A 72089-nucleotide genomic window follows, 5' to 3' on the forward strand; every position below is an offset into this window, starting at 1 on the left:
TGGGGTTCTGCATGAAAAATATCCTTACGCACAAACCGAGGGTAACAATGGCAGCAAATGCAAGAACTGGGAAGTGGGATTTTTGCCTACGTAATTTTCTTCTTATTTTTATGAAGATGCACCGGGGAAAATAGACTTCAATTTAAAATGGGATTTTCGTTAAATTTCCTGGTTCAATTATTTTTAATGTTTAGGGCTAAATTCAGCCAATAGCCACTAAGTGAAATTTCCCTGTCTTGTTTCGATCTATTAAGTACAATTTCATAAATGCCACAGAAACCTCTAGATTCTCCTTCCAGATGAAAACACAAAAGCTGTTGCCCCACAGTTGTGTTCCGTTTGGGTGGGAAATTCAGGAGAAGTGTGAAACCAGGCTGGGTTGGACACTTTTTTCTCTTTTAATACATTTAAATTGGGCCTTTCATAGATTTTTTTTCTACTGTGCTTGTTTGGAGAATAGAAATCAGACTTTGACTTCGCTAAATGAACAATGTCAGGTTTCAAAGATGCCAACAAAACCTGGAGGGGAGCAGTGACTTGGCCCTGCTCTTCTCTCTTCATGGACCACATGTCAAAACCCCATTGCCTAAAAATATGCATTAAAAACCCCATTGTCTGGAAATACATATAAACCCCATCATTGTTCCTATATAGGAACAAACGAGAATTTGTTCTGTATCAATATTTGGCCTCGAAATGAATGTCACTGAGCATTTTGCAAGCGTGAAGTTGATTATGGGCCTTGTCGTTTTCTGGGATATCATCTTTTCCTCTGGCTAGAGAGAGTCCTAGGACATGAAACAATTGGTTGCTCAGAACATTAATTGTTTGACATCGTATTTTAATGAGCTTTCAGCATCAAAAGGAGAAAAATTCTGCCCCTAGCAACAATAATTTTGTATTTACAGGAAGCACACATGGCCAGAAGAGAGCTCTGAAGGCTGAAATCTGATTTCCTTAAGCCGGCAATTTCCCGAAGGCTCTGAACATGGTGCACAAGGGCATTTTTGTGGTTGGCCAAAGTGCTGACATCTCCCGCCCAAATACAATGAGACACAATTATTTCGTTGCACTACATTTATCTTTTTTTTTTCCTTAAGTATTCCAAATAATCTACATTTTTAATTAATTCATGTTAATGAATTCCCACGCTTCGTTTGGAACTCACAGGCCTGGCTGCAGAGCTGCTCAGATCTACACGTGCAGATGACTCCAGCAGATTTCAGCCAAGAGGTGGGTTAGTGTGATCCAAATTCCTGCTACTTCAGGGAAAACCAAAGGATTCAGAGCAACATCTTTTCAACTCGAGATATCGAAACACTAAAATATCAGCTCTCCCACTAAAAGCACTGAAAAATCTAAGGTAATGCAGAAATTACCGTTGCCCGTTATGGTGTATAGCATCTGTCTCATTAAATAGATATGCTATGCACAGAGAAAAACATGATTTAATCTGTGATTTCAAAAGAAAAGATGAAATAAGCACCCCGGTAATGCAGAACAGTGATTCTCTGTGTTTAAACCTGATGTTCCTATTTCACAGTTTGCTTTTCCCAAATGCCTGTTGTGTTTTCTGTTTTAAAAATTAAGGTGAAGGTTTCACTAATGCAAAACCACATTGTTCCCCCATCATGGTGTTTGTTTCCTGTTTCCCTGTTCTGCTTCAGAAACCCACACGGCAAAGCCGACAGCCACACGGTCCCTGTTTGCAGCTCATCGTCCCCGGCTGCTGCGGATCCTTCCAGGTGAAGATCTCGTGCTTGGAAAAAGCCATTTGGGGCCAGGAAACCTGCCTAAAAATTCAAGTTGGGTTTTCGAATGGTTTTTAGCTGAAGAATTTCAAATCATTCCCTGAAAGAGAGTCATTTTAGTGCTTGTTCCCAAAGTGACTGGAAATGAGTTCTGGATAAAAGTGAAGAGAGGAAAAGACGACACCTTTTGAGACAAAACAGTTTTGAAAGCATGCTATTTGAGGGGATGAGATTGTGCCGTATTGGGTGTGCAGCTAAAGAGATCTGCTCTGTTACCTGCTCATCCTCCTGAGCACAACCAACAGATTCACCAGCTTCTGTCTTTGCAGCATCTTCGCTCAACAGCTCCATTATAGAGCAAGATGAGGACTAAGGAGATGTCAAAGCCCTGGTAGGTGCTGGTCATACTGGATATTTACCCCAAGGGCATGTCGAGCTTCACAAGCCTCAAGGAGCTTTGCAAACCGTTCTCTCTCAGAAAGAGCAGCAGACACCTTGGACACAACTGTTAACTCCTTTGAAACACTCCGAACAAAGACCAAAAAATCAAAATAAAAAGCCATTAGACATTCCTGCTCCCACCTTCAGGTATGTAGAGCACAGCACCAGCACACTGTACAGTTATGTGTTCGTTTTAGCTGATTACTGCACAGTCGAAAACCAGGAATATTGCCAAAAATGTTCAATTCTTTTTGTCGCTTTCCATATTTCAGGAGTTTCAGGTGGAGTCTGCAAAGCCCCGGCACTTATCAACCCGAATTCCTTGTGAAGTGCATGAGGAGATTTTGTAACACTCTAAACTTCTAACTTGATTCTTATAGAGAAGTAATTCACCTGTTGAACTAAGACATTACAGTAATCCTTCCTCATCCACAGGACAACTTCTCTTTTGTTGCACTTTTAATTTGATTTAATTCTTCCAAGAATTTAGGCATATTATATATAATAAACAAACTTTCTTATCAAATACATCGAATATTTGAAATCAAACAATGCTCTACCAGTTTGTGACCTTCAGTGATTTCAGCAGTTCTTTGTCATTCTCCTTATGACCAAGGTGAACTGAGGCTTCCAGCACCTTCCTGTGAATAACTCCACATGCACACTCCCGTTCTTGCTCCTCTTTCCTTTCCCCGTATCCATCATGCCACAAAAAAATCTTCCTATGCTTTGGTTTCCAAAGCATTTGAACAGGGAGCAGCAAACCCTTGTTTCCCCATTTTGTTCTAAAGTCACTTCTGCCTTCACAAGTTTTCTGGTAAGGAGTCTCCACATCCATTCAACCACATCCCAATGCAGACAACCCATAATTCCCATAAAACCCATGTGTTGTTAATCACAAGAGATTGAAAGGATTAATGATTAATGGATGTGATTTCTTCAGCTCTTCTGCATCTTTAATAAATTAGCAGGATTTTGTATGATACCAGAACTTAGCAAAACCCATGGACACATAACACAAGCTGGTAAAGCACATGAAAAGCTGGAAATGACACAGCCATCGATTCCCTGTGACAGAGCCCACCATTCCTATAGGATTACTCCATGTTTCCTCTGTATAATTACAATCAAGATAGTCAGATGCCATGAGAATCTTTGAAACATGGACACTCAGCATGAGAACAAGTGAGAAGCTGACTCTTAGGATCACACAGTCCATTTATATCTACAAATGTCCCAGCAATGCTTTAAAAATGATGTGAACTGTGGGGTTGTCCTGTGCAGGGACAGGAGCTGGACTTGAGGATCCTCGTGGGTCCCTCCCAACTCAGGATGTTCTATGATTCTATAGAAAAAGTACCTTGCAGCACTTTCAGCATGTAGAATCCTCAAATGATACCCCAAAACCAGCAATGACGGGGATCTGCGTCTCCTTTGCTTGTTGGGAGCCTTCCAGAGGACAAAAGAGATGTAATCTGGAGGAGGACTGGGGGGTGCGACCTGCTCGGGTACCCAAAGGCGTTTGATAAAGCTCCTGCCCAGCTGGATGCTGTGGAGAAAACAGTTATCACCAGGTGAGCGATAAAGTCTTGTCATGGATTAAAACAAGTTAAGAGATGGGAAAGAGGATAGAAATAAATGGCCAATTCTCAGCATGGAGAAAGGTTAATAGTGTGGTGCCCCAGGGATCAGTCTGCAGGCCGCTGTTTGCCAATATATTCATTAACAGCCTACAAGAGGTGGTGAACAGCCAGGCAGCCGGAGCGCCCGACAAGATTGTTTCAGGTCAGTGGGAAGGAGGGGAGGCTGGGAAGGAGAAACGCAGCAATAGTTACCACCAGTCCCGTAAGAACTCACCTGACGCCGTATCTGATATAATGCCTTATATCTGCTAAGGTCCGGGCATGGTTAAAATAGACAGTGCAAAGAAAAAATTCTAGAGACACAAAAAATATCATACAAAACAGCTCCCCAGCCAATTACCATTAAGATTTTTCTAATCAGATGCCAAAATACGGCTAGCAGAAACAAAGCTGTTTTACAATGCCACAAAATCATTAGGCTAGTCCATCATCCCTTCCACGTCTCTTTGATCCTTTGGTCCTCTTGGTGCTCTCTGGTCCCCACAAGCATCTTATAGCGCATCCAAAAGTTGTCCTTGGAAATCACCTGCATTTCCAGCACTTGGAGCTCATGGCATTTTCTTCTTTATCTGCATTAGTGACATCACGCTGGTTAAATAAAGGCAGAACATTATTCACAGGTATAGAAAGTGCAAGGAACATTTGATGACAAAACACTACAGTTTGATCTGAGACCCATTGCTGCTCACCAAGACTTAGACCATGGGAAGAACAAGCACCAGGAACAAAAACTATCCCAAGGAACTAGTGGGAATTAGGGCAAGAACAGGTGTTCAGCCAGGGAGGTAATTGGCAGCAAGAGCTGCTCAGGTGTTGGGGCAGACGAGGTCAGTTCATCCTCAATAAATCTTCATTCCTAAAAAAGAATCATTGCAAAAAAAGCATGTTTAAAGAAAGTCCCTAAAGAAAGGGGTCAGATACCAAAATACAGCCAGGAGTGAGAATCCGCGCAGCTCATACAGTTTGGTGCTTTACTGAGCCGGTTGGGAATGAGCCAGTAGAGGGTACTGAGGTCAAGTACCCAGATCTGGGCTTTATCCTTCCAGCAAGGATGCTCCAGCCGGGATTACCCACACATCCCTGTGCCCTAAAGCTACGGCCAACAGCTGCTGCCTTGGAGCTGCCCCAGCTGACAGCCCGACCCTCCAACAATGAGCCATTTCAAGCAAAGATCCCCAAAATGACCAATTCAGATGCCTCAAGGCTTAAAGCCGCTCTCACTGCAGCCCCGGGTGAGAACGGACAAACTTCAGTCAGCAACTTTTCCACTATTAACGTGCCCCATGTCACTACGAGAATCATGGGTAACGGTGTTTTTAGTGCAAAGATAAAGCACATTTTGTGAGCTGGCCCTACAAACATCTCCTTGCCCGCTGCACAGCGACATGTGGCTGGAGAAGAACGCGAGAGCAGTTTTGGGAGAGAGCATGAACATGGGATTTGACAGATTACTTTTTCAATCGGTTGTGGAAATCTCTTAAAAGGCCACGGACAAACTCTGGGCAACATAGGCAAGCTGTGTCTGCCTGAAAATTAAGGGCAAGCTGCTCAATATAAGGGGCCTGATTATCCGGTGATTTACAATGCAAACTTAGAAAGATACAGGTTAATTCAGGCGGTTTGGGTGAAATTCCATTGTTCTGAATTCCTTACAGAAATTCACTTAAACATTAACATCCTGCTGGTGATGTGTTTAATTTAGAAGACAAAAATATTAGACTTTGGATATTGTTGCTTTCAGCTCCTTGGTGTTACTTCACCAGACTGGATCCACCAACTAAAAGCTTATGAAGTGTTTTTGGGTTGGCTGGTGGGCATGGGCTGCGGGCACTGATTGTTTCTCCCTGCAAAGAGACGATCAGCCCATTTCACAGACCGGCTGGAGAGCCAAGGGCAGCCTCTCCTGCTCCATCTCGCTGCAGTAACGCAATTCAATCAGTGCACTGCACACCGCGTGAGCAAAGCAGCTGAAGGTCGGAAAGAACTCTAATTAAATACATGCCAATTTTTTTTCTTTTTCTAAGCAATTAAGAAGCTCGTGCCCGTTTGCTCAAACACAAGGATTTTAAAAGTATGTCCTCGCATGAAAGATTCAATTATCTTCCCATTTTTCCACTTACGAGGCCAGAATGGAGCGATTCTAGTAAATTCATTGGGAGCTGTTCAGCTGGGCACAGAACTAAAGCAGTACACAGAAATATTTGCACAACTAAGTCATTAACCCATCACAAATCCCGTTCTGCAAGGTCTCACAACCTTTTGTTTCAGAGGATTTATCCTTCGTGTGGCACCGTTCACGCCTTTTGGAGAGTTTTCTACAAGAACTTCACTCTCAGTCATCATTCTCCATAGAAACATACACAATTTGCCCAAAATTTGGTTTATATCCGCATTTTCTCAGCATGCTATAATCATTCTGGATGTCAGCAAGATGTACTAGCTGTTTATACGCAATCTAAAATTTGCAAGGAATAATTAAGATGACACGGTTCATTTGGCAATGATGTTGCGATTTCATCTTCTTGGAAGCCCGTTCTCTGTAATCCGCTTTCCTGGTGGCTTCCAGAGGCCGCGTGTGTGCACAGAATGTGGACACCGCTCGGGTTCTGCACGAATAACGCTGCAAAGAGCTCCCCAACACAAATATCACCGTCACACCGCTGAGAAAGATCAGCCGGCGCACTGCAGCACTGCCACCAAAGCCATCGTATGAAATAACCATCAGCTTACTAAGAAAGGCTCAAAACTCATTGTATTTTGGATAATTTTCCCAAGAAAGATAGCTGCAAATGTTTGTGGAAAGCCAGACAGAAAGAATTCTGCACATATCCGGACGCAGACACTTGTTCTCGCAGCCACAGACACAACCTTTCCTTGGCACACCCTTCAAAAACTACTTTCGAAATGACACGCACAGTATCTCCAATGCTATAACCGCTCAACCATTCCAGTTCTTACTTCTGATGTATATTTTTCGCGCAAAGGGAAACACCGGGCCCTATTTGCCCTCTGTAGGTCTAAGGAAGAATTTCCCACCGTGTTTTTGACATTTACAGCCAGCGACACCTGCGATAACATCAGTTCTGACCCAAAAGCTGCTGAAGGGAAGGGGAGGATGCTCAGGACTCCGCTCCGCTCCTCCTGCGCACCGAAGGCTCCATCTAGTGACAAGTACAGGAAAAATCCTAGGAAAAAACAAAAAGAGGAAGCCTGTTGATAATAATTGCTATAGATTTTCCAGTTGTCCCAGCAAAACAACCAGACTGTCCTGCCCGTGCTTTCTCCTGCTTGCTTTGCTGAGTCCAGAATGAAAAGCAGCAAGAACATGGAGCAAACTCTGCTACACGGAGCAATTCAGTCCCTGCCTGAATCCCTCACACACATCCAAAAAGAATCACATTTCATAATACAGTGGGGGACAGTAGCTGGAACTGACACCAAGTGCAGGAGCAGGTTGTCACCGGCTTTGGCTGCTCCCTCCTGTCACACGTGGGCAGTTTCCCGTGGCCGGGGGCCGCGGGTGTGAGGGATTGCAGGTCCCCATGGCCAGCTGGGGATGTTGTACCTTGAGCCTGGAAGTCACATCATAGATAAAACAGAGCACAGAAGCTCCAGCCTAAACTAAACCGGCTGAGGACCAGGTTTGCCATCCTGACCTGCACCTAATGTCAGTAATTCTGGTGCCATCACTTACTTAGAATCATAAAATCATTTCGGCTGGAAGAGACCCTCAGGATCATCAAGTCTAACCGTAACCCAACCCCAGCACTAAACCATGCTGCTAAGAACCTCGTCTAAACACCTTTTAAACCCCTCCAGGGATGGTGACTCCAGCACAGCCCTGGGCAGCCTGTTCAATGCCCCACAGCCCTTTGGGGAAGAAATTGTTCCCCACATCCAACCTCAGCCTCCCCTGGTGCAACTTGAGGCCGTTTCCTCTTCTCCTATCACTTGCTAGCTGGGAGAAGAGACCACCCCCCTCCACGCTACAACCTCCTTTCAGGTAGTTGCAGACAGTGATAAGGTTACTGCAAGCTGAACCGTAAGCAGCAGTGGGCTTGAGTACAAGAGGTTTCTGTACAAAACCCAGTTCTTGCAGCACAGGCATCAGCATCCCCTGACCCACGGGCCGGGGTTAAGCAGGCTCAGCCGAGGGATTATCCCGGCACTGAGCGGGCAGGTGCTGCTGGGAGCCCCAACATCCCTCAGCTCACTGAGTTTCAGTCTTCATGGAAGCTTCGGTCAGCGTAACGGTGGGATTTTAATATTGCCCAAATCTTCCAAGTGGCAAGAAATCCTTTTTGGCCTGTCGCTCCTTCAGAGGCACATGGGACACCACTGGATTTCAGAGCTGTCCCTTCCCCAGTGACACCACTGGATTGCAGAGCTGTCCCATCCCAGTGACACCGCTGGATTGCAGAGCTGTCCCATCCCTGGTGACACCGCTGGATTGCAGAGCTGTCCCATCCCAGTGACACCGCTGGATTTCAGAGCTGTCCCTTCCCCAGTGACACCGCTGGATTGCAGAGCTGTCCCATCCCTGGTGACACCGCTGGATTGCAGAGCTGTCCCAGCCCCAGTGACACCGCTGGATTGCAGAGCTGTCCCATCCCAGTGACACCGCTGGATTGCAGAGCTGTCCCAGCCCCAGTGACACCGCTGGATTGCAGAGCTGTCCCATCCCTGGTGACACTGGTGGATTGCAGAGCTGTCCCAGCCCCAGTGACACCGCTGGATTGCAGAGCTGTCCCATCCCTGGTGACACCGCTGGATTGCAGAGCTGTCCCAGCCCCAGTGACACCGCTGGATTGCAGAGCTGTCCCATCCCTGGTGACACTGGTGGATTGCAGAGCTGTCCCAGCCCCAGTGACACCACTGCAGCCGAGGTCACCTGTGCCACCCCCCACCTCGGTCCCATCGCAGCCGCCCCCCTGCCCCCGTTCACACCTCTCATACCCCCCGCACATCGCTGCCGCACCTGCCCTCACCCCTCCATCCAGAACTGCCTCGTTAATCATTTGCTAATCCATCTTGATTTCCAGTATGACCCGGCATGGCGCAGCACTCCCCGAGAACAGCCTTTTGGGGGATTTACCAGCAGCCGTGCGCAGCTCCTGTTGTTGTTGCGACCCCATAAATAAGCTCAAAAGACGCCGGGTGGTCCGCAGGTGTCCGCGGAGCGCAGCGCCCCCGCGCGGGCAGGCGCGGAACTGCCGCGCTGAGAAAATAGAAAAACTCCGGGATGGGATTTATTTACCCGAAGTCCGTGTTTTTCAGTAACTCACCCGGCTGCCCGGCGCTTGCACTCAGATTCGCTTTTATAAACTGGCGTTATTAGACACAGAATCATGGGATCAGAGAATAAAATCATAGAAACTGTTTGGTTGGAAAAGACCTTTAAGAACGAGTCTAACTATGAGCTAATTCTGGCAATATCTCATGTCCTGAGAACCTCATGTCCGTCTGTCCAGCCCTGCAGGGCTGGTGACTCCAGCACTGCCCTGGGCAGCCTGTTCCAATGCCCCACAGCCCTTTGGGGAAGAAATTGTTCCCCACATCCAACCTCAACCTCCCCTGGCGCAACTTGAGGCCGTTTCCTCTGCTCCTGGCGCTTGTTCCTGGGGAGCAGAGCCCGACCCCCCTGGCTCCAAGCTCCTTTCAGGCAGTTCAGAGATCAGAAGGTCTCCCCTCAGCTCCTGTTCTCCAGCTGAACCCCCCAGGTCCCTCAGCCGCTCCATCACACTTGTGCTCCAGCCCCTCACCAGCTCCGTTCCCTTCTCTCCACTCGCTCCAGCACCTCAAGGGCTTTCTTGGGGTAAGGGGCCCAACACTGCCCCTCAAGGAGCCCTTACAGGACACTCTTTGGTGACACAGCCGTGCTCCTGTGCATAAGCCCCCGGCAGACTTTCAATGCTGGATGCCACCCCTCCCTGGTCAGGCTGTGAGGAAACCAGAATCACACCCAAACACCGATGTCAAACACTTCACCAGTAAAATGTGCCATTTTCAGCATCCACAGAAGCTCAAAGCCTCACTCACCTCCTCACCTGTGGCTCTGACGCTTTGGTGCCTTTTTTCCTTGCTGTGCAGAACACCGTTTTTTCCCGGGGTGTCTCCCAGCCCAGCACCCCCATGTTCCCATTCAGAGGCCTGGGAACCCCACCTACCCTTATTGCCCAAATCCCTCTCATTCACAGAAAAGAGCTCCGGCACTGCGGGCACTGTTGTGTCAGTACCTGAGGAGATACCTGGGGAGGAGCACCAAGAAATACATCTGGAGAAGACAACCTGTGTGCAGAGAGCGGAACAGGGACCTGGTGGCAGGTGCCACCGCCCCACTGCCCCCAGCACTGCTCACCCCTCCGTTCGTTAATCCGCCTCATCTCCATCTCGTTACACGTGCTCATAAACCACAGTGTCTTCCATTCCATCTAAAGCCCAACTTCGGTCCCAGGTGCAGCAGCCTGTTCTAGAGGCGGAGGACCCCGCGTTGCTGGGGGAGGTGTCACCCCTGCCCACGCTCCCCGGCCGCCCCTTCAGTTACTGTTTGGCCACGCGGCTGAAATAATTTCCAAGCGTGTTGGACACAGATTTCCAGGCTCTCCCCCGGCGGGATCGCTGGCTCCTCGTGCAGGGCACTTGTGCTGCCGCGGAGCAGCAGCTCTGCACACACATCCCTCACACACCACCAGACCTCCCAAAACCCCCGCTGGGACGGCAGCGGACACGCTCGGTACCTGCTCTGCAGTTCCCCGGGTGCCCGGTTGTCCCTGCGCAGAAGGCGCCGCTTCCAAAACTGCTTTACCAGCACCAGTGTGAAATTCGGATGTGACGTTCTCACCATTAAACTGCTGGAGGATGATGCTCCAGTTGTTGCATTAAATACCCCGATCCGGATGGGTCCCCCCACCGTGGTCCCTGCGTGAGTGTCCCCCAAACACTCCAAATCCAGCACTTTTAAAAGTGCTTGTTCCCAGACAGGCTGGTTCTGCCCCAGAAACACCACAGTGCCCTCTTAACTCACACACAGTGGGTTTGCAATGAATTCCGAGAGAAGAATTTGTACCAAATACACCGAACGGTGCTAATTACCAAAGCTGGAGACCCTCAGTTGAGCAGCGCACAAGGCTAAAGAGAACAGTCACAAAACACAAAGAGCAGCCCAGGGGTCTCACCTGAAATATAAATTCCACACCAGTGTAAGTGTAGCATACGGAGCACAATAGTATATGGAATATGTATATATACATATATATATCAGTATATGGAATATAAAATATAAATTGTCAGAGAAACAACTGTTATTCACTACAAATACATCAGCAGCACTCCACAAACCTCAACTAGTTAAATTCCATTACACTTAATTTTGAAGGAAACCTATTGCATAAGAAATATCATTTCGTATTTAGTCTTGTTTTAATTAAAGCTTCTATCTCCTAATTTGACCACAGGGATGTTACTGTTTGGGTTTTCTTTTTAAATTAAATGGAGTAGGTCACAGCGACTACTGACAACTGCCTTGATGCATCTGCAATTTGCTTTAAGAGATTAATTAAGGCTTGTTTTAATAGTGATTAAAATTTGTTTTAAAGTTACAACAGATACTATTCTATAGTAATCACTAAAATTATTCCCAGAAAATTGATATTTGAATGAAACCTCAATCACTTTAAGAATTCCGTAACACATACAAGCACCTTCCTCTCTGCAGTGACCTTCGCCAGCCTGGGACCAAGTCCAGTAACAGTCTTGCTTCAGGCCCCGGTAAACTTGGATTATCTGTAGAATTTAAGCAACAAAGCCCTAAACTTGCTTCCAAAATCACTTCCCAGCTGCTGCCTAAAACCTGGTCCCACCTCACCCCTCAGGCACCTTTTCCAGGCGCATGTTGAGGAGCGTGTGTGTTCAGTCCCGGCTGCCAGGAGGGGCTGGCCAGGGATCTCCAGCCACGGCGCTGCCCCCGCAAGCACAACATCAGCCAGGAAAACGCTCTCAGCAACACCTCTCTGCTCACAGGGTGTTCCTGCCGGGGCTCGGGGCTTCCCTGCTCGCCAGCGCTCCGGTTTTTGGGTTTCATGAAGGCAGGTGGCTTCTCTTCGAGTTCTCGACCTCAGAACGTGGTGTCCTTGTCCTCTTTACTGCACGCACCCAAACATTCAAACCACAGTTCAAACCACTATTTCACAGCTCAAAGTCAGCAGCGGCTGATACCGCGGTCTAGTCATAATTAACCAGAAATATTTCAGTATTCCACAGGCACAAGAACACCTTCCAAAATACAGACCACATTAGGCTCAGCGCAGATGCTGAAAGCCAGAACTGTTTCCCTCCTGCACACACACCTGTGCTGGAGCCGACACTCAGCCCCTTACTAGAGCCCATTCTCTGTCAGAGAATTACACGTATGAAAAGGAGGATTAAAACCAAATTAAACCCTCCAAATGCAGAAGCGGAGGATCCCTGTACTAACACAATGATTTAAACTGCCCAAGTCTCAGCCTAGAAACTAAACCTTGCCATCTACTGGCAGGAGCACTGACGATACACCCAAAGACCGGCCTAAGCGCTGCGTTCATTGGCTCATTTCTCCCGTCATTTAAATACGTCCAAAAAGCTACGTTAAAACAGGTTAAACATCCAAAATGAACAATTACTGTACCTACTTAGGTAATGAAGATGCAGAGCACACAGCTGAAACTCGTTAATAACGAGTTCATAATGGTACACTGGATTAAGGATTCAATAGTATTTTTCTCGCTCACTAGACAACGCAAACAATTGTTAACAGGGACAGAAAATGATGATGCTCCATCCCACAGAGGTACAGCCATTAATATTCTCTTAATGAGAGCTGAGCCCCAAAGAAGACGCAATTTAGTCCTATGCAGTAACCGCGAGTGGTGTAACGACTCAATTCGTGAACATGTTGATGCAATGAACACACAGAAAGGGTATAATAACAAACCAAAGCTCTTTAGCATTCTATTTTAATCGAATTTGAAGATCTTGACATTTTTGTACCTTCAGTGGAAACATTTTCATACGTGACACGGTCTTGTGAAACACATAAAGTACATGAGCTGTCTTGATTTACTCCCCACCAGTTCCACAAGGCTAAGTTGTATATTGCTCCAATATAATCTATACATGAATAACTGTTCCAAGTATTTCTGTTCCCACTGACGTCCTTCTCCGTTAATTTTCTCCCTTCAGAACAGGCAACAATTCACCGCTCTCCTTTAGTTCCTGTAAAGAAATACACACAGCAGTTACTCTCTGTGCACATTTTGGGATGATGCCGTAGGGACAGCTCACGAGTAACGGAATCAACTCACTGGCTACTAAAGGAATGCACAGAAGTGAATGCACTAACGATTCGCTAGAGGTCCCTCTTGACCAAGACACTGAAATTCGTAACGTATTTCTATTCTATTTTGTGTCTATTTAGTAGGAGAGGAAACTAATTTAGTGAACAGATACACCTTCAGAAGAATCGGTTGTTATCAACTCTACCAGGTAAATCCCCTGGTATATCTCCTTCTAGATAGAATTCAAGGTAGATTTTAGGCATATACAAAATGTTAAAACATCCAAAATGCCTCCTACAAAATGAAAAAATGACCATCCATTGATACATTTTGTTCCTACCACACATTAAAAGAAAGAACACAGTAAGAGATTTCTAAGAGTCCCAAACAAGAGACAGCCCTAAATAAGAAATGCTTGCCCGTATTATCTTCGTGATTTACACTCAAATTATAAGGCTGTAAACATACTAAAGAGATAGATAACACCAGGAAATGGTTTTAAAATCCTGTGTTGTGGAGTATATGTTCTTTCCCCACACCTCAAGAGAAATAACTGTCTCAATTGTATTTCATATTATGCTATATTATAGAATGCATTTAAGACAATTCATCTAGTCCTGCAAGTTAGTGTGAACCGAACACAGTCCAGCAATGCAAACAGACAAACTGTATTTAAATACCAGCAAGAGGAGTATTTTGCAGCATCTGTGCAATGCCCAAGACTATACTTACTGATCACTGAAATAACCCACACACTTGTTAAATAAATACAATTAAAGTAATCTATATAATTTAAGTAATACCAGCATTCTTAGAACTAAATGAGATTCATTGCTTGTAGCTTCCCAGGAGTTCGAATGTCTGGGGAACTGGCTGTAAAACATTCAGACAAGCACGGGCTCGGGAGTATCTGGGGTTGGGAACACTGCCTGCTCTGTTACCAAAATCAAACACCAGAGTAACAGATGCAGATCTATTTTTGTTGCTTCGGGGTCTGTTCAAACAACTCCAATAAACCTCACGTTCTTCCAGGAATGAGACTGTTTGCTAGGGAAAAAACCATCTCGCCCACCTTATTTGAGCAAAGCAATGTCAGTAGTAAAACCAGAAGGAGAAACCTGTAAAAATGCACCCAGAGGGTAAAAACGGGCTGTACAGTAACAGGAACCGACTGCTGTCAAGAAAATACATTTCACTGCTAAATCGTGGCATATGAGAATGCTCGAGATTTAGAGCCCCTTTCAACCGTACCTGGAGCTCCTACAAGTCCCAGTAAAAGCAACCAGCTCACTCGGTTTCACGAGCTAGTGCCACCACGCAGCAATTTCTGTGTGTTACGGGCAGAAAACATTTCTGTGCTTTTAAACAAACTGTCAATTTACATCTCAAACAAGATTCTCCCGCTCCTACCTTTACAATATCCAGCCCTCCAACCAGTTCACCTTTCACATATAACTGAGGATACGTTGGCCAGTTTGAGTAGGTTTTTAATCCTTGTCGCACCTAAGAAAAATAATCTTAAATGTAAACTTCAACTTCAGTAAAAGCAACAGTTAAATCCTCAGTGACGGAGAAACATAGTTACCTCTTCATCTTCCAGTATGTCAAACGTCTCGTAATCAACACTAGGGAAAAAGAGAACAAAAAGATGTCTTGTTTCATAAGAAACTTTTTACAATGCACAGATGAGCACAACACAGTAAAAAACAATTTAAACAAAAAATTAAGGCACGTAGCTTCAGCTCTAATAGGCCAAAATGTGTTCAAAGTAATGCCATTCACTATTAGCTTAGGAAAAAAAACAGACACACACACCCTTTGGATGTTTTTATTAAGGAATCAACCAGCTGCAGCTACTTCACCATCTCCATATAATACTTGTGTAAAAAACCACAAAAATAAAACGCCTGTGTCAATTAGACCTCTGGTCGATTCATAAATGAGTTTTGGTTGGCAATTCCTGCTATTCCAACAACTGGTGCTCTCCAATAACCCGCACGTGGCCTCGGGCCAGCGAGAAGGAACAGTGACTGGAGTAACCGCTGCTGATTTCCAAGCTGTATATTGATACGTGGTTATCGGTTATCTCCAGAAGCCCACTCTAATGTCTAGTAATCAAGACAACTGCTAAACCTCTAACGAGCGGCACAAATGAAACGAGTTGGTCCAAGGGAGGTGACTGATGTCTCGCTGCAGACGGCGGCTCTGAGGACGGAAAGCCAGGCTGGATAACTGGAGAGGCTCCGAGGTTAAGGAAGCCGGTAAGAGGGACCTCGCTAGGGTGAGTTGCTTATCAGAACAGCAGGACTTCTTTTATGCCAATATTAACAGCAGAAAAAATTCACTGTTGCAATAAACTCCCCAATCCCAGCAGGACAATCACCATGAGGCCACTAAAGCAGCAGAACACCCGACACGGCACGTTTGACTTGGTACCAAAGAGTGGAGAGGTGATCTACACCAAGGGCTTTTACATGAAGATACTTAAAAATACTCTTAAAGAAAATGATTTTTTGGGAAGTCTTCCATTAGTATTTGCCAAACGCTTTATTTATAAAACGTATTTTTAAAAACAGAACTGGTTTCCCAAATTAAATAAACCCCCCCCACTTACGTACCCAGTATTGTTCATGATTTCTATAATCTGCCTGCTGAATCCACATCTTGCCATCTAGAACGCAAAACACACATATAGTAAAACATTTGCTATATTTAATCCACAAAATTCCAGCTCCTCAAGCTACGCCAAAGCTATTACCAATGTATCCCTAGTGATGACCCCACCAGATGAGCAATACTGCTAACTCCTTTTCATTCTTCTTTATATCCTTTGAGCTTTAAGCAGTCCTAGATGTCTCTTGATATACCCTGCTGAACTGCACAAAAACTTTAAGAATATTAAACACCTTTCTCAGCTGTGACGTGAAATGATACACAAGCTGAATGTTTTCCAGGTTTTGCAACACTAGGCTTCACTATTTTCTGAACATTCAAAATGCCAAAGCTATAGGTATAACTACATCTATTTTACAAATGCATACAAGGCGTTTTGAGACCTACGATATCCCTTACTTTCTATTCTGGAAAGAGTCACAACCTATAGGTCAACTGATAAATACGTCACATGTACAGCAACTCCCAACTGCAATTAATAAGTGAAAGTATCTACTGCAAACTCTTCGTATTGACAGTGCAAGGACACAGAACACTTGTCACTTTTTAGATACTGAATTTTTAATCCAGATTATCCCTTCTTCCTGGCAATTTCACTCCACCAGTAGCTCAAGCAGAATCACTCGCTGCAATCGCTGTCCAGGGTACAGCCTGAGAAAAGCTGGGTGCTGTTCAGGTAGTTGCAGTGCCTGGCTGTTCAAAAGGCAGCAATTTATCCCCTGCTGACTCTGAATACACAACACAAAGCAACGACAGCACAAACCTTTTGGTTTGCAGTCATTTGGTATTATTTCAACCCTGTTAGCAGCTGTCTGTCTTCAGTCACTATCTTTATTTCAGCGAGCGAGGTAATTAACTGCAGCTTAAAGACATCGGGCAGAGACCGTTCCACACATGTGAGAAAAGAGCGAATCATTTATGGTGTCTGCCATTGGACTTTAGCCTGAAAAAACATCTATCGGCTTTTTAAAATGCAGTTGTGAAAACATAAAGTCAGAGCAATTCAAAAGGACAGGGCAGCCAACCCCATCAGAGCAACAGAGGGAAATTTCAAGAAACATGTGTCCAGAAAGAAAGTTTGGGCCAACAGTCAAGTTGCAGACTCCAAGTAGGACGGACACCGGGGCAAACACTCAGAGAATCCAAGGAAAACCCATTCTCTGCAAAGACGAGCAATAACTAAGACTAAAAGTTCTTCCACTCGCTCCTGTACTGACAGACATCACTGCAGGGCACCAATGCCTTGATTTTACTGTAACACAGCTATCAGAATTGTAGCAATACCCTTCCATCAGGTAAAATAAGGACTGCTCTCCTACGGCTGAGAGAAGCACCAAAGAAAAAGACAAATAATTAACTTCCCAGCACCATTAACTTTCATTAAGCAAGGAAAGGAAGGTAATTGTCACTGTTCAAAAAAGTTCAACTATAATGTCATATAACTTAATCTTACCTGTTTGCTTCCCTTCATAAAAAGCATTACAGGAGCTTTGTTTATCAAGTTTTTAAGCCTACAGAAGACATGAGAAAGAAAGACACAAAAAATCAGCTTGGTTCTTATCCTGAGCTCTGTTTCAACGGAAAAACAAAAAGTGCGAGACGGTATCTTACTGCTTTAGCAAATGCACTTAATGCATTATTATAAGCAACTCTATTCATTAGAATTGCTTACAGTAACTCCAGTGAATGAAGATGAACTATCCTGATACTTTTAGAGCAACAATTTACTTTTCTAGATTGACCTCTAAGTGTCGAGCAGCGGTAAGCTTAAGGGAAACATCATTTTAGGATACTATAAATATAATGTCTACATTGAATGACATATTGATTTTGCATATAGTGAATATAACACTTAAAATTTCTCATTCTCCATGCAAGAACGTCTTTTGCAGAGTAAGAGCCACATGAACTGTCCCTCAGCCATGAGATCCACGGACCAACCCCTACTGAAACAGGGGAATCGCTCTGGTTTCCCCAGTGCGCCCTGTCTGCCCGCACACCCTCCCCTCTTCTCCTGCTCCTCTTAGGAAAGGTTTGCTGGACAACCCATGGAAGGAGTCAGCAAAGACTCCTGGGCAACCGCTTCCTGCTAAGGACAAACCCCCCTCTGTAAAATGCACAACAGGTGACCATTTGCTGTAAAAAGCTACTTTGCATGACTTGCACAATGCAAAATATTCTAGACTGGAGAACCCACGGTGTTTGCAAAAATAAAATTAAATGAAGTTTTGCTGGTGACCTACAGCCCTTGCACACGTGAATCTCAAAGTGATTTTTCCAACCAAGTGGTCTCCGGGCTAAAAAGCAGCAGCGAAACCAGCAGCCCCAGGCGGGGTGAGCTGCAGGAAGCACAGCTGCTTCCCCAGCTGCCAGATCCGGCTCCTGCTTTCCAAAGGCCATTTTCAAGGGTATTTTCAAGTGAAAAACACGCAGTTAATTGATGGGAGTGGATCAAACATTGAGTAAAGAAACATAACTTAGCATCTAACAGATTCTACTACTGATATTCCTTAATTTTATTAAGTCTTAACATGTTTGACTAACTACCTCTTACGAGTGACTGACAGTAGTCTGACAGAGACAGCAGTGGCTCAGCGGTTCAGTAAGAGGTTAGCTGCAAAATAAAACTGATCCACGTCACGGAAGAAGAGCTGCCCAGTTGTCACCAACAACCAGGACACAGCCCTCAGCTGAGAGAGAAACAAACACCTCCTAGAGGCTGCAGAACACACTAGGCAATAAGATGCCACTTGTGACTTGTCTGGTGCCTTTTTAGCCAGTTTGCCCTCAGGCCACTTCTACAACAAAATTGGATACGATCGACAAAAACCTCCCGCACTTGGTTCAAAAGATGCTGCTGCTGCAGATGCTGTTTAGGCAGACATTGAGCTACACCAACAATTTTAGTCTATTAAAACCCACCAGGTAAGCAGAGGACATTGCTCATTACCTTCTTTCCCCAAAAAAGATGAGGCAAAGCAAAAAATGATGCATAAATTCAGTAAGGTTGCAGCTTATGCAAGTTTGCAAAAAGGAAAGAAGATACTAAGGAAACCTTTCTAAAATATGTTTTTAAAAGGCCATGCTGAGACAATCTCATCTCCACCTACAATTTAACCTCAAACTGCAAAAGGCAGCGGTTATTCTTTTGTGGCCTCGATGAAACAATTTATAAATCACCCTACTAGAGTAACAAAAAGTAAACGTCAGCCACAGAACAAATTAAAAAGGCATTAATAAATACACAAGTGTGAAAGTAAGTACTTTATCACCGTATTGAAATGGCTTGCACTGAATTATTTCTCCTCTGTGCTGAGAAGGCAAAAGAACCTGAACCAGCCGCATCCGGAGCACGGTAAAACTTGCTCAGACAGCTAGAAGAGATCTATGCTGACATATTAATGTTTGCCTTCAAGATACTGGTCACCTTCTTGGTAAACCAGCCACCCTTCCCATGTATTAATGGCACTATTCACATACAAACTAGGAAAAATGGCACATCTACCGGCAGGTTCTCCAGCAGAACGGCTCGGCAGGTACTGGAGCTTGGCTGCCTGGGGCACTCAGAACTTCAAATGAGAGAATCTTCAAACGGGACGTTAAAGGAGGACAAATTGGTTTCTATATATTACACCTGATTCAGGAAGCAACACACTGGCTGCTGCTGCAGTGAATATCCGTGTTGGCACGGTGAGAGGAAACAGGAACTGAAGGACATGAGCGACTGAGAAAAAGGAGGAGAAAACCCTTGGTGTTTGCCCCAGTGACATCATAGTCATGAAGTCTTTGCCAAATAGAGCAAACAAAAACCGCTAATGCTTCACAATCTTCCCTGTTATCTTTAAAGAATAAATTCTTTAAAGAGAGACAAGAAGAAATCTATATATTCCTATTATAATTAAAAATTTTCAAACTACAAATATAATAAGTGCATTGGAACAGCATAGCTTGTATTAAGTGGTGCTTGCTGTATAGAAAATGGAACATATCAAACAATTGCAGGAGTTCTGTAATTAAGGAAAATCTTGATGCATTTCTGATAAAGTCAATGAATAGGATGCCCCTATATAAATGGACACACAGGAAGCCTCCAATGCTAACAAACACATCACACCTGTCCTCCAGCTTCTGCGCCTTCGGACAGACCGTGGCCAGTTCTCCAGATGCCTCGAGTTCCTAAGGAGACGGAGAAGAAAAATCAGATGTAAAAGCAAGAAAAACACACCTGTGACAACTAACAAGATTAAGAATTTCTCCATTTCTAACCTTCACAATATCCAGTCCACCTATAAGCTCTCCAGCCACATACAACTGCGGGTAAGTTGGCCAATTAGAATATGTTTTCAGCCCCTGACGAACTTCTTCATCAGAAAAAATATCAAAACTGCTAAATGAAACACCATGTTTGTTCAGTATCTCCACCATTTGCTTGCTGAAACCTGCAGAAACAAAAAGAATTACATGTAATTTTAAACAAAGCATTCCCATGTCTGTACTAAACCTTATCATTTAAACAACATAATTCTTCTAGATAGCAAGTTCAAAACAGCTCTAGTGTGTCGTTCTTTGCTCTATCAATATCCTCAAATATTATAAAGGGGCAAACCCCACCTTCAGTCCTGGGATGACAAAACCCGAGGCCGCAGACAGCTGGGTAAGGCTGGTGCTTCTCTAAGCAGAGAGCTACACAGTATACACCTTCATAGACGTGCTTCTGCTGTTGCAACACGCAATTAAAGCAAAGTTGAACACATTCCCACAAGTACTTAATATTACTTGACTGTCCTTGTCACATTTTCAGAGCATGGTTTGGTTTTCTTTATGACAGACCTTCATTACGTCCTACTCTGACAACACTATCTCAGCAGGATATTAAGCACTGAATATTCCAATGTGAACAGCCAGATTTTGTAAGTTTCCCCCTTCTGTAGCTACACATCATTTTCCTACAAAAATCTCATTATTTTAAAAAAGTTCTATGCACAAAAAATGTTAATATTACAGAATTTACCGTCTATAATCATCTAATTCTTACACTGCAGGGAAACCCACACAAAATTTCACTAACAATACATCTTCTCTATTTTAAATTTACCATTCTCATTAAAGGGGAACATTAAATTGATTTTTTTTTTTAAAAAAAAAAAAGGAAGACAAATTCTTTTTTTAAAACACTGGTCTCTACGGAAACTCTTCAAAATCAGGTTAAACAACAAAACACACCTCCCCACACATGCACCCCTTGGCTTTATGTCAACAAGTCCATTCTTTCTGCGGTAACCTGAACAGAAACCTCAGGCCGATGTTCCCAAGCTCCTTCATCCCCCGAACAGCGAGCCAGGGGTGCAAAGGTCCCTCCAGAGCTGCCGGGGGTTTCTGCTGCAGACACTCGCTCCAGAACAAAGGGGTGAGCAGAGGTCCGAGCACGTCACAACACACGGAGCCCAACAGCTCCACCTTTAGCACTGGCCATCAAATCCCAGCTTGCGACTCCACTGTTCCCCCGCAGCCCATTTGCTCTGCTATGATAATTACGCTAATCAGGGGAAAATGCTACGAACATTGCAAAAGATTTGGGAATTTTGCTTCATTCCTAATCCATTATCTTTATCTGAAAATATTTCAACACCCGCCATTGCTGCTTTCCCGCACGTCTCTTCTGAGTGAGTAGAAGCCTCCTCGACAACAGAAAGGATCCATGAGAATTTTTCCATAAATCAATGAGATAATAATGCATGTTTTCTAGCTTTGCCAACCCATTCTGGTTTGGATTCAAATGCACCGTGCAATCCTAGCAGTTCCCTCAAAGAACTCCTGCAAATGCTGTGCAGACAGACACAAACACCTACACAAATATAAGAAAAAAAGAGACAATGCTTAGAGGCTTTAATAAAGGAATAAAAAAATGGGTTTAAATGGGAAAAAGAATGCAAATGCCATAGAAGAATAACCTTTGATTTCAGCTTGCAAGACCCACCTATTAGTTCTTGAAATATGGATTTTTACTACAGCTTTCTGCAGTTTTCATGATGTGCAATTTATAGAGATTTGAAGCAGCAGTATTTATACGTATAGCATCTAAGCTGCTTTCCTTTCTACAACTGAAGTGTTTAGTTCATGTACAGCCCCAAGTAAAACACAGATTCCAAAAGTTTTCATCCATCTGGGAGTTCATTAGTAAACAGCTGAAGGCTGATTGCTGATGGTTACTCCATCGCCAATATATTAACTCACTTCTACTGTAAGGAACTGGGGGAAAATATAGCTTTACTTTAGCTGTAGGCAATTACATGCAAACTAGAGAGATTGACTGGTTGTGTTTCATTCTGAAGGGTTACGGCTGCAGTCTGCAAGTATTATGCTTAAGGATAAAGTGCCAGAACAGCTTTACTTTCATAACAAGACATTTAGGTTGAATTTCTGAAGAAATGCCATATGTGCATTACAAGGAATAATTAAACTGCTAACAAAATGTTTTAAGCAGTTATCTAGATGATCGTGAACCCCACTCCAGATTCTACCCCAATAAAAACACCCTGAATAAACTAAAGTATTGACGAAGCAAATAAGCAAATACTACCCACAGCCCAAACGAATCCTCTGAAATAATACAACATCCGTAGCAACCACACAGAGCTGCCAGCAAACACAGAGGCGAGGGCACAAACCCGGCCCTACACCAGGCTCAGCTGGCTGTTGAGTGAACAACCCACCAACTACAAGGAGATCCCAAATTCCACCGCTGGACAGGGTTCCCTCTGCTTGCCAACTGCACTACAGACTCCAGTGCAAGTCTACCATTTGTACCAAAATAGATGCGATGCAAAACTAACCCGCACCTTTAAAAAGGCACAGCTCTTTTCATTTAATTCTATTTTTATCACTTCTGTTATAACAGATCCACATCATCTTTGAGAAAACTCTAAATTACCTTCACCTTGAAAAAGATTTTGTCTAGTCCAGGAAGTTTAAAGGACCCGAGTTACTAACATCTCCCGGCTACTGCCAGAAACCATCACAGCAGCCTAAATCCAGCATGGTATTTAACTGCACAGTTAAGTGCTCTAAGTTCAGATGATTTCGCGTGTTGCACTAGATTTTAATACCTTCAATTTTAATACATATGTCTATTTAGGTAAGTATGTTTGTGCACTTTTCATGGGGTACCAGGGACCAAAAGTAAGAACTAAAAGCTTCAAGAAGTATCTACTTTATCATATAAGACATGCATATGAACCTGCGTAATATACAGTTGCTTTCCATATTGAGTTTATGATGAAGTACCTAACTATCCTTAACCTCCATACCTCAACGTCTTTTTTGGTTTGTGGGTTTTGTGCCTTTTTTCCTTTGTGCCAAATACCTCAGGGTGCGAGCACAGCAGGGTCACCAACAGGAGCAGCACGTGAGAGTGCAACGCAGTTAAACTCAACGCACGCGTACCTGAACAATCTAAAGCGTAGACACCCCAAATGTGCTCATAAAGAAGTCAATGCAACTTTTTCCCAATTGCCTTTCTGTCCCCTCAGTTTTAGGATTTTATATCTTATTGCCACCACCCCCAGAACACGACATTTTCAGTCTTCCCACTTCAAGTGAAGCTCTGGAGAAAAGGGACGGTTGTTTTTCCGCACTGCTTTCTGGTCTCTGTTTTTTTCAAGATGGAATACGGTCCTTGGGAACAAGCACACACGAAAAAACAGGACAGAAACCAGCACCTCACGTTCACTTCCCTAAGATATCAGTGGAAAAGCACTGGTGGGTTAAAGCAGACTGACAACTGAAGATAAACTTCAAAGGCGGGCTAGCATTACACTCAAAGGAGACAACCTGGAACATGCTATGCTGGAACATGCTACACCCGTGTTACTCTGCTGTTTGCCTCCCGCAGCTCCCACAGAAGCCCCTACAAAACCAGTTCTGCAATGCAGCTTCATGAGACTGTGGGAGCAGGAGGACGGCAGCCTCACCGTACTGAATGCTTTGGGGTTTTAACACCAGTTCACGTGCTTTGCATATAGATCAACACCTCAGGTTAGCTAATAACCAAGCACTCTAAACAGCGAGCAAGGGTTAAGAGCACTGGCTTTAAGAAAATACATTTCCACCGTAGCAGAAACACGTCCTGCTGGTGTTTCAATTTCACCACCTAAGATAGTTTTATTTTCTTTTTCCAAATGGCAGCAGGAATCCTGGGTGTTAGTAAGCTGAAACGTTCTCTCAGACTATTTCATGTTTTCAACATGTGTAACTTGATGCACAGAACATATCATGAATAAACACCGAGCTACCTCAGGAAAAGCGTCCCAGTTCAAGGACGCACACGCACATTCTTTAGAAAGCCCCTAATCTCTGCGATCCCATTTCCAAAACTTAACTAACGGAACAGCTATTCTCTAGCTGCATATAAGTGTAAAAAACACTGTCGGGATGTACCTCCCCAAAATGGAGTAAATCTGGCAACAAGCCCAAAGCAAGCATTGCCACACCGAAGGCGAACTCGCGAAGGCTCTCACCGCAGCGCGGCTCTTTGGGAGAGCCCTTCATGAACAGCATGCAAGGGGCCGCGTTGATGAGCTTCTTCAGCCGCGCGTTGAGATCTCCCTTGGCGGAGTCGCTGGTGCCCGCGGGAGCGGAGCTGCTGGCCGCGTGGCGCTGCACCTTCTTGCTCAGCTCCGGGGCATGGGCACCATCTAATCTGTCGACTTGCTGAGAATTCTAAGGAAGCCAACACACAGGCTCACGTTAAACGACTAAATTCAGAATTTGTACCGTAATAAAAAATAGAGTAAACCCGCCATATAATGTATAGATTTTCAGATGCGGGGTGGGTTAGTGTATTGATCTTCTGGCCAGTCTTTAGTTCCAAGACTCAAACCATTCTGTTGGCTGGCGACTGTTAGTGCTAGCAAATTTGCTATTAGAAGAATTTATTAAAGAAAATATTTTGAATTTTATTATCACAGGCAAACACGACCCAAACAGACATGTCATTTCTTCCAAAAGATGATTTACTTGGGTTTCTGCCGTGTTGTAGAACTACAGCTAGACAAGGAAACGTTACTGAAAATGTTTTGACCCAATACAAGGTATAGCAACTAAAATAAAAACCACATACAAATCCCAGAACAATTAAGGAAGCTCTAAAATATTACATATAAAGTGTAAGAACCATTTCTATCTACGTTTTTAGGTTCCATTGGACAGACTTAAATCAGATACATAACTGTTCATTCCCTGATCAAGTTCTTAATGTTCTGCTCCTCTGGTAGCAGTATTATAAAAGTATATATATTAAGAGTCCCCATGGAATACATTTTCTCTTACCTTAAAGAATAAGAATGTTGGGACAGAACTAATTCCGTATTTTTCAGATACTTCAGGCACAGCTTCCGCTTCCAGCTAAAAGAAAAAAAAAAAAACAAAACAAAATAAAACGAGAAACATGTTATTTTCATAATCTTTAAAGTCTGACTGTGGATGTCAATCCTGTCTAGAATGTTCTTCTAGGCATTTTATACATTTTAAAGGGATCTGATACAGAAGTTTGTGACACATCTGCATTTAAATGAGACTCCCTGGGTTGGCGTGCCATCCACTGAGCCCACACAGTGTCAAAACAGGTTCAGAGGTTTTTATTTTGTTGCACATTTCAAAAGATGCCCGCAGGCTGCGAATAAAATTTTTGGTGCACTAGTGACCTAGTAAATTTTCAATCATATGCAGCTACTACTATATTGAAATCCATAAATCATTGACCCCAGTTATGTCATGATTACAGTGCTTATTTTCTGCCCACAGCAATTCTTGCTGTTTGCTCTATTGACTAATTCCGAGGCGCAGTACATCACGACTGACATTTGCAGCCTTCTGCAAATCATGAAGAGAAAAAGGAGTGTTTCTTCAATAAGCTACTGATGTCTAGTACATTTTATTTTTAACTCCTGCAAGGCTACCGAGTGTCGAGCGGCAGACTTGTTGAGATCATTGCTTGTAATTTTATTCAGTGTTCCAATGCACACCTTGAAATTACGTAGCACAGTAATTTACCAAGAAGATATAACTTATACTTGACACAAATTTGTGAGTTTCTGTGCACAAGCTACAAGCTTGAGTGACAGAACATCTAGGGCAAAGCTGTTTGCAACACCAGCTCTGTAACAACTGCAGAGTTATCAGGTTTAAAAGTAGTAATAGTTCTAAAAGTTTCAAACAGAAACCTGCAACCCGGTGTACAGAAGAAAAAGCCTTTTATATTCTTATTTCACAAACCATACAGTGAATGAAAAAGGATCAAGAGAGTTACGTAACAGTGTGCTCCCGCCTGCTCCATCCTTCCTTGTTTCAGCAAACACTACCATTAAGCAAAATGTAGCAAAGCTCCGAATATTCTCACATCACAGCACATTTTGACTTGCTCCAGCTATATAGGCTGTTAATGAACTCACTAAATACAGCAGCAACCCCGCAGAATTAGTCACAACTGAGTGCAAGCTTCACCTCTGGTTCTGCAAATAAATGAATGCTCCAAGAGGATCAACCGAGAAACCAAACCTACAACTTGAAAGCTGGAAATAGATTCAAATTATCTATTCTCTTTCAAGTGGCAAATGACTAAATGACTTCTACCTAAAATATTAACATTCCTTTCCAGTGAAATGTCCTGCTTACTTGGATGCTTATGTTCCACTCTGGTGAGATTCACACATACAGAACAGATTTAATTTCATATTTCAGTAACTTTCTCTTATTGATACAACTTCCCAAAACATTGTTTCTAACTGTTTCTGGATATGGACAGACTTTCATTTTAACCAGGCCAAGGATCTTAGACTTGGGCTCTGCAACACCTCAAGTGAGAAACTGCATTTAGAAAGAATTCAAGAGGTTCTTGCCAATTAAAAATCAGGCTGGCTACACCAGAATACAGACCGAAATCCCCCAGAGAACTCATCAAATCAAATACAAATCAAATACAAATCCAGGAGAACACCCCCTTCCACGAAAAAAAAGAAAAGCATCAAGAAAAGTTACTTAAATCTTTCAGTAGCTTCTTTTCTCTAAGCAAGTACACCAGTCATATTGGGTGAGGGGATGGGCGGAAGGAGGTGCCATTATCGTTTTTGCAACACTTGATCATTTCTGAAACTTGTTATTAAAAATAAATCAAAGCTGAATAATAACAGATTATAAGTAAATAAATATGAATAATAAAGAGGCAACTGAGAGTTTTCAAACTTTCTTGGGTCTACTAAAAGCTACAGCAACTCTATGTACATTTTAAAACCTTGAATTTTCAAAATGTTGAAAGTTAGTCTTTTGAAGCTCTAAGTAATAAAACACTACTGTTAAAATAGTTCTGTCCTTCTGGTTTACAGAGAGAAATGCCAACTGAGACAGGAACCACACAAAACCTAGAGGCCGTAAGACATCACACTGAAACACTCACACACCGCTGGCGGCTCCAGTACTCCCTGCCCTCCCCATCACTGAAGTGTCTCATTAACAGCGGAAAGTTGTCTCAAACGAACGGCAAGCTGATGAAGGGATTCATTTTTCCCTCCACACTGGTTCTCGCACTAGGATGCGCAGGCGACCTCACAAAAATACAGCAGTACATTTGTGTTCGTGCCATCCAGCACTACACCACTGCCAGAGTGACAATGCTGCACAGATTTAAACTCATCTTCCTTTAAACTTCACGGAGATTACTGCTCATCTTCAGCACCAGGCAGAAAATCTCTGTGAGTTCTGAGATCTATTTAGCCAACCAATAACATCACGGGAATAAATGAAATCTCCAGCACACTTGAAAAGAACAGTGTTGCCAAATAAATTGCAAATCCAGGGATAAAATCATGCTTTAAAAGATGGCAATGTACAGAACTGACAGACTGAGACACTGAAGGCACAGGGAAATTTAAAAGCCTATTTGTTAGGTAGAATAGCTAGCACAAAAAAACCCTTCAGCGGATCTTAGTAGACTGAGCGTGGGGTTTTTTTTTGGTTGGGTTTAGGGGTTTTTTTGTGTGTGTGTTTCATTTTTGTTTGGTTTGTTTGTTTTGTTTCACGTTGGTTTGTTTTGCTCTTTTGTTTCTTTCTCTCTGTAAACAACTGATAAAATGGATGCATTATTTAAGCTTGCAAGATCAAGTTTGGGAAGAGGAACACACAACTTTCATCCCGCAGATTTTTGATGCGTCTCTTGCAACTCACATCCTTAAATGTGAAGCCATAGAGGAACTGCAAAACCAACTTCACCCATGTTTTGTAATACTTTGCTCACACTTTGTAATAATATCTCCCCTGTTTAAAACAAGCTCAACACCCAGACTTACCTTCACAAACGTAACCTGCGTGTGTTCCTTTGCTAGTGCTGCCATAACCTCATTCATCTGAGCACACTGAGGAGCCCATGGTGCCCAGAAGTGGACAACTACCAGGGACCTGGAAAACATAAAGTGACAGCAGTTATTTTTAAAAGAATCACGCAATACAAAAGTTTGGTACGCCATGCAAAAAAAAAGAAAAGCAAAAGCCAAAACACACCACCCATACCGCCTTTCCAAAGAGGAAAAAAAAGAAAATCCAGTAAGTGAAACCAGAACTTTTTCTGTGACTTACACAGAGAACTTTAATGTTGTTTCAGAAAACATTCCAAAACCCGACTAGCACTGTTCGGGTAATGCAAGACAAAGAAACACTACTATTTCAATAGTAGAAGTTCATTCCACGTGAATGCCAGGCAGGAGGAGCAGAAGCAGTGAAGCTCAAGCCATACACTACAGGCTGCAGGCGCTGCAGACGTTGCAGGCGCTGCAGGCGCAGCACTCAGCACCGCTCCCAGGCATCCTGCAGCTGCGCCAGACGAGTTGTCTGTTTTCAGAAGCTCAGCAGCTCCACAGCAGAGGCTGCACCACTGCGCTCCCCACTCAGTGCTGCCTCTTTACTACTTAGCCAGGAAATCAGGCAATAACTTCTTAAATCTACTGGGACTCCTATAAAAATATAATATTCTTATGCTTTTATTCGCTTCAACTTCTTATTCCTTTTCCACCTTCAATAAGGTTTCCCGGAATGTTTGGTATTGGTTATACACAGGATTTAGAGATGAGAAGTCACATGTGAACAGAAATCCCACCAGCCTGGGCACCACAAGCAGTTCTCATAAGCTTAAACAAACAGGCATTGATGACAACAGAGACAAGATATTTCCATCTAATTTTCAATTCTGTTTTCCAACTCTGCTGAAGCCAAAACCACTAGATAACAGGGGATAAAGAATAAAAGACAAATAATGTACTACTTCTAATCTACTTAGAAAGAGATACAGTAATCAACGCAACCACGCCACAGAAGCTATTTGATGTTTTTTATTCCGAAGTAATGCAACTTGAGGATAAATTTTACTGGCTATGCAGGCAGCCTGACACTGATAATGGAATAGCTGTGCTACCCGACCACATACAGCCCTGAACTCAACACAGACACAGAACTTTAACATTCACAAACACCATTTTTCCAAAGAAATTCTAGACAATTTTGTTAGAAATAAAATAAAAAACTAAATTAAAACAAAAGCTACCCTAATTCCCATCAGTCAGAGCACAGTTCTGCTTTGAAAGCTGATTCACAGTGGCAGTTTACAGACTGGTAGAAACTGCCACTCTGGAGCACAGCAGTTCTGTTCTGGCAGTGCCATCCTTGCTCATTTAGAGCCAAGCTTGAGAACAGCTCCAGACATCTTCTCTGGGGCCGTCGTCTCTGTGGGTTCTTTCAACCCTCTTGGACGCAAGTCACAACAGCAACGATCCCAAAGGCAAACCATCTCTTTTTAATTACTTTTTAATTACAAAACAGCTGTACGCTTCCTTGGGCTGACGCCAGCGCTCACGATTGACAGCAGCATTTAAAAGCCAGTAAAGGCTCATTTCAGTGATTTACTCTCTACTTATAAATGAGATTTGATGTGAATTTCTTGAGAAACCCAAGACCAGATCTCAGTGCTCAGAATCAAACCTTCACTGCAAAGCTGCTTCAGCGGGTCAGCTCCTCCAGCACCGCTCTTTGCGGAGCCCAGCGACAGAGCCCAAGGCAGATTAGGGCACAGGGAGCTCGTGCAGGAGCTCTATCTGCCCTTCCAACATTCCAACAGCTCACACAGACACGTCTTCATTGAGACTTCAGGGCCAACGGGGACAGTAACTTAGAAGCGATGTCCCTGTGTTGCAACCTATGGTTTTGCCACAAAGTAATGAGGCAGGTTGGAAAAAGGGGGGAGGGCAGTCATCTGTATGTATGAGAATACCTGGTCGCAACAGACAGAAAATTTTCAAATGAAAAAAAACAGCATCAGTTCAATATTTCAGCAGACAGACCAAGCTCTGATGCAGAGAATTACCAAGAACTTTGCTCCAGGACTGGTTTTCCCATACTTGTCTATCACATCCTTCACTTGAAATACCGATTTTGAGACCTCCTCCAATAGCATTAACATATGCACTCTTCACTGGCACCATTAAGAGCTCACACAAATTGTTGAAAACTAGTCAAGGATGAACAAAAATACATTTTTTTAAATCACATTTTATGACAAAACAGTCTAATCTACTTAGATCGACTACAGCTTTCAGTTACAGAGAACGTTGTCAGGCTGTCACAGCAACTGCACAAAGCCTGTACATTTAAAAACATAACTTTTACATTTGTTAGACTACAAGCAGGACCAGAGAACACTCCCACTGGCTGAAAACAAACACAGAAGTAGTACAGCGGCCACACGTCAAGCCAAAAAACTAATAACTCACTTGCTGCACATTCCTTCCACTCTTGCATTCCAAGAAATACTCCACAAGGGCTCCACTTAATTTCGTGTGTATAGCGGAACAGCGCTGACCACAGGAATGGCAGCTCAGGACAAGCGGAGGAGGAATAATCATAACTGTTTAATCCTCTTTCAATCAGAGTCTATTCTTTCCTTACAAACATAGAGCTGCAATGCACTTGAATTTTGTCTTCACAAAACATACTGTAAATTCATTTTCACCAAGGGTTTTGAGGGGATTTTGCCAAATTCATTCACAGAACAAGGCTAATTTTGCAATTAGGCTGCCCCCCTGGCATGCAAGCACTTTAAACTACACTTGAAAACACCAAGAGTAATTTAAAGAAGAAAATTAGAGAGTTGACAAAGTGAAGCACATAAGCACAAAGTATTTCTTACATTCAAGCAAGTCATTTCTAAAACCTCCATTATTATCTATAAAAGAGGATTGCAACAAAAACCCTATGAGAAGTGCAAATGCTTGTCTTCCCATATCATTCATTCTACATTTCACATGTTGGAGGAAAAGCTGTGGGCCCAAAAATAAAATTAAGTTTCTTTACTATAACTATTTTAAACCTTAGTAGCAGAAGAAAAATCAGAAGGACATATCACACATTTTCTGTGGGGAAACAAAAAGCCCAAAGTCTTGTTTCTATAGCGCATTAAAAAATAAATGAAAAAATAAATCAGTTGAGAGAGACTCACAAAGTAAAACCTTTCAAACAGAGTCTATTGACTGTAGAACCAAAACAGCAAGACATGCTCTGACAGGGATATCCAGAAAATAACCACTCCATAGGTCGCCCTCCGCTTGGGCCAACACGCAAATATCTCGTAAGTATTTATAATGTTTCTGACAGGCAGCCCAAGTCACTTGGTTTTATAAGCTGACTTTTCTAAAAGTAAAACAATAGATGACACAGCAAGAACAGAAGTGGTTCAATAATTTGGAAGACATTGGCTCAGTTCATTTTTTGCAATCAGAAAATCCAGATGCATTTTGGAAAGAATGAAACCTTGAAATTTATGCTTATTCCGTAACATAATGCTTACTAATAACTTGATGTCAGAAAGGTTAATTTCCTGAAACAAGATCTCCTATGAAACTGTCAACATAAAATGCTGGCCGTCGCAGCCCATTAACAGGAATTCTATTCGTTTGGAAAAAACAGGAAGTCCATTTGAAAAAAAAGGAATAGCATTAGGCCTAGCCTTAAAAATTCAGCATATTCTTAGTCTCAAGCTTTATCTTTCAAAAGAAAAATATTTCCTTGAAGAAACTTTCTCCTCTCCCTCTTTATTAAGTGAGTGTTTAAAACTACTTTTGTACACCATTCACTTTCAAATTCACTTGATAATCTAAATAGAGAAGGTATCTTAAGTCAGCCAATGCATTTTTTAAAGTTCTGCCACCATCCAGAAATGGGGAGGCCATTAAATATATATATATATGTATATATACATGTATATATGATCTGAGGTATTTCTTACACTATGTGAGCGCAGGTTTGTTTGGTTTCTTAGCAGTAACAAAAACCAAAACCAAGTATTTTGAAACGATGCAGAAGAAAAGAGCCATGAGTACTATCAATTCATCTTAGCACCGAAAAAATTCATAAAATCATCAAGTCCGTTAAAGTGAAAATGGAAACATGTTCTGTGGACAAAGGGAATGTGAAAATTAGGGGTAGTGGTGGGTGGGTGTGTGAAAAGAACTTCAAAATATTGTATTTGTTCCTGAAGTCATTTTCATTCCACTGTCTCAGTGAGAGATGGGACTTTCCTCTGGGATGTCCCCACTCAATTCATTTGAAGATTAATTCCAGAAAGAAAACTTACAGTCACGCAGCAAGTTTCAGAGAATCTAGTTTCTTCTTCCCATAATCAAAACTTTTCCATGTCTCCTTATGTTGTCTTTAAGAATGCAATGCTGGTAGTTTCATCACCCCTTTTAAACCGCTTATTTGATCAGTTTTCTCTCTTTATTCATTCAAAGGGCACTTGCTAACGCAGCGGTTAAATACCATGGAAATGTTTTTGACTCAGCACTTTAATATGCCTTACAAGGCCTAGTTAAATACACCCTCAGCTAGTGGATTCAGAGATAATAATAATAGTTACTACACTTTTGATTCAACTAACAAGCAAAACTCATAACAAAACCTGTCTTGCTTCAGTAAGGCACCTCAGTATCTGTTATTCCTTAATTATAGTAGTTATTGCAAGTCTTTCCTACCAAAGCTGTGCACAGAATTTCCCCTCCAAGGATCAGTGCCCAAGACTCGTAACATCAGACCGAGAGCCCGGTGGTGACAATTAGTGTCCCACACGGAGCTGCCAATGGAGAGAGCCCCGTTACCCCATTAGAGCATAAAACCAGATCAATGCAGAACTCTCCCTGCTGCACAAGAACTGAACAATTTAGCTTCACATTGTTGCTCAATAAACGACCTAATGCTGCTGTTTTCATTGAAAATGTGCAATGATTGCTTTGCTGACACCATAGGGCTCAGGTGAAAAAAACTTCGCAGGTTGCATGAAAGTTCTGGTTTGCATAATTTTCCTGCCAAGCAGGTTTAAAGCTGCAGCTTCTGACCGGCCCAGCCTTCCCACAGACTCACAGGCTGCACCTCAGAAAAAGGGCGCTTAAAGCATAACCGCCCAAAAAACCAAAACGAAGCCCTTCTCGAACCTATGGGCCTGTTTTTTCTCTATTTCCCCACAAAGGTTTGATCCAGCTCGGAGGCGCCCCGGGCCCGCTGCCCTCAGCAGATGGGGACAAACCCAAAAGGGCCTTTTCCCCCAGGGCCTGAGGCCCGGCGGGTCGGCTCTTCCAGTCAGGCCGCCCCCAGCGGGGTCTTCCCGGCAGCGAGCCCCGCTCCCTGAGCGCCCGGCAGGCCGCCCCCAATCCCTCCCGGGTGCCGTCCCCGGTGCCGGTGCCCGCCTCACCCGTCCTTGTGCTGCAGCAGCTGCTGGAACTGCTCGGCGGATCCCACGGCCCCGACCTCCCCCGCCGCCATGGCCGGAACGGGGAGACGCGCCGGGTCACGTGGGGCGGGGCCGAGCATGCGCCCCCGCGGCCCCGCCCCCGCGCACGCGCCGTCTGTGTGAGGGGCGGGCGCCATGTTGGTGCCAGCGGGAAATTAATAAGCATAAATCTAAATATAACACTGAAACGGAGAAATAAACTTAACAGCAGAGTCAATTATACCGTCAAGCGGCATTCTTTATTTTATTATCGCTGGGGATCATCCTCCATCAGTACTCCAAAGACTGGGTGCTCTTGCATTGCTTATATTCACATGATTACAGATGCATTACAATTTTTGAATATTTCTACATACATCTATACTAAGAAATAATTGATTATGTTAATTTCTTACTTAAGATACTTCCATCAATTATTAGTTAACTATAAATTAAGCACTCCGCTTCTAAACAAAGTATCACTTAATCTCCTGTCTCCCTCTTGTCGTGCAGAAGGATCTAAAAGCTGGCGAATGTCCCCTGGTGTTGCAGGTGGTCAGAAAGCATGGGTCATGTCGTCCGTTAGTGATGGGGACATCTTGAGCAGCTTAATCACAGTCTACATTAATTAAGCAGCTTCTCTTCAATACGCGTGTATGTGCTAAAGAAGGTGTTTTGTTACTGAGGCTGGCCGCAGTTTTTGCACGTGTTAATGGCCACAATTGCACCCGCTAACGTCAGCTGAGAGAAAAACTGCAAACTGCATTATCGTGGTGAACCAGCACTCGATTTTCCATGTCTTCCATGTATTTTAAAATCAAAAAGCTTAACCGGTGAGACATCTAAATACAGAGACCATCCTGATACTCTTTAAAGGTGCCTCTTCATGATACGATTACCAAAGACCACTCCTAATTCTGGGTGGAAATAGCCAGATGAGCTCTTAATGTCATATAGAAAATCCATATCTTGAATAATTTTAAGTTTTCCTGAACCTACCGATTCAAACAAGACCTCAGGTTTGTCTTCACCATCCAAAAAATTGTTAATAATTAACACTTTTATTAACAAAATAAGCTGCTGATTCTACTGTCCTGTCTCTGTGCTGCTAAAAAGATGATAATACAGGATCCCGAAAAATGTTTACCGTTCTTATCAATTTAATGTAAATTTTTGACATATCACTCATCAACCATATTTTATCGGAATCTCAAAAAGCAAAACAGAAATGAATCCAAAAGAAAATATTAATAACTCAATTGAGTTACTGTCTTTTCTCAAAGAATATTTCTAAGGAAACAAACCCATGTAAGTACTTTTGAAGAAAATAAAAAGGTTTAAAATAACATGGTTTGTGTTGATATATCGAAACAAATTCCAGTTGGCATGAAGTACATCGCCAGCAAGGTGCACAACCCCCTCAGGGGGAATGCAAGAAATCAGCGTGTGACACCAAAGTAACAGGCGGACTGAAAATAGGTTCAACTTCAAGATTGTTCCAGACCTCCCTAAATCTTCATTGTTCAACAATACGGATGTTTTTCCACCACTTTTGAAAAGCAGCAAGTGGAAGATGTATCTGGAAATGTTGATAAAGTCTTCTTTACTGTTTATCTGATCAAGTGCCACAGATTTCCCAATTTGATTTTAGACGCCATATTAAATAATCGAGAACATGAAGCAAATGGCATATAAAATCCCCCTCGCATTCCCTTCGTCCACAGAACATGATTCAGTTTTCTGTTTAATGGACTTGATTATTTTATGAACGTTTTTGGGCGCTAAGATGAATTAGTAGCACTGATAGCTCTTCTGCTTCATTTCAAAATATTTGGTGTGTATTTTTGTTACTGCTCAGAGATCAAACCAACCTTCACTCACAGACTGTAACAAGTATCTCAGCTCATATTTTGTGACTAACAAAAAGCCTTAGACTGTGTGGAGTGGCAGAAGACACAGTGCTCTGCCATTAATAAGTAATTCCACAAACAAATCAATTTTCTAATGGTAAATTCTTTTGCCTTTTAAGTTTCCCAGTACCACAGAAAATGTGCGTTCGGTTTGATCGAAGCATTTCTGCTGTGTTGAAGTCAGGCTTGTATTGTTGGAAAAGACTGTAATTTTTCAATAAGAAAACACGCTGTCATGGTCTGATAACTCTTGTTTTCTCTTTTGTTGTCCCATTGCCTGGCACATGGAGGCACTTCTTTCTGTGAAGGAATTCAGTGCAGGTTGTGGTCCAGACACTGTTCGGGTCAACGCAATATGGGATGGAGGATAAAGAACTCTTTTGTCTGGGGGTCACAGCTCAGTGACACGATTTGTGTCACTTCAGGAGCAACTGCAGGATGGATGGAACTTCTGGAAATAAACGTCCTCCTCCGTAGCCTGTGTCAAGCACAGCTATGTCACATAATTTAAAACCTCATTCTTTAGTAAGGTTCACAAGACCTTTTCAAGGTTCATTTGGAAGATAAAAAACAATGTATAGGCCCACTGAGACGCAGGAGAACTAAATCTCGGCACCGTTCGGCTATATTTCTGGGCATCCCATATGGAGTGGCTGGCAGCGGGGTTCCAGGGAAACGCGGGGCCTCGACAGCTCCAGCCTGAGCAGCGGGCAGCGTGCCAAATTAACCTGGCAAGTCTCCCGGCGTGCCCGGTTCAGCTGCTGCTCACCTCGGGTTGCAGGGGACTGGATTGCAGAGGCCAGATCCAAACGCGGAGGACAGCAGACCTGGGGATGCAGCACACGGGGCTGGCACCGGCGGCCTCTCCCGAGCGCCACTCGTGTTTTCCAGCCCTGCCGGAATAAGTCAGTTTAGAAAAGAATTGTGTCTTGGTTTACGTTTGCTAATTACCATATCGCAGTGCTGAAGTACCGAAATGCATGTTCCTTACAGATGTGGGTTTTATTCTGTTATATTCAAGCTGGGAATTCCCTGTAAAATACTGATGTGTTTTAACATCGTTCTCATTCTAGCCAGTCCCTGAGCCCACGACTTTATGTGTGGCAGAAAAGTTACGAGTGCTTAATACTCTTTTCCTCAGCTGTACTTAGACAAAGACATAACAGCAGAGAGACTATGTAATTCCAGTTGGAAGAAATTAACGTAGCTGCAAGTTGCTAAGTATTCAGAATATATATAAGCTACGTTTTGATACAGAAATAGTATTTATGAGTACATATACAGTGTCAAATAAAAACTAATACTTTTAGAATATGCCTAAGCAACACCTTTTTTGTTTTATCTGGTTAAAACCTTTACTCTGATAGAACATCAGCTATACTTTAGGAATTTAGTCTGTCCTTTGCTACAAAAGACTTGTTATTATGCACTATTTGGGCACCTTATTTATATAGAGTGATTAAGAATAGTGTGTTTTTGATGGTTCTTGCAAAAGCAGATTCTTGAGCATCTGAACTGGTGAGATTTACTAGACTGTACAAACAGAGACTGATCTTAGCAAAAAAACCTTCTGGTTAAAGGAAATGGTTGCATTCAAAGTCAAATTAAAATGTATATTAAAACAGATTACTTTTGTTGATAACATTTTTTTATTTTTGAGTATTGTTTCTGTCCCTAAGGGCCTTGACTGTGACTACTGGATGATGTGATGAACACATAAGGTTCTCTCCCTCCTTAAAAAATCATTGCAAGTCGAGGCAGCGTTGTTAGTTGTGTAGCAAGAGAGGTCCCGGGGTGACAACCTGCTGTCACAGACGCAGAGATGACATTGGGTTCATTGGGTTCGTGGGTGCAACCGCATGTTCCCACCATGCTCGTTGGTTCCTGGAAGGAGTCTTCATGATCCCCTTTGGTTCAGGGCGTTTGGAGAGCCTGGAACGTGAAGAGGAAAAAGAAAGCTTGGATGGGATAAGAATGTGTGATGTGATTATAAAGGGTGAAAATGACAGATTCAGAAGACAGGGTAGAAAACTCATAATAATTAGAGGGCAGGAGCCAGGAAGGGGGCACTGACAATGGTAAGAATGCATAACCGAGTTCTGAAAAAAAGCCTTTTGTGATAAGCAAACCTGTGGTCCAGCATTATATTTTGACTTTTGGATGCATGACACGAGCTAAAATGAAAAACACTTAGGTCTGGAGGAATATATGGGTTTGGGAGGTGCAGAGATCGTGGAGTGTGAACACTGCAAAACAAAGAGCAAATATTCGGAAACAAGACAAGAATTCACTGTAAGGCATGTCAGGTCCTGGTACAATAGCAGTGGGAAAAGGCTATGACAGGTCACTAGTTTTCTTGATTAAATGTCAGTAAGAGTTGTATACACAGAATAAAACAAAATGAGGGGGAATTTAACAGGGAATCAAATACAGCAAACATGGAAATACTGACATTTTCATCTGGGAAAACAGTAAAATTAAGGTCCCAGTTGAAGACCTAAAGAGAGCAGTCAGCTCTGGACCAAGGATGTAACAGAACGATACTCAAACCCCCCTGCTCAAACACAACCTGCTGGGGGGACCCTGCTAGAGCAGGGACTTGGACGAGATTGTCTCAGGAAGTCCCTTCCAACACATGATTCTGTGAAATTATTCTCCTTATAAATTACCTGGTACCACACAAAAGGATGGGGTCAGCAGCAGGGAAGGGAAATGGAGGAAAGGGAAAAAACTGAGCAATGGAGAGAATGAGAAGACTCGTGGGTCTGGGATTTGGGGGTGGTACAAGGTAATTTCTCTAAATAAAAAAAGGGGGGTGGGGAAAGTACTTCAAATTAAAGTCAGAAAAGGCCCAAGAAGCAAAGGTCTACAAATCTAGCAAGTGCAAATCACGTTGATAGTCTGTGGATGGCAACAAGCTGCCTCTGATGACCAAAGTAAATCCTCATTCCTTTGCTGGAGGGCTTGGGGTTTTTTTTGGCCAAGTCTCATCTGCAGAAGACAAGGCACATCCCTAACTGAAAACACGAGACATTGCATCTGGAGCTGTATTCATGTAAAGATCAGAATGTCTTTTGTTTCTAGCCTCCTGGTCTCCAGGATGTCTTGAAAAGGTTTGTAAATCATATATCCTCTACCATCGCTACCGAACTCCGAAAATCTGGTGATTGCAGCATTTGCATTTTTACTTCAGGCCATGCCGTCTTCACAGCATGAACAATTAATCACTCCCCAAGGTCACCATTTTGGATTTGCATGACTTTTTTGCAAGTGAAGTGAGCTTGCACACCCTTTCTCATACTCTTCCCAAAGCTGAGCGTTTTCTTCTTCGTCAAAATATCCGTGGAGGCAGAACACTGCTATTCATTCTGTTCACACCACGTAGCTCCACGGTTTGTATGTCAGAGAAGACTTTTCTAGTGCAACTGCCATTTGCAAACCTTGTACCTGCAGCAAAGGATCCTCTGCCATACGCTGACACATTTAGATGGATGTGTCACAAAATGCTTGTTTTTTATAGTGCGGCCCGTTGTTCTAAACGTGAGTATAAAGGGACCAGTCCACAATGCCGTTAGTAGCTATATTGGCAAGGCACATAAATAGACTCTGGGGGTGGAATTGGAAGGTGGCTGTGAAATAATGAAATAAATCTGATTTGATGTGGATGGATTTGGGTTTGGTTCAAACTCTGGGACGACTTACGCTTCAGATGTTCCACAGACTAGATTACCCAGGTTTAGGGTTATTTTTCTATCAGGCATGTCAAATGCTAAATTAGAATAAATAAATAAATAAAATAGATAGATAGATAGATAGATAGATAGATAGATAGATAGATAAATAATCTGTGGATTATTTTTTGTGGTACGGCCTCAGGCTCAAATGTGACAGAGCATATACTGTAAGTACAACTGGATCCCTAGTGAAGAATAAGCTCTGGAAGGAACGAATGCCAGGGATAGCTTGAAAATACGTGTTCTCACCTGCAAAACAGCTTGGTTTAGCAGAGCAGAAGAGACAAGCAGTATCTTACACCCTCCTGGCTGAGGATATCGTCCCGTGATGGCCTCAACACCCAGCAAAAGTAAAATGAAGGGCTTTGATTTTACCTGTGACACGCAGTGGCAGTGAGTGACGAGCACTGTTGAACTCAGCTCAGTCACTCCTCCTCCCTCGCGTTGTGGTTTCCCCTTTTGGTAGGAGATGGAGGGTGCAGAAGACACCTTGGTTTCATTAAAGAAGAGCGTCATCCTCTAGAAAAGAAACTCCTGTTCAGTCCAGTCCTTAGCCCTCAGCGCAGCGGGATGGATTTCAGGAGTGAAGTTGTTATTCCCTGGCTTTGGCGATCCACACGATGCTGGGCACGTGTAGTTTTCTGTTTGTAATTTCCAGGTGGCGTCTGATCTTTCCCGGGGCTCTAAAGGAGGTTTAGTTCTTTGGGAAAAAGATAATTACAACAGAAGCTGAAATCACTGATGATCCCATTGTTTCCTGAATGGATGAACTGTTACTGCTGTTCATAAGAGAGTTACCGACACACGCTTAACAGGCAGACCCAGGTTTGAAGGTGGTTTTTCTGACAGACAGACAGAAAACACCTTTTTATTCTTCCCAGGGAAGAGTGTGTGTCGACTTTGAAGCCATTTCCAGCCCACGGGTACTTTCACACGTGTTTTGTTCTGTGATGGTTTGGCATTCCTGCAGCCTGGGGGCACAGAAATTTGACGGTAAATGACATGAAGTCACACACACAAACACAAAGGTCTCAGATAATATTGACTTGTTTTTAATGCCACCAAACCCCAAAATTAAGCCTACCCTGCATTCAACGTGATTCCCAGCCAGTGCAGGATGTAAAGGAGAGCACAGAGGTTACTGGCTATTTGAAGATCTCTTGAAATTGTTGTCCAGCTTTTCATCCTTTCATTACGGATTTAAGAAGCACTCAAAAAGTTAATAAAACCCCAATTTGTAAAATTGATGGTGATGATGCAGCACGTGGAGGTGCTGGAGCGAGTGGAGAGAAGGGAACGGAGCTGGTGAGGGGCTGGAGCACAAGTGTGATGGAGCGGCTGAGGGACCTGGGGGGTTCAGCTGGAGAACAGGAGCTGAGGGGAGACCTTCTGATCTCTGAACTGCCCGAAAGGAGCTTGGAGCCAGGGGGGTCGGGCTCTGCTCCCCAGGAACAAGCGCCAGGAGCAGAGGAAACGGCCTCAAGTTGCGCCAGGGGAGGTTGAGGTTGGATGTGGGAACAATTTCTTCCCCAAAGGGCTGTGGGGCATTGGAACAGGCTGCCCAGGGCAGTGCTGGAGTCACCATCCTGGAGGGCTGGACAGACGGACATGAGGTTCTCAGGACATGGGGCAGTGCCGGGGTGGGTTATGGGTGGACTCGATGATCCTGAGGGTCTTTTCCAACCGAAACGCTCCCCCGTGGGAAGGCGCTGGGCTCAGCTGGCCGGTGCTGCGGCCGCCCCGCGGGCGCTCCCTGCACGTTAATTGCGGAGCAGCCGCGTAACACCCGTGACGTCGCTGTGAAGCCCAACTAGACGCGTCCGGACTCGTCAAGTGCCAGCGAGAGGCGGCCGCTCCCGGCCCGGCCCCGCCCCGGCAGCAGCGCCCGGCGCCGCGGGGCCGTCAGGCGGCGGAGCCCGCGCGGGGAGCGGGCAGGGCGCGGGCAGGGCCCGGGGAGCGGGCACAGCGCGGGGTCCCGCTCGGCCGCCATGGCCGCGGTGCCGCTACCCGCGCGGGGCCGGCGGGGGGCGCTGCACGAGGCGGAGGAGCCGGAGCGCGTAAGTTCCGCCCGCGCGGGGGGGGGGGGGGGGTATGAGTTGGTTGTTCGGCCTTGCGCGCGGTGCCGGCGGGGAGCGGCCTCTGCGGTCCGGCCTTGGCGGGCTCGGTGTGTCCCATGGCCCGCCCGCCGGCCCCGAGCGGGGCTGTGAGGGGAACGCGCGGCGGCCGTTGGCCCCGGGGCGCCGAGCGCGCGCTGACGCGGCCGCTGGCGGCGCGGCGGACGGTGCCCCCTGGCGGCCGCGCGGCGGCACTGCCGGAGCGGGAGCGGTGTCCCCGGTGCCCGTCGCCGCTGTTCACAGAACCCCAGAATGTCAGGGGTTGAAGGGACCTGGCAAGCTCATCCAGTGCAATCCCCCCATGGAGCAGGAACACCCAGATGAGGTTACACAGGAAGGTGTCCAGGCGGGTTGCAATGTCTGCAGAGAAGGAGACTCCACAACCCCCCTGGGCAGCCTGGGCCAGGCTCTGCCACCCTCACCAGGAAGAAGTTGCTTCTCATATTTGAGTGGAACCTCCTGTGTTCCAGTTTGCACCCATTGCCCCTTGTCCTGTCACTGGTTGTCACCAGAAGAGCCTGGCTCCATCCTCCTGACACTCCCCCTTTCCGTATTGATCCCCATGAATGAGTCCCCCCTCAGTCTCCTCTTGTCCAGCTCCAGAGCCCCAGCTCCCTCAGCCTTTCCTCACACAGGAGATGCTCCACTCCCTTCAGCATCTTGGTGGCTGCGCTGGACTCTCTCCAGCAGTTCCCTGTCCTGCTGGAACTGAGGGGCCACAACTGGACACAATATTCCAGGTGTGGTCTCCCCAGGGCAGAGCAGAGGGGCAGGAGAACCTCTCTGACCTACTGACCACCCCCTTCTAACCCACCCCAGGTACCATTGGCTTCCTGGCCACAAGGGCCAGTGCTGGCTCATGGTCACCCTGCTGTCCCCAGCACCCCCAGGTCCCTTTCCCCTACACTGCTCTCTAATAGGTCATTCCCCAACTTATACTGGAACGTGGGGACACCTGGTACTGCTGCTGGAGCTTTGTGGTCTGTAAATGCCATTGAGCCCTGAGCCTGCCTGCAGACGGGGTCTGCACACACACTCCTAAGTGGAATTTCACTGAACAAGATTTGTTATTTGCGCTTCTGAAATAGTTTTCCATTTCAGCCCAGCGTGTGTGTTTCTCCATTCAGATTCATTCCGACAAGGTGTCTCATCCACCACCTTGTGAGCATCGTTCTTCCTAGGAAGTGCCAAGATATTTACTTTACAAAAATTAAGGGTTTCCTTTAACTTTGCAGAAGTTAACAGGCGTCCCAAGAAAAAACTCATCCTTTCGTTCAGACTCTCTCCCCACTGTTACTTGATTGTCCCTGTTCATGTGCAAACTTGGGCAAAAACTTGTGTTGTTAGGGGCTCGCCTCACATATCAGAGAAACACCGTTCTTGGAGAGAAAGAGGAACATCTGTTCAGTGGTTTTTGTGACTGTGATTGACGAGGTTACAAAGAAAAGAAAGAATTTCTCTATCTCCCATTTTTCGGGTCAGAGAGGCAAATAGTAACTTCTTCCCTTTAATGAATTGCGGTTTGTCCACTAATGAAAGCATCAATGAGCCAGCTGTCTGGAGACCGGATAAAATTGTCAGACTTGTATGACAGCAACTCAGAATTGCTGTCACCACGATGTGGAGAGCTTGACTCCTGTATTCTGCTCTGCAAGGTTGTTTTAAAGAACATTAGAGGTTGTTTTTTTTCTGTAACAGCAGTTGTTATGGTCCAGATTAGAACGGAGTCATCATGGCTCAGTGTGCTTAAGTGAAGAGCTGAGCTGCTGCAGGCACGCACTCCATCACAGACACGAGGTGAAACACCGACATGGAACCTTTCTGACTGTTGAGGTGCTCAAATCGTGCTCTCCACCCTCTAGTGCCTGGTCACTGTCCTGCAGGGGCTTTTTAGCCAAGGAATTGACAACTATTTTCTATTTTTGATTTTGGCTAACCACCTGAGCCCAAGTGGCGATGCACACAAGTCGCTTTCCTTTGTATCCTGTACAGCTGTCACGCCGTATGGAGTTTTGCACATTTTAGGTCTAGTATCAGAACATTTGTCACTCTTCTCCTTGGGATTCTGTTCTTTTTAGGTTTTAAGCCATTGCAAGAACCGGAGCTTGAAGTCGTTACAACCGCTGTAGTGAACCTTTGCAGAGATGTTATGACAAACCAATGGAAGCAGGGCCAGACTGATCCCCGGGTCTGGGGAGACAGCGATTTGGAGTGTTAATCATCCTCTTATTTGATGTTGCTATCATGGAGCGTCTTGTGCTAGCGGCTGTTGTAACTGGGGAAGATTCCCTGCAGTTTTTTCTGCCCTCCCTCAGCTCCTACTGTATGTTATATATGCATACGTAGGATTACCTTTTGTTTTTTGTACCTTGCCATAGGTGTTTGCACATATTTCAGAAACTTACTTTAGCATGGTGCAATGCTGGTTTTAAAGTATTTGAATTAAGAGGCCAGTGAAGAAGAACATGTTCTAGGCTAGGGCTGATCGCATGGCGTGTTCTGGTTTGGACTGAACTGCAAGCAAAGTTTTCCAGAACAAGGACCCGCCGGGAGCTCACATTCCTTCTGCTTTCCCCAAGGGAGCCTTCTGCACCTCCTGATAACGGGGAGCATCTGTACACACCGTCTCTGTCCTCTCCAGGAAGGCATCCGGTGGAGCTGAACTTAGTAAAGCTGGGCTGGATGGAGACCTGACAGCGGTGTCCCATGGGACAGCGGACTGTGGAACACGAAACAGAAGCTAGCCTGGCTCTTAAAAATGTGGTAAAATGGAAATTACATGTGATGATCTCATTAAATTTACAGGGGATCTTTTAAATCTCACAGCTAAATTAAAAATAAATTTTAAAAGGCAAGTGTAATCTTTTTAAAAAATATTTTCCATTCCATTTAGGTTAGTGATTTTGATGCACCTAGCTTTTGCACCAGCTTAGTTTCACTGTTGATGAAAAGCATCATCTGTGAGGCCTTTATCCATTCAGCATCAGTGACAATGTGTGAGTTTTTCCAGGACATCCCAGCTGGAAGGGAAAGTTACAGAATGTCTTCTCTGCGGAGACCTGTTTTCTGCCTGTTGGAGGACAGTATGTTATTAGCATGATCATTCCCTAACAGAAGGAGTCATTTTGATTAAATCCGTGCTTGCCTTTTCAATAGTGAGCTCGTTGATCCTTATGAATCTCAGGCACTCGGAATCCTGCACCACGTCTGTTCTCTGCACACACAGGATCGGTGTGTTGATCCTTTCTTTCCTGCAAGAGGGAATTCCAGCGAGTGAAATCTCTGAAGCCTCTGCTCAGAACTTCCACAGATTGCCGTGGCATTGGTGCCATAGGCTTGTCAGCCATCTACTCTGCATCCTCAATTCCTGTCACTGGTGTGAAGTATCTTAACCCTCCAAAAAAACAATACCTTGAATTTATTTTTAATAAGCCGAATTTCTTCTGATGTACGGCACTAAGTCTTTTTTCCCTGTCTGCTATGTCTCACACATCTTGCTAGTTCCACTGCTGTACCTTTATGATAAAGGACAAGTTCTTCAGCAACAAAGGGAAGAGAATGTTTTCCCGGTGGAAGGCAGTCTATCTTTAGAGGACCTTCTCAGACCTTTTGTTATTCTATTATTCACTTTCTTAGTACAATACATATTCCACTTTTTGATTTACTTCCCATTGTATTCCTTGATAGCATTCTCATTTCAACTTCTTTCCGCTGAGGTTCCTGTTGTATTCATCCATTTTATTTTTGCATAACATATTCAAATTTTAAATTTAGCTTCCATGCTTCAGTAGTCTGTTAGTTCTGTGGCAACACATCTTCTGCCTCTGAAATCCTGTCTTGTGAAAGAGATGGAATATTGTTATTCCTTAAACAAAGTTTGTTCAGAAAGACATCAGAAAATATTTCAAAAGCGTGTGCATCTCTTTGGAATTCAGAGTCAAACCCTGAAAGGAACAGCTCGCGTTACAGCCTTGAGAGTGGGATATTAATTGGCTGTATAGCAACGGAAAGCTGGGAGGAGGTGAAAGTATTCAGAGGAAGGTACAAAAATCATTACAAAAGACATCTTCATAGCTGTCTGAGTTGGCTTCAGGGTTTTCCTTCCGTTTCCTTGATGTAATTAGTCATTTCCCACAGCTTCCCCGGTCTGCCCCTCTGATAACCGCCGTGGGAGGGTGCAGGGTGCGCTTCTCCCGGTGGCACTTTGTCCCCAGGCCGTGAAACTGAGGCACAGAGACATTTAGCGGGATGTGCGGATCTCCCTGCTTATCCAGCACAAAATGCCGTGTTAATTATTAATACAACATTTTGGCGATTTCACCTAAAGTCTGGTCGTCCGGATGTTACTGACTTACTGTCCTTCCAAGATCCCTCTCAGATGAAACAATAAAATCCTGAAAACTCGTACTCAGTGGCTTGTGAAGAGGTGTAAATATTGCCTTTGATTCTTTCAGAAGCGAGCACGCAGGCCAGTAGAAACCATTGCCAGGGAGGCTGATGCTTTCCTCGTCGGCTGTGCCATGGAGCTGGATTCGAAGCAGAAAATCTCGGCTGACTGGGCTCCTTGGGCTGCAAAGACAAAGCAAAACTCAGTGGTATGTTTACACTGTCAATGGCATCTGTTTTTTAGCTGAACACATTTAAAATGCCTTTCGTTTTATAATAAAATTGCAAATAATCGCCCCCCTTTCTTTCCTGATGGCTTTGTATGTGTTTTTGTTGGTTAGATTTTTGAAAACCGTGGAGGCGGAGGCACTGCCCAGCCTTGCCCAAGATGTATTGCCGGAGAATCTGTAAGTATATTAACCTTCTTTCCGTGACATAAAAGATAGACTTGTTCCTAAGTATTAGATCCATAAAACATAAAGTTAATAAAAACCACAATTACATTTCTCAGGAATAAAGCATATAAATAAAAGAAGGCAGATTGATTTGGCATTTCTGAGGTACGCCAGCAGAGAACAAACTAATATGTTTCCAGTAGCGGCTGGAAAATATGGAGACTGCAAACACATTTTTCAAATTCACTCTAAAAAGCAAAGTTTAGGAAGTAACTAAAGCAAACGGTAGCGTACAACTTCCTCTGCCCCGTTTTCATATCTTCCTTGATTTACTGGATGATGGTAAAATATTCAGGAATCCCCTTCTTGCTCCCATTTTTTTCCTCTAATTGGATATTTCCTTTCCAAAGAGCAGACAGAGCCTAAAAATATTACTCTGTAGGATACCCGAGCTGGTTTTGAACGAGGTGGCTGAAGAGCCAGGAGCAATCCGAGCTTGGCACAGACAACCTGACTTTTCTGAACACCAGTGCAAGTATTTGAACAGCTGATTAGCACTGACTTCCCGGCTGCTTCTCATAGGATCCTCAAAGCAAGCTGTGTAAAACCTGTATCATTTTTAGTTTATTTCTGTATGTGTAGTCACAGCTCTGGTGTGGCACTGCGTAGCGTGCCAGAACACTGCTGCAGCAGCGCTGGGACTCGCACTAACACAGAAAAGTGACCTTAACCACCCTCTGTTTTTCCCCTGGCCACAATCCTCAGGAGATAACGACCGGTAACAGTGAGAGAGGTTGTGGTGTTGCTACAGCTCCATTTTTTTTCCATGCAAATTGTCTAACCAAAGTTTAGAAAGCTTCTGAAATGTGTGGGAGCTGCTCTTGACTTGCGTTTGCGTCCTCTTGAAGCACCCACAGGGTTCCTTGGGAAGCCAAAAGGGCACAGCAAGGTAGAGGGAAATTTTCTTCAGAAAGGCTGAATGCTTATAGCAAGGTCTTTGATTTGGTGGAACTAATGGCAAAATTCCCATTGAATGCTATGACACAGGTTGCTGTCATAAGTCAGGAGCTGTGACTGAAAAGGTATTTACAAAGTTAGTTTGTTTCTGTTTGTCTTCAAAAATAAAACGGAAACCAGATCCAGGGCTGACTTTAGGAACATAGAAACCACTGTGACCACACGCGTGGATTACCGAGTTGGAACTTTCCAGAGGTGTCACGGCCTTCGGGGGCATGGAGAACATCTCGGGGATTAAAGCTCAGAAAATAAAGCAACATCTTTGGATTAAAACCCAAATTGGCACATCAGGAAGTCAGTTTTGTTGTACTGCAGAATTGCTTTGACAACATCAGAGTTTGTGAAATTCTGCTGTGTCAGTCACTACTTAACTCTGGAAAATTGTGACTACTTTTATGTGACATGAGTACAAACATCGTAATTCCAAATAACACGAGTTCTATTTTAAGTCAGATTAGCCTGACGTGTTTTTTTCCTGTGGCTGAGTAATGAACTTGAGACAAAGAGCAGATAAGTTGAGGGGGTAACGTTCACCTCTTCTGCAAACCAGTAGGTGTTCAGGTTTGGTTATAGTGGGTGATGTATTCACCAACAACTTGTTAACTTGGCTCAGGGAGAAACGGAATCTCAAAACAGAACGTTTTTTCTACTTGACTGTCCTGTGCTTTCAGTGTAGAAACTCAAAGTAGTGTTATAAAAATCTGGAGCCCTTGTAGAACTACTTGCTAGACTTCTTGCTAAATTAACCTCCTATGGTTGAGCTGAAATAGAAAATGCTTTGCTTAAAGCAGGGTGATTTTAAATATGATTCTGATTTCTGTGGTGTGCCCTGTAGTGGGGGAAAAGTTTACCCATGTGTGTTGCAAAATGTCAACTATAAATTACAGCTGAAGGAATAACATACAGTGTTTGGTAATGGAATAATGAAGTTAGCATATATATTCAGTTCCCCATTATTTGAGTCAAGGGGCTGCAGCAATCTGGATGAAAGAAAAATGAGCGCTTTGCACCGCTGGTTTGCTTTGGCAGCGAGGAGGGAGCTGCTTTGCTCCCAGGCTCCTGTGCTCTGGGGCAGCTCAACTCGTGTCGTGCTGAGCAGACAGAACCCCTGAGAGAAACGGGCTTGTGTGGGTGTCCCTGCGCTCACGGTGTGATTCCTCTGTAGCCCCTCTGCCTATGGGCGATGATCGCAGAGATTTGCTAATTGTGTTCTCTTCGGATAATCAGTTATTTGTGGCCAGTAACATAACAGATAACACAGTCGTATTTCAATACATTTGCTAGGAATTATATTAGTAAGTTATCTTCATTCTTAAAATTATCAAAAGCTTGTACTAAGAGTGTAATGCCTAAGCCAGTAAGACCTCAGATAACTTTCTTCCCAGTTAAAATTTCCCTTTAGGAAAGACAGAGACTGTCACAGTGAAGAACATGCATGGTCAAAGTCCTTCAGAACACGGAGGAGCTTACAGGTGGCAGGATAAAGAACGTTGTAATTTTTTTACATGATCAACAATGTTAAAATTCTATAAGAAACTCAGTTCTTCTGATGGTGGGGAAATTCAGATAGATTTAAACATCCAGACTGGAACAAGTCCAACACGTTGGGCTGAGACCATCTTTCATTGTTGAGGGGGGAATCCCATCAGGATTGTGTTTTGCGCCAATATTGATATATATTTAATGACCAGCACTTGTTTCAGGAGGAATAATAGATGTGTATTAAACCACAATTTGAGAGAAGTGTTAGTACTTTAGTTGCATTTTTATAAGCCTGCTATGGACTATATAGGGAGAGAGTCAGAAGAAGAGGAAGAAGTGGTGGAAACTAGAAGGAAGTTGGGTAGAATTTTGGGGAGTTTAAAATAAAAGTTGCTACCCAGAAAATAAATTCTGTTCTACCCTCAAAATATTTAAACGTGTAATGGTAGGATAGGGTAAGGTGTACAGGCACGATGCTAAAATTGTCGATATTCTGTATGGGTATATTGTAACTTCATGTGCAAAACAATATAATAATTCGTGCTGTTTGTACATGTTACCCTAAACATTCTCTTTACTGTCCAGACTTTTTAATTGTCCATGAGTCCCTCAGGGAAAAAAAAAAGAGCATATTTGTGATGTTGCTAATGGAACGGTCGGTTTCTTTTAAAATGAAGTTTGAAAACATATACTGAGGAAAAAGCCTTTGGATGAGAGAAGTTTTAGTGACATGACGTTTTGTTTTTTCAGGGACACTTAAATCACATCCTGGGCTTATAGGAACGTGGAGACGGCGGATCGCAGCGCTGCGCTTCTGCTTCAGTTCTGGAAATGGGCCGGTGAACCCCGTACAGCTGGACGTCTGGACGTGGCGTGCGCTGCGCTTGTGTGTGGAGCTCAGCTGTATGTGTTGCTCTTTCACTGCACAATTAGGAATATTGCTGTTTTTACACGTGAAAAAATGCTTCTGCTTTTGAGGTGGCTCAGTATATGTTTAAAACAACCTGCTGTAACGTTTTAGAGTAGTTGGGTAGATCTGGCCTCTGGCCCAGCCTTCACCTGGGACTGGCCATGTTGATACACGAGATTTTCCTGTCTCCTGGCTGCTTTCTCTGATCCTTTTGGAAAGTGGTCCTTGCATTTCGTGGGTGCGGGGCCTGCAGCTGTAGCTCAGCCCTTTATTCGCAGGCAGGAATGGGAAGACAGGAGTGTCTTCATTTTTAGGTGGCTGTTCAGCTGTGAAAATTCAGCCAGTAAAAATCCTATTGAAAGTTATGTTTAAATCCAAAATATACAGCCAATCGGGGTATCTCGCACTGTAGACTTCTAGTTGGTGAATGTGGCGGGTGACTATCTAATAGAAAAAGCAGTATTATTGGAGCAACCCTCCTTAAAGCGAAGATGACCAGTAGTTCAGCTCCGTGAAATCCTCACACAGTTGTTAAGATACCATCTGACACTCCCTCTCTTTCCAGTTATTGCAGTATTAGAACAAATCTGTTGACAAAGTCTTAAGCTTGTCGTCCACCACGTCACAACAGGCTCTTCTACACTTTCCCCATATATAGCGCTATAGAATTTTTAAATACATTTGGATTTTTAGACTCTAAGATAGCAGAGTTGTGCTGCAGACTACACAACCTTAAGACAAAGGTTTTTCAACAGTCAATGCTTCCTATATTGTGTGTAGACTTGTAGATAGTACTGAGCTGACTGTTATTAAAGAGGAATTCTTCCTAAATATACCAGTGTCATGTAACTACTGAATTCAGTTAAGTAATAGATGTGGAAATAGTCGGTAAAGCAGAGCTGCACTAAGTTGCCATGCAGACTGTTTGGTTAGGAAAGAATGTTTCCTCCAAGCCAATAAAACTCTTCGTTACCTCAAAAATAAAGATTTTCGAAGTGCAGAATTTTCTCAGACACTTCAGATTTTGTTCAACCATGAGAACAGTGCAACTGGTTAAAAGATCAAAGCCCCAAGAAACACAGTGGGGTTAAGAATTGTATTGTCCCTGTTACCTTGAAGATCCAAAACTCATCTTGAATCCTCTCGCTCCCAATACGGGTTGATGCCAGCAATGGTATCTGGAGAAAAAACACCAAAAACACAACTAGAAAGGAACGGGGGTTCCCTTGAGATGACAGTTCCATGAGCAAGTTCCTGTGTGCTGATGGAGTTTATCAGTTAGTGGAAAATAATAATGCACAATGTTTCTAAAGACTGAAATTATTTGTTACCAAGATAACTGGATTGTATTGCAGGCAATTCATTTTTACATTTTCCAACCCTTGTTTTTTAAAAATGCTGGTAATGATATAATAGCAGCCAAAAGAAGACGGCTGAGCATCAGTTGCTGGGCTGTCGGAGCTGAAATAGCTGCTAAAGGTAAAAGGCTAAAAGTTTCATTACTGCAAAATGGCTCAAAACCTGTTATGCTTCCTCAAGTAGTGACGCACACAACGGTTTCGCATCAAAATCCAGGGTATCTAAAGAGGGGAATGTCAAAAGGAGACTTGGACTCCATGGTGGAAGAGTTTTGTGCTAGAACATACTAGAGCAGAGCAGCATGGCATTGTCTTGAAAACACCAGGGTACGTCCGTGGATTATCCAACCAAAAGGGTGCTTTTCATGGAAATAATTCAAATTTCATCATGTTAAGAATTCACAGATACCTGTGGATGTATTACTTCTGTTTGCTTTAAACATATCCATATTTTAATCTTGTGTGGCAAACGGTAAAAATGAAAACCAAGTGTTTTAGTTATGGTCCTTGTAGGTTTTGTGCCATGTTCTTTTTAATTCTTCTCCTTTTAGAGTAACCATTACTTGGATTTTGTAAAATCTTACTGGCCATAAGTGGCAGGACGGGTGTCACGGAGGCTGATAAGTCATGCCAGTGTTCCAGTTTAGTGTCATTTTTGTGTCAGTGCTGCTGCTGTGACTGACGCGGTGCAGGCGTCTCGTTACACATCACCCTGGCTCTCAGGACTGTCCTTGGAGATTCCTGCATCTGCACAGCTAATCAAACAGGAGAATTTCATCCTAGTTTTCCCTCTGGACTCTGCAGCGTGAACGTGGGCCTGTTGTACTTCTCTTTAAAAACGTGACGCTGCAGTTCCCATCCAGTCTCATTACTGCTTGAGTTATTCACGTGGACATTCTGAACATCTAAATTCCGTGCTATGGAAAGTAAACTGGAGTAAAATGGCCACAGGTAGGGGTATTTTATTTAACTATAGCCTTTTGCATTCTCCAGGAACACAAGATAGGATAGTGCTCAAACCAATTCTCTAATAATACTTACATACCCCTCCCCGTTCCCCTACCGGTTTCATCTCTTGAAAACAAACTCCAAGAAGAGGTGTAGGAATTAGGAATAGCTAGTGGCACGTTAACTCCCCTCGTTTTCAGCATATCCCAGTTACCACTATCACACAGTGATACTGAAAGTTGTCAATAAAATACTTTAGTATAGAAAAGCAATGAAAACCACTCTTTAGTTACCATCCCTGCTGTATCAGAACACAGTTTGTAACGAGAGCGTTAATAACCAGTTTGGCATGGAAATGCGATGCTTTTCCTCAAAAAGGGTTTCTATGAAAACTCACCTGTATCTTTCTGTTCCTTCAGAGTCAATCAAGTGTTTTAATTGTTGCATCCTAACATTTCAGATTCCAGGGTAACCCCCCTTAGTTATTTAGCTGCAGAAGCACCAGATTTTCTTGCCTTAGAGCTGAGGCTTGAGCATCGAATATCACCAAAATTATGAAAACGTCAGTGGTATCCAACAGTATTTTTTCTTCACTATTGTTTGTTGATGCAAATGATGTATTGGCTATTAGGGGAACGGAAAACTTCTCTCTTTTTATTGAATATTGTTATCTTCAATATCTAAGAAGTCGTTCCAGCGTGACTAGAATTCAAGTGTATACTGAATTTGCGCAGTGTAAGGATTCTCTTCCTACTGTTTGCCAAAACAGCAGCCCCCTCTCTCCGTGTTTCTGGAGCGGGTTCCAGTATGAGGAACCGCAGGAGCCCCGGGGAGTTGCGGTTCGAGGCCGCGGTGACTGCGCTGACCCGTTCCCTTCCCATTCCCTCTCGGTGTGGGAGGCCCCACGTCCTAACAAAAGCTTGAACAGGTTCTTACTCACATTTCTGGGCGTGCTACTGCTGGTAAATCAAGTATTCTGAACAGATGCACGTGGCAGTTCTGTTCTGCGTAAGGCGCCCCAAAGTGAGCTAAGTGGTGCTGCCGCCTGGTGAGCCGGAGTTCCCTTGGTTCTTGCACAACAGCCACTGCTGGAACTGATTCCGTAGCCATCCCTGAGCTCTCCGCGGGCCGCGGAGCCCCCGAGCTGCTCAGGAACACCACCAGCCCTCATGCTTTCCACAAACAAGGACACACGCACTTCTGGATAAACTTTAAAGCGAATCACTGAGTTCGGAAGTGACTCCTTCCTCTGTGCTTTCTGGTGGGGCAAGGGATGTATTCATAAAGCAGCCAGTGTGAAAACAAACTGTACTTTAATATATTGGAGGTTTTTAATCATGGTATTTTTAAAACTTATTTTTGTAAGACTTTACTTTGTATAACTGTGAAAATTTGTTCTACTGATAAAAATGACATACTCTATATTTCCTAATATTGTGGTTTGTACACAAAATAACCTGAATGATACTTTATTTACATGTATATAGCAAAAGAATCATATGGTCTGTTTTTAATTCCGTTTATAATTATATAATCTAATATTTTTAACTTTGTATTTTGTAAATTGTTACTTACAAAAGCAGAAGCATTAAAACACCACTTTGGCTACAGTATGAAGTTGACTGGTTTTGTTATTCCATTAGTAACTGAATTGCATTCTGCAGATACCGAGGTATAAAGGTAAATGAAATCTGTAGTTTATATTATATACAGTTTCATTGTCACCTATTCTTGCACATATTGAGAGTAAAGTAACTTTGTCTCTTTATAGACGCCCAGGATTTGCAGTACTGGTTAGTACTGCATTGTACACCATTTGTGTAAAGGTAAGTGGCTGAAGGTGAGAATGAACCCTGGATTGATGTCTGAAGTACAAGAAGCGCAAGAGCAAACGTGAAAGGGCTATTAAATAAAAGTAATAAATACGTTATCTGTGTTAGGTACAATTTTTGTACTAGGTTACTTGGGACTTGGGACTAGCGTTCGCTTAACTATTCATTTGATGATAATTACACATTAACTTGTCATCTTGGCTGCTAACAAAAAGAGGGGAAAACAAGATTTGGGGTTTAGTGTGGGGGGGTTTAAAGGCAGGCTGTAGCTGACTGGCCACAAAGACAAGAAATTTATACAACATATACGTCAAAAATTATATATTTAACAAGTGGTGTTTATGTCTAAATAAGTTAGGAAAATGGTATGTGTATTAAATCCTCAGCATCTCTCCTGAGAACATAATGTGATACCCCGTATGAGCAGATGAATAGTCACACATTAATATGCTGGTTTGCCTCAGTTGTGGCAGTGATGTGTTACATCTCGACATCTCACACGTTCCCCCCCGGTTCATAACCACATGTGAACCCCACGCGTGCAAGATGGACAAATGCTCTGAGGAGCACCTGGAGCTGCTGTCGCTGGGCTGTTCCGCTGAACAATAAAACCCGCAGGTATGGTGGGGATGTCCCACATCACGGGACGTCAAGACTGCGAAGTTGCTGCATTTTCCTGCGTTCATAACAGTTGAACAAGAATAACACCGGCCAAATTGTTTTCTTTTTAAACATGTGCAAAAAATAAAATTCCAGGAAGATTAATTGATCCAAACCTCATCCTCTGTCAAATAATACGTCCTCCCCAGCTTCAAAAACCCACTTGCCATTCTGTGGGGTGTCTGTGTCGGGTCCGAGCCGCAACATCCAGATTTTCCCGTGCTGGCCTCTGTGTTTTCCTGTAACGTAACAAACTCGTTTCTGAACCGGAGTTTCCAAACAAAAAAGCCTTTGGAAACCTCAGCGACTTGGCTGCCCCACCGGACACGGCCCTGCTGCTATTAACAGGCACATCTTCAAGATGTGGTGGTTCCTATTTAGCACTAGATATGTATTGTATTAACTTCTTAAGTCCGTGCTATTTAATGCCAATTGCTCTGTAGAATCAGGTGCAGCGCTATTTGTGTATGATTATAGTGTTGTCACTGCAACAATATAGAAATCACCGCGTGATATTTGCTTGCAACACAGGGTGTCATTCATGAGTTATACATAAATGGCAGCTTTACATATTTAAAAGGAACATGGACTGCTTCATATCTGAAGTATGTTTCCCAGGAGATAACACCACCATTTGATCTATTTTTGATTAAAATGTAAAAATTAAAAATTAAATCAAATGGTAGTATAATTCCTTTGGGAAAACATACTTCAGTTATGAAGTATTCCCCGTAGTAGCCTTGAGAATCTTACAGCTGCATTGTCTCATCTGTAGGTGGTCTTTTTATGTCTCACATAATTAAAATGAATTGCTGTTAGAGAACCCGTACCACCGCATACAGATTTATGAACCTTGAGGCACCTCCATTCACAGACAAACAGGGAAATGAGACGCCGGCGCCGCGGATACGGCACATCCAGGCAGGTACTGGTGAGCCAGATGGTTACTGGGAGCACTGGTTACCTCCCCATGGATGGGAGAGCCGGGACAGGCTGGAAAACAACGCTGCATTCCCAATAAAGAGCGGCGTCTAAAGCATTCAGAGACCGTTTTCTCTAGTACGGAATGGCTAATGTCACCAGAAAAAATAAATATATTGTGAAATTGGATTTACTATAAAAGTGTGCTCTACGCAACCTAATGCATCTTGTTTATAGCAAGCTGCTTTATCAGGCTGACTCGGAACACAGGAATGTATGTTTGATAAGATTAGAGAACAGCGGAGATCAGGAAAAATAAGACTATAGAACTTGCATTCACATTTTCACAGATCTGAAGGACGAAAATGTCATTTATGTTTTATTTTGTTTGGTTTTGATTCTGTCGGTCCTGTTAACGCTGTCCGTAACAATTGTGACCCTGCATTCTGCTCCGGCTCTAATTAAAACTTCCATAACGTGCATTTCAGTTAAAAAAAAGTGAAACGTTCAGATTTAATGTTTAAATAAAATCTTAACAATGAAAATATCAAGAGTTCCGTAGTGCCTTGTAGAAACATTTTGTAATAAGCAGCAGGAGTGTTCAATTTTCAATGTAATACTTAAAAGAAAGCGTCTCTGATCCTTGAATTTCTTTATAGAGGGGAGTTTTTAATGTATAATCAGACTAAAATCCTCCTGTAATTGCACAGTGAGAGGCCTGTGAAGTTTCAGGAGCGCTGCAGATGGAACACGGACCTACAGAAGCACCAAGATTGTCCCTGATCTGCGGAGCCGGCAACGCGACATCAGCCTGTGGGTCCCCCCCATAGCGGGGACGTCCCCGCGCCAGCTGGGAGTCACCTGGGGACAGACTGGGACGGCTCCAACATAAGAGTAACTGCAATTAAATCCTCTATCTATTGAGGCAGTAGGACGCAGTTCATGTTGTATTTCCCAATTGCTCAAGCTCTGTCTGTGCTGCAGAGCCTGCCCAGCTCCTTGTGCAAGTGTTCCCCCTCCAGCCCGAACCGTGCAATTAACATTTACCCCTTAACTGCATTCACATCAGCACGGAGCGACTAAAGCCTTGCACTGTGTCTCACCCCTCCCTTGTATTTCCACACTTCAGAGATCCCCTTGGTTCCAGTGCAGCAAACGGGTGACACACAGCGCAGTCCTGGGGCGTCCAGGGCGATTTGTGTGACACCCCCAAGCTGCCCCTCGGCCGGGCAGGAGGTAGGAAACGTCTGGGTAATCTGCCCGATTTCCAAATCCAAACAGCAGCGCCCAGAGCCCCTCTGCAAGACAGCGGCAAACAGAAGTCTCAGTTAAGTTTGAAAGGGTCCAAAGCAGAAAAATTAAAGTTGCGGTACTGACGTTTTGATTTTTCATCTATTCAAAGGACGGGATGCCAGCCGGGGAGAAAGCACAGCCCTCCCAACTCAAACTACTCTAAAAAGATCACCAAGAATGTTAATAGCTAATTGATTCGGCAAGTTACTTCCCAAGCGTGAGATTTGGATCCGCCGAGTATGTTGGTCAAACACACGGTGTTATGAATTAGGTCTTAATTGACACATAGAAGTTTCTCTTTTCCTCACTAGTACCCTAAGCCAGGCTTGGCCACACCCAGAGTAAAACTAGACTCGCATTTAGCAGAAAGTGGGTATTCAATGACATTTTACAACACTGGCAGCGAGACAGAGCACAGCAAAAACCCTTCGTGTGCCCCCTAAACATCGCGCCCACCACCCTCAACCTCCCACCCTCAACCCTCACACAAAGGTGGTTTTATCAATGGCATAAGAAGCCTTTAAGTCTAAGAAAGTTATCTGGACTCAACACCTCTGTCTGGAAAACACCCAGTAAGTGAAAGGTGGTTCAGCCCATGATTCAGCAGCTCACAGAAGAGTCTATGAAGCTTTTAAAACGTCAACTTCTGAGCAAGGGCCAAGAAGGAAAAGAGTTTGGAGAATCGTTTTTAAAAGGGTTTAGAAGAAAAGGGAAATAGATATTTTGAGTTATTTAGTAAAGAGACGCTATTTCATTGAAGGTAGTAAATGATATTCAGGACTTCCTGGCTACTTCTAATTGCCAGGGTTACATCCCTGTGCCAATTTTGTTGAATCTGTTCCGATTCTGTTAAAAGTTGAGTCCCAGAATCCTGCTGACGCTTTCTCAGCCCATCTTCTGTGCAGCAAATCCCTGTCCCAGATCAGAGCCTGTGACGCTTATTTTAGAAATGGGGCTAAAAGCTTTTCTCTCCCATTTCTTGATAAAAACGTTGCTGTCTGCGTTGAGAAGCGTCCAGGTAATTCGGTTTCAGCGCTGGGCACTGTGATGAAGAACCTGAGATGGCTGTTGCTGTGGGCACAGTGCCGGGGGTACGGGAACAACCTGTGGGTTCAGATCCCCGTTTCCTTGGGTGCCCATTGATGACCCAACGTGCACGGACAGAAAATAACAACCATAGGGCTGGGAAAATCACCACACCCGGGAACGGGCACTTGGCTTTAAATCAAACTCTGGTACCTGAGAAACACTCATTTCAAAACAAGCAGAACAAGGAGTTCATTCGAACAGCAATCATCCAGGGTACTGTCCAAATACAGCACTAAAGGGCGAGGGACCAATATTTTTCACAGTTTTATGCTGAAAATAGTTAATACCTGTAGTTTTGCCATCCCTGAGTCTTCAGTAACTCAGAATCTGTAGTAGATGCTGCGTGGCACCTGTCCAGCCCCCACAGGAAAGCCAAGCAGCAGAAGCAGAGTTTCAGAATAACTAGATCCAAACAAAATCACCGCTTTGGAATTCACCTCTTGATGGAATTTGGGTGGAATCTGACTCAAACAGAGTTTGGTTTAACTCTCATGGAATAGCGTCAGCAGGTGAAGCAAGGGCCATGGCTTTACAGGTTCTGCCGATTCAAGAGCAGCATGAATAAATAATGAAAGAAACCAAGATTCTAAGTTGTACTTCCTTATCTGAAAAGACTTGTCTCCCGATTCACGATTATAAATGCGTTACAAACTTCAGGTCATTTACAAAATAATAGAACGCTTTAAGATTACCCTTAGCTTTATGTAAATGCAATTTTAATATTCTATCTTCATTAATTATCTAATCTTGGGAGCAAATAAACTACTGACACAATTCTGCAGCTATTTTGCCGGCAGGATTTCCTTTGAAGTGGGAGGCGGTTGCAGGAGGAAGCGGATGACGGGACTGAGCCTCGCCGGCACTTCTACAAGGAAAACGTGAAGAGCGGCCGAGAGCTCAGAGCTGAGCTCAGTGCGGAGCTGCTTTGAGCTGCAAAATCTTCATTAGCGCCAGAAAACGGGCGGCGTTTCATTTTGCTCGCGGACCCTGCAGGTGCGGAGGGATGGTCCACAGCTGGTGGGTGTCTGTGTCACTGCGTGTGTTAATACATCCATCTACCTGAATTAATTATGTGCCACAGGTGAGCGTAACCCCCGAAGTCAGGGGGACAGCCCGGACTGGACAGCTGCTGCAGGCTCCCACTCGTAGCCTGTTCCTACATCAACACAGGCAAACGAGCCCTGGATGTTTTCCACCTTATTTTGAATTTTAGCTGGCTATATGCATACAAATGTTTATATTTAAGAGGAATTCATTAATAGCTCATACTTAGTTCCTTTAGTGCAAAAAAAAGAGCAAAATCAGTACATCAGACAGTTCAAAACCCCCCTCCCAGCCCCAGCAGCAGTGGGTCTGCTACTGCTCCCCTTAGAGCCCAGCAGCTGAGACAACAGATTTCAAAGTACGAATTCTGGCACTGCACAACCCCAAGGCTGTTCATCACATTATACAGTTCCCCGTCTGTTTTATGAAAGGTAGAGATGTATATTACAGTAGTTTGCGGGCTATAATTTTCATTAATAATCTGATCCATGTCTTTAAATTATTTTAGTAATTACTTCACATAAAAAGACTACTGAGTATGATTACAAATATGTCTTTGTTTTGATTGTCTGCTTTTGTGGGGAATACCAGCTGTCTGAAGTTCTTGACTTTGTTTAACACTATCAATAATGTTCACTGAGGTTTCCAAATGCTTCGCTCTGAGCCCAGGAGTATACGACTTAATAATACAGCACTAATAAACTAATCTGCAAACTGTTCAAAGTTCAGAAATTAAGCCTTATTTGCATAGAAAAAATACATCAAAAGAACATTAAGGGCCAAGTTCTGTTCTTCTGCAGATCCTCATGCACAACTTGCAAACAGCTGCAGCTTTCCGTGTGGCAGATGTGCTCTTCGGGACCGGGGGTTCTGTAGGGTCTCCCCTGAGCTGCCCCATGGCCCGTAGCACAGTCCAGACACACCTTCAAAAGATCTTTGTCTTTATTTTCCCCTTGCTCCTTTTTTCCACACCCAACACAAACTTTTGACCATACCTGCTTGGGAAAACACATGCAACCCCAGTAATAAAATAGCATTAAGAAGGAATACACCGCAGGTGACTGTGGAGCTGCCCAAGCGCTTCTCCGGTGTGCAACTGGTTGGTACTACCCCGCAACTCGAGCCCCATAGCCCAAGGAGCAGAGCGCTTGGGGGGGTTGCAATGTCCCCTCCCATGTCCCGCAGAGCCTGGGTTGGGGGCTCCGAGCAATGGAGCAGATGGGGACAGGCGGGCAGAGCTCGGGGACATGTCCCTGTGACACCAGGCTGGTGGCACACACCGAGTAACTCATCCTTGCCACCACAGGAAGGAGCTCCAGCACCGCTCCTGAGCGTCGCTCGCCGTTACCTGCGCTCTCCCGGCACCTACAGCTCCATTCCAGCTCTATTTTCTGCACTCTGAGCACCAACTCTCTGCAGTTCAAACGCTGCCCAGAGCTGAGCTCAGTCCCCTCCTCACTCCAACCCCGTCTCAGGGGGAACCGGTGCCCGTCCCGGTCTCGTTTCTGCTGGAAAGCAGCCCTGCCCGATGCTGGCAGAGCTGCCCACCAGTATCTCGCTGTATCTCACTTGCAGGAGCAGGCGATTTGCAATTCTGAGAAGAGCTCAAAGAAGACATTACGTTCTGTTTTACCTAGAGGAAAAGTGCAAAGTGTAACCTTTGCCAGGCGCTGTCAGCTGCAGCAAAAGACTGGCTCAAATATCGACCAGCCCTTTGTAAGACCAGCAATTACTCCCGACAGCCACCACCTCCAACATCTGGGGCAATGCTGCATGGCTGGGTCCTCACCCGCCAGATGTTGAGTGGGAACAGAGCAGAGAGCAGCTGGAGAGGGCACAGCACCACACGTTGATCTGAATGAGCTCTGATCTTCTCCAAAGTGCAGGTGCCTCCGTGGAAAATCCACAGCAGCAAAGCACCTGGGTGGATAAAATTACAACCTCTGGGTGCTACAAAGGGGTTCCCCTGTGCTTCCCCTCCCTGTTGGTCACTGTTTCCCATTTTCCCTATTTTGGGGGCCTGAACCCTGCAGAGAGGAGCAGGCTGGTTTGCTAGGGGGGTCCTGGCAAGGGGGGGCACTGGTGGAGGGGTTCTGCTCCTGCCCGGCAGAGGAGGGGACACCAGGAGCCCCTAAATTCAGATTCTGCACATAAGGGCAGGTGCCACCAGCCCCAAGGAGCCATGTGCTCCTGGTCCCGTATCCCGGGGAGATCACACCACTGCTGCCGTCCCAGCTACTCTTGCTTTTTATAAAGCTGATGTTTCCAAACACAAACCAGCAAGAAGGCAGCAAACACACATAAATTTTATGTCGGTGCATCATTAGCAGGAATGAATAAATCCCAGGCCAGTGGCACCGCACCCCTCCTGGATACACAATTATGTGGGAGACGAGCACCTGAAGTAGAAAAACAACCCAAAAAGCAGTCTGAGTTGATGATTTATGAATGGAGAGCACATTTTGTGGGGAAGTTCTCCTGCTTCCCCAGCAGCATAACTTGTTTTCCCTGGATTTTCTTTCCACCTGCGTTCCCTCAATTTGCTGCTGGCTTGTGCAGCCGGGCAGCAGCAGCTCACTGATCACACGTCAGGAACGCCAGCACGCATCTATCCTTGCCAGGAATTAAGTCTGTAGAGTTTCAACTTTTTTTCCAATGAGTTGCATATAAATATTCAGCAGAACATGTGAGGGAATAGAAGCTGCAATGTTCCCATCCTGGTGGGTCTGGTGGAAGAGGTGGAGCTGAGCACCTCTGCTCTCCCACCCAGGGATGAAGGCGTTTCCAGCCCCTTGCACTAAATCACAGCTGGTACTGTCCTCTCACAGTTTGCCTAATACACTTCAGGTTGCATTCCTTCTCTAGAACTGATAAAAAATACACTTAGAAAAAGTACGTAATATACATCACGGACTGGTCAAGCTGCCTTGAAAGTATTAATAACTGGGGCTGAGGTTTAAAGTCACTGTACCCTGTTAAACCCATTAATCTGCACACAAACCTGTCAAACTGAGAAATACAAGTGCTACAAGTACCAAGGAAACTCAGGTGCTCAGAACTAAAGGGTGAGACCCCACAGATGCAGGGGGAACTGTGGACAGCTCCACATCACACATGTCACCGCATCATCCTGTGTCATGACAGGCTGTGCCCAGGCTCTCAGCAGAGTTACTACTAGTAGTTACACACATTTACATCTACATGCTCATCTCCCCTATACTGGAAAGCTTCAGCACTAATTACTTGTGATTTTGGACTGCCTGGAAGCACAGAAATATTTTCTTTACCTTCGCTAGTTCCCCGAGATCGCAAAAATAATTAGAGTTTAAAAATAATGCTTTTTCCTTTCTAAAAAGTAGAGATGTGTGAGAAGATGACATCCACTGACTCTGCAAAGCAAGGGGGTCGGAACTCCCCCAGCCCCTGCACAAACCTCATTGTGGGGTGCACATGAGCACTCCCAAAGCCTCCCCAGAACCACCTGCCATTAGCTCAGCCTCACGTCCTACTGCCAAATGTATTCCAGCACCTTTTCGCAAATATATATTTATATATATATATATATAAAACAAAAACCGTCTACGAGAAAAAACCACTGCTCTGTCCCTTTGCTGTGTTACAGGCACCTCTCCCGTTGTAGCTCGATGCAACGAGGTGTAAAACACAGGCAATGAAAAAGGAATGAAAATAAAGCAGAGAAATGGGTTTTGTGTAAAAATAAAATGTGAATAAAAGTATGTTCACAAAATACATAAGCAGATACCGCGCAGCCTTTGGCAAAAATATATATATATATCACCTGGTTTGTTACAAAGAGAATTTGAGTTCTAGTGTGTTGCCAAAGGGGACAGACCTTTATTTAGGAAACTGAAGAAGTACAAATGCAAAGCAAATTAAAAAAATCAATTACTTAAACCAAGGTTTCTCACTTTTTGTTTTAAATCATGATTAAAAGCAGTTACTTGACTCACTGATTTAAATCAATCTGCACCATCTCTCTCAGATGATCTCAAGCAGTTAAATAAGAAAAGAGAATGTCATCAATAACCCATCTGTGTCACAGATGAGGAAGCGGCCCCGCGGGACTGCATTGCCCCATTTTTCATGTGGTGGGCCCTGCATCTCCAGAAACAGAAACACAAGAGCTTGTACCTGCGAGCCTGTAACAGGAGCAAGAGGCGGTGGGGCGCACAGAGCCAGGATGCATTACAGACTTTATATCTGTGCTCCTTACATAGGTTCTAAAGCATCCTTAAGCAGCACAAGCATAAATTATGTGTTTCACAATTTTTATTACTGCCCTTCCTTTGGGAAAATTTGCACACAAGTAAGGGACAGTGATGGGGCTGATGGTCCCACGGATGGTGAGAACTGGTTTCTTTAAGGAGATCTTAAACGAGAGAGGGGAAAAAGCTGCATCAGAGAAAAAAAGTCATTCCAGAAAAGCCCAGGGAGGGCAATTTGGTGTGTGGGGCAGTTGCCGGGTCTGGGCTGGTGCTGAAGCCACCATCACCGGGCTGGTCACCATGTTCGGGCTTATTCCCTTTTGGCTGCCATTCCTAAGTTGTCTAATTGTCCTTGATGTGTCTTCCCTCCCCCAGGAATGCCATCCAGACCCAGCAGCTCCAGATGTCTGAATATTATGCAGGAAGCCGGTAAACAAATTCCTCCTATTTTACCTGCTGGCAATTAGAAACGTAGGAAGAACACATTGCTTAACAGGCGAGGAGTCCGCCAAAGATGTTTCATACATGCAGGAAGCCTGTACAAAATGCAACGTGGTTGTGAAATAGGTGATGAACATTGAATTTTGTACATCTTTTAGATTACCCCTTGTTCTCACTAAATCATGACAAAGTAAAGATAAGGAAAAAAGAAGAGTTGAAATAGGAATTGAAGTTGGGAGAAGCTTGCGATCACGGCTGCTTCCAGAGTCACCACCGAGCTCCAAGGTGATGGAGCAGCTCAAACAGCTCCTCAAGTGGTTTCAAGCTTTCCACCCAACATGGAACCAACCCAGGTCTGGTCCTGCCTCGCTCAGCACCTTCCCTCCCATTAATTTCTTTGCACGCATGAGCAATCCTGGCCTGGCAGGAGGGATGGCTTAGGTGGCTTCAGGAGTCTTCCCAGCATTAATTGTTACGATTTCAGAGCCCCATGGGGTGAAGACTTTGAAAAGGAGAATATGCACCAGAGGATGGGAATAAAATGAAGAAAACCCCAGCACCATAAGCCGTGTGCAGAGACAGCGCTGGGAAACCTGCACGCCGGGTCCCTGCGCCAGGAAGACAACGCAATTTTCCAGCTCACGGACAGAAGGTGCAGCGCTTGCGGGAAGCACGAGCCACGCGTCTGCGTGCTTGAAGTCTATGAGTTGCAACAGCTCAGGAGCAAACGAATAAATAACCAACGTTTCACAGGTGGTCTGCAGAAGAGCCTCTTCTAGCTTGGGGTTTGCCATGAAAAAGAGTTTCACTGGCCCAGCCCAGCTGCCCTGGGGTTGTCAGCACTGTGGCGCTTCCTCAGAGAATTATACTTGTCTCCATTTCAAACCAATGACTGAGCTGAGATTTCTTTTCAATGCTCAAAATCTGTAGCATTTTCATAAATAAATACCTGTTACAGAGTTGATTTACAACCTTTTTAAGGCTGGTTTTTGGTTTTATGACAGATGTGAGAGATGGAGAAGTAGTGCAAAACCTATAACGAGACAGAGGCAGCTCCTCCCTTCCACCGTCAGGGCATTTGGCACATGGTACCTGACCGACCATCTGGTGTCGGTGCATGTTTGAGTGTCCCCTCCCCACAGCCACCGGGTCACCTGGCTCTGTCCCATCATGGGGTGCACTGGCCAACCTCAAAGTGAATTTGATCTTCATGCTCAATTACATTGTGTTTCCTCGTCATACACCCCTCCAAAACATGTTTGTGCTAACTGTGGAGAAATTCTCCTTTTCGTCCTTGCCCTCAGCAGTGACACCAGTGTCACCCTGCCCAAGCAACAAGCTGCCACCACAACGGCAGACCTCATCCAAAATCTGAGGCAAGCATGCACTGATGCCACTGTTTCCATGACACCTTTACTGATGTCTTTGCGACAGTTTATAACTTCTCTACAAATATCCCATGCAGCTTTTTGGCAAGACAAGGCTCCCGGCTTCAGTCCCTTACCTGCAGTCCAACCCCATTTGCAAGGAGGTTTTTCACCCAGGGTTTTGTATTGTTTTTTCCCCTAAACTGTGATACTGTGATAAACACATTTCTGAGGACCGAGACTGCCCAGGGTGTTACTGACTGTCCGTGTTTCCCTTCACTTGGTGCCACCACTGCTTAGGGAAAGGGCTCAGGAAACCTGACACGAGATCCTCACATCTCCCTCCAGCCCTCTCAAATGAAGGTTTGAAATAGCAGCAGTGACACCGTGATTACGTTGTTAGTGATCACTGCAGGTTAATTAGTTGTCTTAAACCAAGAAGTAACCAAGATGCACATGAGCATGAAGTTCCTCTGCAAAATGCATCGAGCAGTGTTTCCAGCTGAGGCTCAGAACCATCCGCACAGTGACCCCTAATGCCAGTTCTGCAAAGGATATTTAAAGATCCCTTTCAAACTCATTACTCTTAAGCAGAAATAAACTGCAAGCATGCAAAAAAATAAGTGTGTCCATTTGCTATTTTCATCATCTCATCCTCCGTGCTTCATCTGGCTCAGGTGTGTGCCGACTCCATACCTGTTGGAGGACTAAGACCATTCCTGCTTCTTACTGCGACGAAGGAATTAAATACAAAATCTTCTGTAGGAAGCAATTGTGAAGTGTGGAAGTTTCTAGTCAGGCAAATAAATTGGATTTAAGTATATTACAGTCATAATCTTTTTCTGCCTCTCTCCAGACAGCCTTTGTACATGGAGAAATGAGAATGTATTCTCAGACAAATCTTGACCTGAGGGAGAAGGCTGCGGGAATCTGGATTTTCAATAACATAAGACAATAAAGCTCAGACTTCTAACCTGCCGCAATATGGTAAAAGTATAAAGAGCTTAGCAACTAATAAAAGAAAAGGGTCTTCCAACTCATATTTGAAGATCTAGACCCCCAAAAGGACACTTCATAAAGATCATAATGGGTTAGGCAGTATCTAACAGATACCATGTACCTTGTTGACCAATTGTCTGACAGTTGTCTTCTGCAGGCCTGGATATTAATAAGCCTTGTGTTGATTTCCTTGGGGTATTTTGTCTTCGTAATTGTACATCTACTTGTTGTGACACTGCAGCTTGCTATATATTTATTTAATGTGATTCCTATAGCAAAAAAAAAAAGTATGTATGCTATTGTTTTCCTTAGATGATATGCATACACTGCAAATTTCATCTCCCTCTGAGGTACAGTGAATCAAAGCCGTTCCAATGCGAGGGAGAGCACACGGTCTTGGGGCAAAGAGGAAATCCAGATGTGTTTTCCCCTTAGGTGTGAATGTCTTACTCCTTGCACTACACAGGGAATAGAAAGGGATTCAATTATCGCTGCATTTTTATTTCTAATAATAACAAAAGCTTGTTCTAGAAGGTATTCCAGTTAAATAATGTTTTGACAGATAATGCTAGTGCAAAGTAGCTGTCACTCACGCAGCAAGATCAAGGGGAAACAGATGCATAAGAAAGATCACAGAGCGGCTTATGTAGTGAAAACGGAGCCCATTAAGAACTCCTCTTGCCAACAAAACAAAGACTGTATGCGGCTTGATCCTGCTCTCCCCATTTTCTGTACCTCGACCGAATAAAATGCAAATATTTAGAGACTGCATGTTATATATAAATTGCAGTTTTCCATAGCTTCTCAAACACAGGCATGTTTAAAAGCCCCCTCTGTTCTCACAGCTCCCACAGTCACACCAGTCCCAGCCTGACAACCAGAAAACATCTAGAGTGAGGTGGGGTGGTTCTGAGTCTAAGCTCCAGTGAGACGGGCTGGTCACTCCAACCCAAGTCCCAAACCACCAGATTTGCCCATACACCATCCCCTTTGTTTGCCCACTGAAAGAAAACCCAGCCCCCATTTGCTATTTGGCCCGTCTCTGTCACTTGGAGCAACCCACGCTCTTATTTTCAGCTAAACGGGAACACCATTGCACCACTTACGCATCTTTGGCTACATTCACCTACAAGTTTATCTTGTGAACAGGTCTTTTTCTTTAGCTCCAAATTTTGCAAGGAATTCCACAGAAATGCTTTATTTGAACCTTTTTCTTCCACAGTACCCAATATTTTGTGCTGGTACCCAAACTGTCCCCAAACTCACTTGTGCTGATCCCAACTGCAGGTAACATGTTGCTCTGTATGTGATCTTGGAGCATCACCAGCATCAGAGAAATTGTGGGGAGAAAGAAATAATAGATATGTGTTTAGAGGCTTTTGCTTAGGGGTTAGATTAAATCACAGTATTTAAGCATAAGTCTCTAAAGTCTTGATGCAAGTTCCGGAAGTGCCCATTGAAAGCTGCTAAATATAAGCTGTCCTTTAAAGCTATTCAGCTTTTTTTTTTTTTTTAGAAAAAAGTTTAGTTTTTTTCCAGAACTAAACTTCCGCTGGAAACTGAGCCCAAAGTGTGAATATGGGATTAAGCAAGAAAACGCACACAGCAGTTCAGAAGAGCGGCTGCCGTTCTCCTTGGGAGCGCACAGGTCAGACACGGCAAATCCCCACTGCTTCCCCCAAAACTGCCCCAGGCAGCCCCAGCGGTGCCAGAGGGACGAGGCTGAGACCTCCAACTCTTCATTTCCAGGTAAAATTTCAACTGGAGAAAAAAAAACTGAAAATAGCCAAAGTTTCCAGAAGGAAGGAATGAAGCAAAGAAGGTACCTGATCCACCACATTGCTCCAGTACCTCCCCCAGCAGCAAGCGGTATGGGCAAAGATACAAATATTTGTAGGAGAAAAATAGTCCAGGAGATTAGAGGGATTTATTATGGGGTGCTGTGCGGCTGGGAAAGTGATGCAAATTATGGGATAAGGAAAAGAAATAATCAGGCTGGCTTGTCCCAGCAATAACTGCATCAGGACTGTGTGAGAGTCTAGAGATTAATGGGGAATGCTGCTTTTTAAATGGATTAACATACAGTGATTTAACACTCAGGCCGTTGTCAGTGCAAAATGTAGGTGCAGTAAAACTGTATTTTTAAGATAACTGATACTTGGAATTGTTTTTCCTTTAAGCATTCAGCATTAGCAACAGAAGCGGGGAAGGCAGGAGGATGTGGCACCGGTCACCTGTGAGCCAGCTCCAGATTTGGCCTTTTTTAAACCCTCACCCAGGTTTACAAGATAAGGCAAATGTAATTGCAGTTAACGAGCATCTAATTTTATCCTTTGTTTTGCCTGGTAAACATCAACCTAAAGCCACAGCTGAGGGCTGCAGTTACACTTGGGAAGGAAATAGAATTATTTATTACAGGGTGTGCTGTACTTTGGTAGTTTTGCAGTGGCTTTATGAAACTGCCACTGAAAAGTTTGGTTTTATTCTCCCTCTTTACCTGAAGTTCTTTAAATACATTTCCACAAATGTATTTCTCTGAACAAGCAATAAGTGGGTTTTACTTCCCCCCCACCCCCAAAATTAAAATAGTCCAAAATCCACTTAGTACTAACACTGTGACCATCTTTAATTCCTATGAGAGATCATGCAACTTCAGAAGAAAAGATGACCATGATAGTGACATTTACTATAGAAATTTTTAAAGAGCACATAATGCAAATCACCCATCCAGAATTTTTTTTAACTTTTATCCCAGGCTTCCCTTTCCAGACAGCAGCAGGAATTTTGCTCTGAAATGTGTGTTATCTGCTTTCTTCTTTGCTGATGGGTATCCTCATGGCCAAAAGAAACCAGAGCAGCTGGGGGATGGATTTTTTCTGTCTAACATGGAAGTTCTTACACCCACCCTGCCTTGGAGATATCTGCGTAACATCCCATTCAGAGGATTTATTTTAGTATCTATGTTGAGTATATATATATATATATATATATGTGTATATATATATGTGTATATATATATGTGTATATATATATGTGTGTGTGTATATATATATATATGTGTGTGTGTGTCCTATCAGCATCCCCTAATGCAGGCTCCACAGGTCTGTCCCCCAAAAAGTAGAGTTTGGGATCCTTCCTACCAAGGAGCTGCTGGAGGGGACATTGGACAGTCCCAGAGCAGCCACCACCCCACGGGAAGCGGGGCTGGGCACACACGGGCTTTCAGCAAGACTAGGACAAAACGGGAATTATAATGCCATAAACATGCAGAATTTGGTTTGTTTCCAGCACAAGAATTTCACCTGTAGAGCCCAGGATGTGGCAGAACGGGAAAGAACTTGAGGAAAATGCTAAATCTTGATCACCTCGAAGCCACCAGCGACTTCATCCGAAAAAGAACCAATTGAAGTTGGTGGGACACGATGCTGGGAACACTCCAGGCTGGAGCACAGCCAGAGATGTCCCAGTGAAAAGTGAGTTCTAAGCAATGTGTTTCAGCAGGAGTGTTGTCTCCCGCACACCACTCATCATGTCTTAGGTTGTTTCATTGATCTGCGGCTTTGACCTGTACATTTTCAAGCCAATATTTAACTTTGATTATCAGTATTCGTTGGCGCTCTGTTCATATGAAACCAGACCAAGATACTGCAATGAAAACTGAGCAGTTTTCCCTTCTTTTCCTTCTGTATTTAATGACTAGAGGTGCAGGTAGGAATCAAATGCACAGACCTGTGGTCCAGCAGCTGATAACACCCAGGCACTTGCTAGAGGAGACAGAATAAAATGGCCTAATGTGATCTTGCCATGTGGTAATTTTCCAGATAAATGGACAGTTGCTTCAGCAGTTCCACTGTTGAAGGTCAATGATCCATATAATATGGGCAATTACAGAAGTATTTCCATTGCAGACTCTGGGAAAAATTTTTAGTGCAAGACAACAGATCAACTGTAGCAGAGGTACCAAGAGGAGGGCACCCGATTTGAAGCCCTGCACCCCAACTCCTGTCTGGTATCTCCCCGGCTCATCTGATCAAGTGTCTGCCCTTATTTCCTCTTATTTTGACATTTCTTAATCCGCTTTTCACCCCGAGCCTAAATTACCAACTCATCACCTCCTCGTTCTCCTGCCGACTGGTTCAAAGTTAAGCACTTGGCCATTCTATAAAGATTCTCTAGGGCTGAAGAACAAAAAAAATCAAATAAGGGAAAACTCCTCAGCAATTGGAAAACTTGGAGTCCCGGCGGATACACAGACATAACCATTTCTAATTGCATTTCAAAGAAAAGGCAGAAAGCGTTCTCGGGGAGTGTGTACTGCTGATACACTCAAACGCTGCACACAGAGCTGGTTAAATCATGGCTTACATGCTAACAATTTAGTCATTGGAAAGAATTCTGAGCAATACGTGGATTGAAATAAAGAATTGTTTTGTGTAATGAAGTGTGCATGAGGAAATAACCCCTCGTACCACGGCACAGATTGCTTCAGCTTTACTCACATCCTCAGAAAACGCAGACGCTTGCTGCGCAGTATTAGAACCTGCCATGAGAAATCGATACCAAAACCTCCGAAAATATCTAAGAACATCCTGGAGTCACTCCCCAGCAACACCAACATTTCCAGCTCTGAGCTTGTAAAAGCAAAAGGATTCCTGCAGTTTCAGCACCTGCTTATAAAACGTCTACATGCAACAACAAAATGTAAAATATACAGGTGCCCTCAGCCATCCAGGCACTGTAGAAGTTTAACGATAAACACATAAGACCCTGAAAGACTTTTGTGATTTCTGAAGGGAATACATTAAACCTGTAGTAGTGCTTCCCTTGTGGATTGTACTTCTGTTTCAGTTTCAGTTTACTGCTGCTTTTACCCATCATGTAAGAGACAGACTGCCATTTCATTCCACCAAAACGAACGGGAAACATCCGTAAAGAGCAGCCTTAATGGTGGAGGAATTCACCAGGGACGGACTTGGGAGTTGTTCAAGAACCTATTTCAAAATTTAAGCAGATTTTGCTAAAAAGGAAAGAGAGAAGAAAGGCAGAGACGTGAAACGTGAGAATTTAACCTTCATGTAGGAAATGAAAACCATGTTGGGTGCCACCCCAGGCGGGAGCCGTCCCCCCCATCCCCACAAGCACCAGCCAGGACCTAGATGAGCACCATTGCTTACGCAAATACATCATTTCTATATGAGATTAATTAGTAGAGGGATGGTTTTGGATATCTTGTGAGGACAGTGGCTCATTTATAAAATATGTATCAATGACCCACCGTCACATAAGAGCCAGATGTGTTGGACACCAGCAGATCATGGAGAACTGGCCCAAACTTGAGTTCTGCAGGAGACGAGCAGGGATGGGGACGGGCCTGTCCTGCCCTTGGGTCCCTCCTGCCCACCACCACCACATTTCAACACACACAAAATATCTCCCCATAATACTACACCCCAATTAAGAAATTAATGAGTTACCTAGCTGCCTTCTGAGAAGCATCACCAGATCAGGCTCCTGAGGCACTTGGGTAACGTACAGTTAAATACGTCATGTTCTAATCCAGCAAAATAAGGCAGGTGGTTATTTGGCAAGGCTGTCATTAGGAGAGTCTGTTTTGCAAAGAATTAATGCCAATATTTGTAACATTAAAAAAAAAGCATTGAACTATTGTCACTGTGCAGAACAGCTCCAGCAAGAAAGTTCCACATGTTTTCTCCAAACTTTTGAGGAAGACAGAGCCCAGCCAGCAACAGGGAGAGGGTTCATTTATTCTTTATAGCATGAGCTGAGGCTAATAATGGGAACTAAATACGCTGCTTTCCCCCATCCTGGGCAGCAGCTCGTTGGACGCAGTAATATTCCTGCTACTTACACAAAACACACTCCTTCCCTACACCATCCCCCAACCCGCTTTTCCCTTGTAAAAATTATGTAATTGCATGCTATTTCAGAAAATTGCATAAAAGTAGACTATTATGATTAATTGTCCCCATGGCTTCTTGTAAAATTTTCAAAGTTCCAGCTGGTCACACAGGGTTTAGTTTACAAAAGTGTTGCACATTATTAGATTTTCTGATAAAGAGTTCTCTTTTGTGATTCAGGAAACCGCTTCTCCTCCAGACAACTGGCATCCTCTTTGTTATTCACCCCAGAGATACACCCTCCAAAATGGAGCACGCTCGGATGAAAAAAGAGAAAAAAGGTATTCCCAATCAGACATGCAGATTAAGCATTGCTTATGCAGTGTACACAAACATCAACGTTTCTGTGCAAGCTCTCCCGGCGACACATTTGGTTGGGGTTTGCTGCTCGTCCTCTTGCCCAGCACACAAGAGTTTGGTGCTGCAACTACC

General features: G+C 44.0%; 2 protein-coding genes across 2 annotated transcripts; one reads left to right on the top strand and one right to left on the bottom strand.

Annotated features, from left to right (window-relative positions):
- Positions 1–12809: 12809 nt before the first annotated feature.
- GLRX3 (glutaredoxin 3) lies at positions 12810–33749 on the bottom strand. Its single transcript, XM_065066696.1, has 11 exons — positions 33596–33749; positions 28158–28266; positions 25147–25221; positions 24336–24537; positions 20086–20258; positions 19934–19995; positions 17273–17330; positions 15765–15817; positions 14732–14771; positions 14557–14649; positions 12810–13084 (listed from the first exon to the last, which is right to left on the bottom strand). The coding sequence occupies exons 1-11, from the start codon at positions 33712–33714 to the stop codon at positions 13034–13036; spliced, it is 1035 nt and encodes a 344-aa protein (XP_064922768.1). The 5' UTR covers positions 33715–33749; the 3' UTR covers positions 12810–13033.
- A 7357-nt stretch (positions 33750–41106) lies between these two features.
- Positions 41107–53480, top strand: C6H10orf143 (chromosome 6 C10orf143 homolog). The gene is made up of 4 exons (XM_065066697.1): positions 41107–41314; positions 45826–45966; positions 46099–46164; positions 49402–53480. Exons 1-4 carry the CDS (start codon positions 41246–41248, stop codon positions 49429–49431), a joined length of 306 nt encoding a protein of 101 aa, XP_064922769.1. The 5' UTR covers positions 41107–41245; the 3' UTR covers positions 49432–53480.
- Positions 53481–72089: the final 18609 nt, after the last annotated feature.

This window comes from Columba livia, chromosome 6 (assembly GCF_036013475.1).
Source record: "Columba livia isolate bColLiv1 breed racing homer chromosome 6, bColLiv1.pat.W.v2, whole genome shotgun sequence".
Taxonomy (NCBI): Eukaryota; Metazoa; Chordata; class Aves; order Columbiformes; family Columbidae; genus Columba; species Columba livia.

What these genes read in the sequence shown, in the direction of transcription:
- GLRX3 (XM_065066696.1), bottom strand. Translation starts at nt 33,714, where the DNA reads ATGCTCGGCCCCGCCCCACGTGACCCGGCGCGTCTCCCCGTTCCGGCC. An exon ending in CGCAGGTTACGTTTGTGAAG is followed by an intron (nt 25,222 to 28,157) that starts GTAAGTCTGGGT and finishes TTTTTCTTTTAG; the next exon opens with CTGGAAGCGGAAGCTGTGCC. An exon ending in GCGCAGAAGCTGGAGGACAG is followed by an intron (nt 17,331 to 19,933) that starts GTGTGATGTGTT and finishes TGTCTTCTGTAG; the next exon opens with GCTTAAAAACTTGATAAACA.
- C6H10orf143 (XM_065066697.1), top strand. Translation starts at nt 41,246, where the DNA reads ATGGCCGCGGTGCCGCTACCCGCGCGGGGCCGGCGGGGGGCGCTGCAC. An exon ending in AGGCGGAGGAGCCGGAGCGC is followed by an intron (nt 41,315 to 45,825) that starts GTAAGTTCCGCC and finishes TGATTCTTTCAG; the next exon opens with AAGCGAGCACGCAGGCCAGT. An exon ending in AGACAAAGCAAAACTCAGTG is followed by an intron (nt 45,967 to 46,098) that starts GTATGTTTACAC and finishes TTTGTTGGTTAG; the next exon opens with ATTTTTGAAAACCGTGGAGG.